This window comes from Peromyscus eremicus, chromosome 9 (genome assembly GCF_949786415.1).
Source record: "Peromyscus eremicus chromosome 9, PerEre_H2_v1, whole genome shotgun sequence".
Lineage (NCBI taxonomy): Eukaryota > Metazoa > Chordata > Mammalia > Rodentia > Cricetidae > Peromyscus > Peromyscus eremicus.
Window position 1 is genome coordinate 76710902 of NC_081425.1, and position 72089 is coordinate 76782990.

At 42.9% G+C, this 72089-nt stretch overlaps 3 protein-coding genes across 3 annotated transcripts in view; all 3 read right to left on the minus strand.

The window, feature by feature from the left end:
• Nucleotides 1-20273: 20273 nt before the first annotated feature.
• On the minus strand, nt 20274-29013 carry LOC131919058 (disks large homolog 5-like). The gene is made up of 7 exons (XM_059273117.1): nt 28986-29013; nt 27774-27954; nt 26513-26644; nt 25675-25858; nt 21902-22017; nt 20875-20971; nt 20274-20712 (listed from the first exon to the last, which is right to left on the minus strand). Exons 1-7 carry the CDS (start codon nt 29011-29013, stop codon nt 20707-20709), a joined length of 744 nt encoding a protein of 247 aa, XP_059129100.1. The 3' UTR covers nt 20274-20706.
• An 18497-nt stretch (nt 29014-47510) lies between these two features.
• LOC131919059 (disks large homolog 5-like) lies at nt 47511-55548 on the minus strand. The gene is made up of 6 exons (XM_059273118.1): nt 55425-55548; nt 54510-54690; nt 53251-53382; nt 52414-52597; nt 48633-48748; nt 47511-47703 (listed from the first exon to the last, which is right to left on the minus strand). Exons 2-6 carry the CDS (start codon nt 54614-54616, stop codon nt 47511-47513), a joined length of 732 nt encoding a protein of 243 aa, XP_059129101.1. The 5' UTR covers nt 54617-54690; nt 55425-55548.
• A 14325-nt stretch (nt 55549-69873) lies between these two features.
• Nucleotides 69874-72089, minus strand: part of LOC131919060 (disks large homolog 5-like) — a 5835-nt gene continuing 3619 nt past the window's right edge. Inside the window, exons 3-4 of the mRNA XM_059273119.1 lie at nt 70998-71113; nt 69874-70066 (exon numbers count right to left, since the gene is read on the minus strand). Of these exons, the coding sequence (XP_059129102.1) occupies nt 69874-70066; nt 70998-71113 (309 nt within the window). The remainder of the gene's footprint in view (nt 70067-70997; nt 71114-72089) is intronic.

The following is a 72089-nucleotide window of genomic DNA, read 5'->3' on the forward strand; positions in this document are numbered from 1 at the left end:
GGGGAGGAAGAGGAAGGGGGAGGAAGGGGAAGGGGAAGGAAGAGGAAGGGGGAGGAAGGGGAAGGGGAAGGGGGGAGGAAGGGGAAGGGGGAAGAAGAGGAATGGGGGAAGAAGGGGAATGGGGGAAGAAGGGGAAGGGGGAGGAAGGGGAAGGGGGGAGGAAGGGGGAGGGGGGAGGAAGGGGGAGGAAGGAGGAGGGGAGAGGAACGGGAAGGGGGAAGGGGGAGAAAGGGGAAGGGGGGAGGAAGGGGAAGAAGGAGGGAGGAAGGGAAAGAAGGAGGGAGGAAGGGAAAAGAGGGAAGAAGGGAAAGGAGGGAAGTGAAAGAAGGGAAGGGAAGGGAAGGGAAGAAGGCAGGGAAGCTCCTCCTCCTTCCAAAGCTAGATATTTCTCTCTGCTTCATTAGAATCTTTTCACTACTTCACCCATGAGAAGTTGAAAGCTCATTTATAAATACTGACAATAGTTGGCCCTTCCCATCCTATGGGGAGGCAACTCATTACCCCCACATTTCCCCAGAATACTCTTGAGTAGGAACAGTAGCAAATATTACTTAGAAGTATAGACATCGAAGAAACAGAAAGTAAATACAGAATAACCTCCAGGGGGCCTGGCTGTCTCTGCCCTAGGGTATTAAAGGAATGCCAAGGGGTGGAGCAAAAGACCTCCCTGCAGCACAGCCATGTGCAGACTATCTCAGACACCTGCACTCAGGCCCGTGGTCCAATCATCCTCTCTATGCAGACCTGCTGGGTAAAGCCACTAGGAAACCTGTAAATGGACTCTAATACCATTCTAATATCCATACCCAATAATATGAGAAATAAAGCATGCCAAGAATTGGTCAGGATTATGTAGAGGAGGAGAGTTGAGTCTCCTGAAGTAAACAAGTGCTTAGAGAAGGGTAAGGTTAAGGGAAGGTGGCCATTGGGAATTTGTAAGTGAACTGAGACGCTTATGAGACACAAATTGTTCTAGAATGTCTTCTCTACATGATGTGTTAGTCAGGGCTCTGTAGCACAACAGAAGATATAAAATGAATCTCTCTATATTGAAAAGGGATTTGTTATAATGACTTACAGGCTGTACTCTGGCTAATCCAACAATGGCTGGCTATGAGTGGAAAGTCCAAGAATCCAGTAGTTGCTCAGTCTACAAGTCTGGATGTCTCAGCTGTCTGCAGTCTATGCTGTACTCTCAAAATGTATGCTCTAATGCCAGTGAAGGAATGGATGTGCTAAGAAGGTGGAGGAAGCAGAGAAAGAGGAAAAGCTTCCTTCCTCCAGGTCCTTCTATATGTGTTCAGCAGAAAGCATGGTCCAGATTATATCGCAATTAAAGATCTGAATTAAAGGTGTGACTTCCTACCTCAAAGACCTAGACTAGAAATAGATATTCCTACTTCAAATGAAGCAGAAATGGCCCACAGCTGTGCCCCCTATTTTCTGGGTGTTAGTTGACCTTAGATGTAGTCACACTGACAACCAAGAACAGCCATCACAGTTGTATTCTCCTGTTCACTGATACTCATGAGCAAATGACTTAGAGAGTGAAAGGAAGGACTGATGATGATCAAACATCACATCTGCATCACTTGTAGATCTCATGTCATGATGATGTTCAGTGGCCTTTTTATGACCATGGATGGCTAAAATAGGATGAAATGCCAGTCTGTGGTTTCTTGGGTAGGAGGGATCAACTAGGAAACCAGTTACAAAAGAATCTGGTCTATCTCTACAATTGAAGATATGAAATCAAATAATTATGTTATGTCTGGTAGGAAGTGTGTTGGAAAAGGGTCCAAGAGGCAGAAAATGGGTACCCTTTAAAGAAATAGGAAGAAAGCAAACACACTGGACCTGTCAGAAAGAGTGGGCTGTCAGAAGGAACCTGTGAATTTGGACTTGAACTCCTCCAGGCCACATCTTGCTTACTCCATGCATTCTGAGAAAGGAAAAAACTCCTACTGAAGAAAGGAGAACCCTGGGAAGACATCTGTGGGGTCTTCATTATAAACAACAGCTAGCAGCCTCCTACTGTTTTCTAAGCAAAAATGATTTATTAAGATTTGAAGTATCTCTGGTAGTCAAAGAGGCAGGATTTGGAGACAGCAGCAACAGGAAACAAATCATACCCCAGAGTTAAATCATGTTACAGAGCTCACCCCTGGCACTAGCATGATGAGCATGCTGTATGTGCCACCAAGAATATTGTCTTTGTGCCTGGTGCTGGTTTAGAAGTTTTCAAAATCTATGGCTCCGAAAATGGGATACAGCCTTCCAGAAATCATCAAGCAGAATGGGCCCATCCATTTCTTTGGAACATAAGCTTATAAGGGGCAGGAATTCTGATGGGAGCTCCTCCACCAAAACACTGCACGGATGGCCAAAAGTGCTGTCAACCATCAGCTACTCCCTATGTCTACGCTGCAGCCTCCAGAAGGGACTTCAATAGCCAAATTTACCAACTTTTCCTTTGTGGCTTGTGTGATTGTCACTCATTTTAAAGAGAGTTACATTTTCCAACATAAATTCTTTGTAATTATTCTTCACACATTAAAATTTCACTTTGGGCATAGAATTCTATTTATAGAGGATCAATTTTCTTTGCAGTAGGCTGAAGTTAATGTTTTCCCCTTTATGGCTTGCTGTGATGGCCATCTTGGCTGTCTACTTGACACGTAGTTCAAGATTTGACTTCTTCAGACTAGCTTGCAGGTATGCTTCTTGGACATTTTCTTGATTGCTAATTGATGGAGCAGGGCTCAGTCCTCTGTGGGTAGCGGCATCCCTGATATGTGAACCTGGGCCATAGAGGAAAGGTAGCTGAGCAGAGCAGTGAGCTGCATTCTTCTGTGGTTTCAAGCCCCTCTTTTGGGATCATGCCTTGGCTTCCCTTGATGATGGACTGTAACCTGTGAGGTGAATAAACCCTTTACTTTCCCAGATTGGCTTCTGGATATTTATTAGAGCTTCAGAAAGCTAACTAGAATGTTTGACATATCCTCAGGGCATGCTCTGTTGGCCCATCCTTTTCATTGCGGCCTGTACCCTATTCTTTCACCAATTACAAAGTTTAGGGACACTGCATCTGTTGCCATATCCAGTCTACCAATCTCACCCACTGCTTACATAACTGTATATAATATTTTTTTTTATTTTTGTCATCGTATGACGTATTTCTCGCTAATATGGCATGCTCCCATGCTTTTCCCTATTAAAAAGTACCTCTGGATGTTCCTGCACTTTCTGCTCTATAAATTATCCTTTGCCCGTAATAGTGCAGTTATTGTTAGATTATGAAGTTCCAAAGAAAATAGTGATTTTTTGTACTCACATTTTCTAATTCAAGATTTATTGAATTAGTATTATCAACTTAGCAAAATTGACCTTTTCTATTACCTACTTATCCACCAAGTTTTAAAACCCCCCATTCATTTCAGTCTTGAAGTTCTCTCAGAACATCAGCTCTAAGGGTCTTGAATATATTTAGATTTCTCTTGGGTACTCCATAGCTGTTTTATTAATAGTGTCTTTAAAAGTATGCTAATCCAAATGTCTAATATGTTTTAAGCCTATTGTGAGTGGAATTGTTTCCCTGATTTCTTTCTCAGTTTGTTTGTCATTGGTATACAGGAAGGCCACTGACTATTTTGCATTCTTCTACTTCTATGAATGTATTTATCAGCCTTAAGGGATTTCTAATAAATTATTAGTTTTATTTGTTTAGAATCATATCATCTGCAATAAGGACATTTTGAATTGCCTCTTTTCCATTGGTATCCTCTTTATCTACCTCAGTTGTCTTATTGCTCTAGCTAAGTGTTCAAGAACTGTATTGAATAGGGGTAGAAAGAGAGAATAACCATTTCTTTTTCCTGAATTTTTTGAAATGGTTTTGAGTTTTTTTCTATTTACCATGATGCTGCCATGGGCTTGTTGTACAATGACTTTGTTATGTTGAAATGTATCCTCTATATTCCTAGATTCTCCAGGACTTTCATCATGAATGGAGGTTAGACTTCTACAAAGGCCCCTTTTTTTTAATACTCTGATGGTCATGTAGTTTCTGTCTTTTATTCCTTTTATGTGGTGGAATAAATATGTTGATTTATGTATGTTGAATTATCCTTGCAGGTCTGGGGTGAAGATGATTTGATCATGGTGGGTGATTATTCTTTGATGTGATCCTGAACTTGATTTGCAAGTATTCTATTGAGAATTTGTGTGTCTATGTTCATCATCATAATTGTCCTGTAATTCTATCTACCCATCCATCTATCTATCCATTATCTATCTATCTATCTATCTATCTATCTATCTATCTATCTATCTATCATTCTACCTATCTATTTATTTACATTCTTACCTATCTATGTTTCTATCTGTCTCCTTCCCTCAACATCAGTGTGTTCCTGGCACAAAGAAGAATTTGGACGAGATCCTTCATTTTTTATTTTATTTGATAATTTGAGGGGTTTAAGTTGTACTTTAAATGTCTGGTCAAATTCCACACTGATTTTGTCCTGCAATAGTCTTCTTTTAGTTAGGCAATTTTTAATTACTGTTTCTATATCATTAATTAGTAAGGGACTATTTAAATTATTCATGTTATCTTGATATAACTTTGGTGGATCACAGACATCTAGAAATTCATCAATATTTTAAAACACCTTTTCCAATTTGGTAGAATGAATATTCTTAAGGATTGAATCCCCCTCCGTGTCTCCTTTTTCCTCCTGTGTTTTATTATTTTCATCCTCCTCTTCCTATTGGTTAATTTGGCTAAAGGTGTGCCCATCTTGTTAGTGTTTTCAAAGAATCGACTCTTTGTTTCACTGTATCTTTATATTTTTCTGTTTATTTCACTGATTTCAGCTGTATTTAATGGGACATCTGTATCATACCCTTTCCACAAGGCTCAAAGACCATCATGAAAGATGAGGCAGAAAGATTGTAGGAGCCAGAGGTCATGGAAGACTAGAGCAAACAGTGTCTTCTGGCCATGACAGGACCACTGCACTCATGACCCACAGCATCTGTGGTCATTTATACAACATCAAGCCAGTCAACTTTGCAGGATAGAGTGGGAAGGGTGCTTGAACCCCTACTCCTGACTGATGACCTACGGATGAACAATGGCTTCTGGGAGAAGGAGAGTCAGCTTTCTTCAAGAGTCTGCCACTGGAGTTATTAAAACATAATTTAATAATAAAGATACAAAGTTGGGCATCACAGATGTGGGGGCAGATTTGAGGTGAATTACTTGGAGTTGGGGGTGAATATGATCAAAATGCAGTCTATGCAATTCTCAAAGAATAAGTAAAAATACATTGAAGTATACTCATTAAATTATTAATGTAAAGAATGTATTATTATATAGGGATCTTTTATTAAATAACTTTAATGAATTCTGTGAACTCCATTGTGTTTCTCCACTTGTGGGTTCACCCAGGGAGCATTATCTATTCTGCTACTAACAGTGTTTTATTCCAAATGGCAGCCTACAAAATTGATAAAGGATTTTTTTGTTTTATTTTTTATTTTATTTTATTATTATTATTATTATTATTATTATTATTATTATTATTATTGGTTTTTCAAGACAGGGTTTCTCTGTGTAGCTTTGTGCCTTTCCTGGAACTCACTTGGTAGCCCAGGCTGGCCTCGAACTCACAGAGATGTTTTATTTTTTGAGACAGGGTTTCTCTGTGTAGTTTTGGTGCATGTCCTGGATCTTGCTCTGTCGACCAGGCTGGCCTCAAATTCACAGAGATCCGCCTAGCTCTGACTCACTAGTGCTGGGATTAAGGCATACACCACTATCACAAGGCTGGGAAAGGGATTTTTATCAACTACATATACAATAGAAGGCTAATATCTAAAATATGTAAAGAGCTAAAAAAAAAAAAAAAAACCCTGGATATCAGGAAAATGAATGACACAATTAAACTTGATTTACAGAAAAAACAGAGAATTTTCAGTAGAGGAAATTCTTGTGTCTTGGAAACAGTTTTAAAAAATGTTAAGTATCCTTAGTCATAAGGGCAATGCAAATCAAAACTACATTGAGACTTCACATTTCATGAGACTGAAGAGAGGAGATTAATAAAATAAACAACATCTAATGTTGGCCAGGATATGGAGTATGGAAAACCCTCATCCATTGCTGATAGGAATGCACACTTGTACAGCCGCTATGGAAATAGGTGTAGCTGTTTCTTGGGAAGGTAAGAATCGATTAAGACCCAGCTCTGCCACTCTTGGTGTAAACCTAAAGGATGCTTCACCTACCACAGAGACACTTACTTGCTCAACCATGTTCATTGCTGCTGTATTTATAATAGCCAGAAAGTGGAGACATCCTAGGTGTCCCTCAACACATGAATGTCTAAAGAAAATGTGGTTCACTTACAGAGATGGGCTATTACTAAGCAGTTAAAAAGGAAAAAGAAAACCATGAAATTTGCAGGTAAATGGATGAAGCTAGAAAAAGTTATCCTGAGTGAGATAACCCAGACACAGAAAGACAAATAAGGTATGTTTTCACTTATATATGGATGTTAGCTGTTGAGTCCAAGATAAATAAGTTACAATCTGTATATGCCAGGTTAGGTATGTAATAAGGGACTTAGTGGGAGGGACAGATCTCCACCTAGGGGGAATAGAATAGATTGTTATAGATGGATGAAGGACAGAGTCTGGAACAGGATGGTCAAATGAGGGGGGAGAGGGAAGAGGGGGCTGTGAAGAAATATAAGGAGGGAGAGGTAAAATTAAGGGCCATGTGAGGGATCTTATGCAAGTCTAATACAGTAGAACCACTCTAATAAATATATATATGAGGGATGTAGATAGAACAGCCAAAAAGAAAAAAACAAAAAATCAGGAAGACAGAACCCCAAATGAAAATCTCTTGTCACCAAATGAAGCTTCCAATATTGGCGCTGGGTTACATTTAGTCCATTTGTTGGCCTAATGAGACCAATTGGACCCCATAAAACCCAAGGTATTGTAAGGCTATTGGTTGCTCTCCATAAACTGACAGGAAGGTGCTATTCTTGAAGATGACACCATCACAACTCATTGAACATAGATCAGTCAAGCTGATGCCTCCTTAAATCCCTCACCACATAAGGACTAGATTTCATGGCAGTGGAAGGGACTATGCCCATGATCAAAGAGAAAAGTAACACCAACCCAGGTACAATGGTGATTGCATCCAAGATATGATGGTGCCATGGTAACAAACTAGTCTGAGAAACCAACCAGTATCTGTCTTGAATAAAGCCCACTCCATGAGATGGAAATCATACATACCAAGCACTCTGCGTGTCAACAAGACCTGAGACTGGATAGTCCAGGATCCACAGGGAAAACCAAATACTACTGTTCTGCTTAAGGAACATAGCAATAAAATGACTCCTAACAATATTCTGCTGTACTCATAGATAATGCCTTTCTCAGCCCTCATCAGAGCAGCGCCCTCCTGCGGCAGATGGGAACAAATACAGAGACTCTCAGCTAGAGCATATGCAGAGAGGAAGAGATCCTGGAAACTCAACTCTAAACAGGACATCTCCACTCAAACTCCTCCCATCAGGACTTAGGGAACCCTGTGGAAGAGGAGGTGAAAAGAGTCCCACAGCATACTGCAGATGGTGAGACCACGGTCCATCTACTGAGGGGAAGCACAGATGTGGAGTGGGGCCAGACTAACCCTGAGAAGAACTGCACTGCATGTGTTTCACAGGGCAGAGCTGGAGAGGGAGGAATGCCCCATCCATCTGGATTCCAGAAGATCACATGAGTACCAGATGCTGGACATTGGGCTGTAGGATTTGGATTATTATAGCTGGATTTTGGTATTGTTGTCATCTTAAAATTTTTGTGCTCCAGCTCTTCTCTTGTGGAATAAGAAAATATCTAATTTTTTGTTTGTTTTACCAGACCCAATTAATAAACTTTTGTTTTATTTGTTTTTTAGAGACCTTGTACTTTTGAGTTGTTGTAATTTTTAAAGATTGTGGGATTTTTAAAACTTATACTGTGTTTTATATTATGATATTATCATAAGAATTTGGGGAACAAAAATAAATGGTTATGATGTTCAAGTGATGTGTGTGTGTGTGTGTGTGTGTGTGTGTGTGTGTGTGTGTGTATGTGTTATGCTGACAAGGAATAGAAACTCCTAGCTAAGTTTATCTCTCAACTTGAAGCAGCATAGCAACAATGGAAATGAGAATTTCAGTATAGAACCTGCATGGATCAGAAGGCACATTAATCACAGAGAAATTTTCTTTCATAGTTTTACATTATTATACTGGATAAACATTTTCTGTATTACAATAAGTTTACAGCATGTGTAATTTGTATTTGATAATAACTTTTATGGCCTGACCACTTAGGGTTGGATAACCTATGAAGGGATTTTTTCCTAGGAAAGGTTAATTTTCTCACCTAGATTTTTGAAATATTGTGGGCACCACTTCCCTGTCATATATAAAAGAAAGTACCTAGGAAATAAGATTAAGTTTAAAATTTTTGTTGAAACATAGTTCATGTTATTATGTAAAATAGTGGGCTTTTTTAATTTTATTGGATAATTTAATTTAATTTAATTTTACATATCAGCCCCGGATTACCCTGGCCCCCCTCCCATTCCAATCTCATCCAGGGCAAGTACTTCCCTGGGGATTGAGTTCAACCTGGTAGATTCAGTTCAGGCAGGTCCAGTCCCCTCCTTCCAGGCTGAGCTAAGTGCCTCTGTATAAGCGCCAGGTTCCAAACAGCCAACTCATGCACTGAGGACAGGTCCCAGTCCCAGTGCCTAGGTGTCCTCCCAAACAGTTCAAGTTAATCAACTGTCTCACTTATCCAGAGGGCTCCTCAGCTATTGGTTCATAGTTCATGTGATTCCATTCGTTTGGCTATTTGTCCCTGTGCTTTTTCCAACCTTGGTCTCAGCAGTTCTCGCTAATACAAACCCTCCTCTTTCTCGCCAATTGGACTCCTGGAGCTCCTCCACCTGGGGCCTGGCCATGGATCTCATGGATCATCCTTCAGTCATTGGATGAGATTTCTAACATGACAATTAGGGTGTTTGGCCATCCTATCACCAGAGTAGGTCAGTTCGGGCTTTCTCTCACCCATTGACAGTAGTCTATTGTGGAGGTATCTTTGTGGATTTCTGTAGATCTCTCTAGCACTTTGCTTCTTCCTACTCTCATGTGGTCTTCATTCATCATGATCTCTTATTTCTTGTTCTCCCTCTCTGTTCTTGATCCAGCTGAGATCTCCCACTCCCCAAAGTTCTCTTTCCCTAGAACCTTGCCCTTCATTACCCCCAATCACATCCAGGTTGTTCATGTAGATCTCATCCATTTCTCTGTCATTGTGCAATCCCTCTTTCTTAGAGTCCTGTTTTCTAGGTAACCTCCCTGGAGTTGTGAGTAGCAGTCTAGTCACCTTTGTTTTACATCTAGTATACTCCTAGGAGTGAGTACATATCATGTTTGTCTTTCTGTGTCTGGGTTACCTCACTCAGGATGATTTTTTTCTACATCCATCCATTTAGTTGCAAACCTCATGATGTCATTGTTTTTCACTGCTGAGTAGTATTCCATTGTGTCTATGTACCACATTTTATTTATCCATTCTTCAGTTGAAGGGCATCTAGGTTGTTTCCAGGTTCTGGCTATTACAAACAAGGCTGATACGAACAAAGCTGGGCAAGTGCCCTTGTGGTATAATTGAGCATTCCTTGGGTATATGCCCAAGAGTGGTATTGCTGGGTCTTGGGGAAGACTGATTCTCAATTTTCTGAGAAAGCACCATATTGATTTCCAAAGTGGTTGTCCAAGCTTGCATTCCCACCAGCAGTGGAGGAGAGTTCCCCTAGCTCCACATCCTCTACCAGCATAAGCTGTCTTCAGTGTTTTTGATTTTAACCATTCTGACAGGTGCAAGATGGTATCTCAGAGTCGTTTTGATTTACATTTCCCTGATAATTAGGGATGTTGAGCAATTCCTTAAATGTCTTTCAGTCATTTGAGCTTCCTCTGTTGAGAATTCTCTGTTTAGTTCTATAGCCCATTTCTTAATTGGAATGTTGGGCATTTTGATGTCTAATTTCTTGAGTTCTTTATATATTCTGGATATCAGCCCTCTGTCAGATGTGGGGTTGGTGAAGACCTTTTCCCATTCTGTAGGCTGTCGCTTTGCCTTGTTGACTGTATCCTTTGCTCTACAAAAGCTTCTCAGTTTCAAGAGGTCCGTCCCATTGATTGATTGTTTCTCTCAGTGTCTGAGCTACTGGTGTTATATTTAGGAAGTGATCTCCTATGCCAATGCGTTCAAGACTACTTCCTACTTTCTCTTCTATCAGGTTCAGAGTCGCTGGATTTATGTTGAGGTGTTTGATCCACTTGACTTAAGTTTTGTGCACTGTGACAGATATGGATCTATTTGCAGCCTCTACAGGTTGATATCCAGTTATGCCAGCACCATTTGTTGAAGATGCTTTATTTTTTCCATTGTTCATTTTTGGCTTCTTTGTCAAAAATGATATGTTCATAGGTGTGCGGATTAATGTCAGGGTCTTCAATTCGATTCCATTGATGCACATGTCAGTTTTTATGCCAGTACCAAGCTGTTTTTATTACTGTAACTCTATAGTAGAGTTTGAGGTCAGGGATTTTGATGCCTCCAGAGGTTGTTTTATTGCACAGGATTCTTTTGGCTATCGTGGGTTTTTTGTTTTTCCATATGAAGTTGAGTATTATTCTTTCCAGGTCTGTGAAGAATTGTGTTGGTATTTTGATGGGGATTGCATTGAATCTGTAGATTGCTTTTGGTAAGATTGCCATTTTTACTATGTTAATCCTGCTTATCCATGAGCATGGGAGATCTTTCCATTTTCTGACATCTTCTTCAATTTCTTTATTCAGGGACTTAAAGTTCTTGTCATATAGGTCCTTCACTTGCTTAGTTAGTGTTACCCCAAGGTATTTTGTATCATTTGTGGCTATTGTAAAGGGTGATGTATCTCTGATTTCCTTCTCAGCCTGTTTGTCAATTGTATATAGGAGGGCTACTGATTATTTTTGAGTTGATCTTGTACCCTGCTATGTTGCTGAAGATGTTTATAAGCTATATCAGTTCCTTGGTTGAATATTTGGGGCCACTCAAGTATACTATCATGTCATCTGCAAATAGGGAAAGCTTGAATTCTTCCTTTCCAATTTGTATCCCCTTAACCTCCTGATGTTGTCTTATTGCTCTGGCTATAACTTCAAGTACTATATTGAATAAGTATGGGGAGAGTGGACAGACTTGCCTTGTTCCTGATTTTAGTGGAATCGCTTTGAGTTTCTCTCCATTTAATTTGATGTTTGCTGTTGGCTTGCTGTAAATTGCCTTTATTATGTTTAGTTATGTTCCCTGTATTCCTGATCACTCCAAGACCTTTATCAAGAAGGGGTGTTGGATTTTGTCAAATGTCTTTTCTGCATGTAGTGAGATGATCATGTGGGTTTTTTTTTCTTTGAGTTTGTTTATATGGTGTATTACATTGACGGACGTTCGTATGTTGAACCACACTTGCATCCCTGGAATGAAGCCTACTTGATCATGGTGGATAATTGTTTTGATGTGTTCTTGGAGTCTGTTTGCCAGTATTTTATTGAGTATTTTTGCATCAATGTTCATGAGGGAGATTGGTCTGTAGTTCTCTTTCTTTGTTGCATCTTTGTTTGGTTTAGGAATCAGGGTAATTGTAGCCTCATAGAAGGAGTTTAGTAATGTTCCTTCTGTTTCTCTTGTGTGGAACAATTTAAAGAGTATTGGCATTAACTCTTCTTTGAAGATCTGGTAGAATTCTGCACTGAAACCATCTGGTCCTGTCCTTTTTTTGCTTGGGAGACTGTTAATAGAATCACTTATTCTGTTTCCTTAGGGGTTATTGGACTATTTAAATAGTTTACCTGGTCTTGATTTAACTTAGGTATGTGGTACCTATCCAGACAATTATCCATTTCTTTTAAATTTTCCAGTTTTGTGGAGTAGAGGTTTTTGAAGTATGACCTGATGATTCACTGGATTTCCTCATTGTCTCTTGTTATGTCCCCCTTTTCATTTCTGATTATGTTAATTTGGATGCTCTCTCTCTCTGCCTTTAGTTAGTTTCGATAAGGGCTTGTCTATCTTGTTGATTTTCTCAAAGAACCAGCTCTTTGTTTCATTAATTTTTTGTGTTGTTCTCTTTGTTTTTATTTTATTGATTTCAGCTCTCAATTTGATAATTTCCTGGCATCTATTCTTCCTGGGTGACTTTGCTTCTTCTTGTTCTAGAGCTTTCAGGTGTGCTGTTAAGTTACTAGTGTGAGATTTCTCCAACTTCTTTATGTGGGCCTTTAGTGCTATGAATTTCCCTCTTAGCAGTGCTTTTATAGTGTCCCGTAAGTTTGGGTATGTGGTATCTTCATTTTCATTGATCTCTAGGAAGTCTTTAATTTGTTTCTTAATTTCTTCCTTAACGCATTGGTGATTTAGTTGAGCATTATTCAGTTTCCATGGGTTTGTAGGTTTTCTGTAGTTTTTGTTGTTATTGAAATCTACCTTTACACCATGGTGTTCTGATAGAATGCAGGAGGTTATTCCAATTGTTTTGTATCTGTTGAGATTTGCTTTATGGCCAATTATGTGGTCGATTTTAGAGAAAGTTCCATGGGGTGCTGAGAAGAAGGTATATTCTTTTTTGTTAGAATGGAATGTTCTGTAGACATCGATTAAGTCCATTTGAGTCATAACATCAGTGAAGTCTTTTATTTCTCTGTTAAGTTTCAATTTGGCTGATCTGTCCAGTGGTGAAAGTGGGGTGTTGAAGTCTCCCACTATTAATGTGTGGGGTTTTATATGTGGTTTAAGCTTTAGTAATGTTTCTTGTACATATGTGGGTGCCCTTGTGTTTGGGGCATAAATGTTCAGAATTGAAACTTCATCTTGGTGGATCTTTCCTGTGATGAGTATGTAATGCCCTTCTTGATCTCTTTTGATTGATTTTAGTTTGAAGTCTATTTTGCTGCATATCAGGATGGCTACACCCGCTTGCTTCTTAAGATCATTTGATTGGAATGTCTTTTCCCAGCCTTTTATTCTGAGGCGGTGTCTGTCTTTGAATTTGAGGTATGTTTCTTGTATGCAGCAGAAAGATGGGTCTTTCAAGCAAAATTAGTGTAACTCAAGGAGGTGGTCAGCTTCATTGACTGTCTCAATCCATTATCAAGGATCAACTTCAGAAGTAAATCATTTATTTAAATTTAAACAGCATTAAATTAAGATTAACAATTAATATGAAGTGAATTGTAGTCTATCAGAAGTTGTCTTAGAATAACATGATATATGAAAAGAGCAAGGCAGAGGAAAGTTGTATACTTTCAAATGTTTGTTAATCTATCAATCCAGATAATTTATTACAATGATTGTTTGTTGTTATTGAATATCAAACAAGTTGGCTCTTTTGCTGTGGATGATGAGACTTCCCGACTAAGGGGAAAATATAACAAATAAATTTATTTTTGTATTTTCAAAGGAAAACATCTTGTCAATATAATGGTATATTATAGATTGTGGAAATTGTACATGAATTATTTCCAACGGTTTTAGAACAAATTATTGGCACAGGGTAGACCTTTTAACATTCCCGTTCGGAGATATCTTCTACTGATATCTCTTAAAAAGCTAAGAAGAATTATAAGTACATACCATGGAGGCAAACTTTTCCCTATCCTTTTCTTGTAGAGGTATAGTGAAGGAACAGTTTTTTTAAGACAATAGTATAACAGGCCATTCTTTAGGTAACAGAGAAGGCAAAGGCATTCCAGGCTGTAGAGAGCCCATTGATTGAATTATTTTATTTATGGCTCTCAGATGTGTCAGCATTCTCCATTTTCAATAACAAATACAGGAGAATTACAAGGACTGAATTCCCACACCACCTCACAGGTTACAGTCCATCATCAAAGGAAGCCACGGCAAGATCACAAGGCACGGGCTTGAAACCACAGAGGAACATTGCCCATTGCTCTGGTCAGCTACCTTTCCTCTATGGCCTAGGCTCTCTTGTCTAGGGATAGCCCTACCCAGAGGGCTGAGCCTTCCAAAATCAAATAGCAATCAAGAAAATGTCAAAAAAAGCATGCTGCAAGCCATTCTGATGGTGTAAGTTCCTCAACTACATGTCAAGTAGACTTCCAATAGTAGCCATCATAGCAAGCCATAAAGGAGAAAACATAAGCCTCAGTTTGCTGCAAAAAAACCTTGATCATTGATGAATAAAATTCTATGTCCAAAGTTAAACTGCAATTGTAGAAAGAAAATTTAAAAGGATTTATGTCAGAAAATGAAATATTTAAAATATTGAGTGAACATAAGCCTGAGCCACAAAGGAAAAGTTGATAAATTTGACTATTGAAATCCCTTCTGGAGGCTGCAGGATGAACATGGGGAGGGGATGTTGGCTGACGACACCTTTGTCCATCCTCACAGTGTTTTGATGGAAGATTGAGAAGCCCTAACCCTTACTGCAGAGACCAGGTCCCAAATAAAAGCCTGAATCATCAACTGGATGCCAGAGCTTATGTTCTAGAGAAATGGAGGAGTCCATTCTGCTTGATGACATGGGGAAGGCTGCATCTCATTTTCAGATCTGTAGATGTTGCAATCTTCTGAAGCAGCACAAGGAACATTGTCTAAAGCCAGTATTCTTGGGGACACACACTGCAGTGCCCTTGCTCTTCATGGTAGTGTCAATGGGAGCTCTGCAATAAGATTTAGCTCTGGACTATTATGTGGTTCCTGGTGCTGCTGCTTCCAGATCCTGCCTCTTTGATCACCAGTAAACTTCAAATCCTAATAAATCATTGTTTTCTTTGAAAGCAACTGGAGTCTTCTAGCTGTTGTATAGAATGAAGACTCCACAGAAGTCTTTTCTGGCCCTCTTTTGTTAAGAGGGAATTTTGGCTTTTTGTGGTTTTTTTTCATTTCTCTTTCCTTTTCAGGATGAATGGAGTGAGCAAGAATGTGTCTGGAGGATTTAAAGTCCGAAACACGTGCCCTAGTAACCCCACTCTTTCTGAATGCTGCAGTGTGTTTGCTGTGTTGGGCCTTTCTTCCTCTTTCTAAAGAAGACACATTTCTCACTCCTGGGCCCCTTTCCACCACAGTTACTAAAAGGGACATCATACTTATTTCAATGTCTAATCTCCTATTGTATAGAAACTGGATTTCCAGCTGATCCCTTGTTCCCAAGTACCAGAGATGGGTGTTTAGTCCTATTTCAGCCATGCATGGCCATAAGGAGGCCAATAAAGTCATCATGACCAAGGGATCTACAGCTGAACCAGATGTAACTTATGATTATTGTCACTCCTTCCTTTCACTCTCTAAGGGAGCCATTTGCTCAAGAATATTAGTGTAGAGGGAAATACAACCATGATGGCTATTCTTGGTTGTCCATGAGAGTACATATGATAATAACCAAAATCAAAATATATAGAGCACATCTATGGGAGATTTCATTTGAAGTAGGAGGATCTACTTCTAGTCCTGCTCTTTGAGGTAGGAAGTCACACCTTTAATTCAGACTTTAGCCCAGATGTAATCTGGACCACTCCTTCTGCTGGAAGGTTGTATAATGAAATGGAAGAAGGAAGATTTACTCTTTCTCTGCTTGCTCTTGCCTTGTGAGCACATCCATTCCTTCACTGGAGTTAGAACCTACTTCTTTAAGATTACATCATAGCCTGCAGAAAACTAAGACTTCTTGTCTTGTGGATTGAGCAGCTACTGGATTCCTAGACTTTCCATCATAGCCATCCTTGTATAGTCTGGACCACAGCCTGGAACTCATTCTAACATATTGCTTTTCTAGATATAGAGAGATTCAGTTTATAACTTCTATTACTCGAGAGAGCCCTGACTAATACACCAGGCATATAGAGAAGACATCCTAGAGCAGTTTGTGTCTCAGCGATGTCACAGATTCCCAATGGCCACCTTCCCTTAGCCATTCTTCTGGTGATGCTTTGGTGTTGGCCTTCTTGGCTCCTATAACATCTCAGTAATGAGAGTAAAATAGCAAAAATTCAACTTCTCTCAAATGGAATGCAGAGTAATACAATTAAATGAGTGCCTCAGATGGAGAGATTCAAGGATAAGTGAGGAATGGACACAAATCTCCATGTCTTAGCTTTTGTGGGCCATGACCAGGCTCCCGACCCACATGAAGATCAGAGGACAATTTGTCAGAGGTTTGTTGTCTCCTTCAATCATGTGGGTCCCAGGGAAGGAACTAAGGCCCATAAGCCTGGCAGCAAGTGATTTTGCCCACTGAGCCAATTGTCCAGCTGAACACATCATCCATGGAATTGAATGAGCTTTATATATATATATATATATATATATATACACAGAACATCAATATATACATATATATATGTTCTGTGTGTATATATGTTCTTTATTCATGAACAGTAGATTATTTCTACCCTTCTTTGACAGCACCATTTTGGGACTCCACAGGATTATTTCCTCCACACATTAACTCTCTGATTCAGTCTCAAACGTCAGACCAGGTTCAGGGGAGCTTCACAAGAATACAGCACACATCTGGAAAAAACTCTTCATCAGTACACAGTGGGATCAGTTGTGGGAAAAGAGCAGCATCAACCATCCCTCTCCCTTCCTAGCCTTGCACAGGCGTGCTCTCCATCAGAGGCACATGGCTTTTCTGCAGGCTTCATCCCCTCTGGCTCTTCTGAAGCTTCCTCCCAACACTTAGCTGGAGTGTCAAGAGGGACTCCTAGCCACTCCTGCACCACCAGGATGTCTTCTCATTTCTGCATTTCATCAGATGACCCTAATCTTTATTGTCATCCAATGTGAGATGTGAGAGATCTGCTCCAATGCTGACAATAAGTGATGCTGGAGCAGGATCCTGAACCCATGAACACCTTGCATGGATGCATGGCATCCTAAGACAATTACCACCAAGCCTACATCATATATTTGTCCCTACAGAACTCCTGAACTTTCTCTTTGGTTTGTGCTGATTCATTCCAACTAATACAGCACATGTGGCTAGAAAGAAAAAAGCCAAGTGTAGGAGCTGAAGAGATGGCTCCTTTACTTTGAGTAATTGTTTCTTTCCCAAAGAAAAAACAGAGCAGCTAAAAAGAATCCTCCAGTTTCAAAAGGAATTTGATGCCCTCTTCTGGTCTCTGGTGGAATTGCATGCATGTAGAGTACAGCCCTTCAGCAGGCATAAGGCCAATACATGTAAATAAAACAAAGAAATCTTAAAAAAAGATTGCAGTAATGCATCATTAAGGCCTACAGCAGCAAAAAAATATATGATCACTTATCTTTGTATTCAATATGTCTATTATTTGGTTATCACACAAGCTATATTTCAAGAAAATCAGAGGCAGATAGCTCTGGTTTTTTAATTTGTTATTTTTTAATGTTTTATTGATTCTCTCTTGGTTTCACATCATGCATCTCAATCCCACTCTTCCAACTACCTGTGCCCTTGCATCTGTGCTGTGCCCTTGGTATCTCCAATCTAAAATAAAATAATATAAAGAAAAATGCAAAATCCAAAACCAAAAGAAAACAAACAACAATCTTGCTGAGGAATATGTAGTGTGATCCAGTGAGTCACACAGTACATCTTTTAGTCTATACATCTTTTCTTGTAAGTGTTCTGGCCTCTGACTTCTCCTATACTGTCAATAATCCTCCCTCACTGGGACTCCTCTTTTATAGAATTGATGTCTGTGTCATGGAGATCCTGCAGCTCTGATCTGCAGATCTGGGCCTTTCACATGCTCCTGCAGTTTGTAGATGAAGAGGGTGTTAGGGTGGGATGACTTGTAGCCCTTGTTCTGAACCTGGGTGGTAGCTGGGTTAGTGAGCCCACCGCTTTCCCTCATCTTCACCACCTGAGCAAGCTCTCCAACTCTGCCCCAGCTAATTCACCAAATGCAGCAGGCAGAAGGAACAGAGCCCAATTCTCCTCCTTTTATGCCCTCACATCTGGGTCACGCACACTCAGACCACAAGAACCAGCTGTGCTGTTTGAACTGCTAAGATGCTGGGCCAATTTTCCCAATTGTTGCAGATGGTCAGGGACAGACCCAGCTCTTCTGTTCTCAGGCCCCAGAGGCCAACTCTCCCACCAGCTTCAGATAGCATGTGCTCAGGTGGGGCAGGCATCTTTCCCTCACCCTTGTCAACACAGGTCAGAAGAAGGGGAGCAGAGTCAGCTCTTCTGCTCTCACACCCTCAGGGCCAGCTCTCCTGCACCACCACTAACAAGGACAGCTCCACATGCTGCTCAGTCCAGGTGCAGGATCCACTCTCCAAGTGCTGCAGTTGGTGAGGGGCAGATCCAGTTCTCCCTAGTTCTGCAGCCCGTGAGGGGCAGGGTTAACTCTTTGAATCCCTATCCTGTCTTCAGTGGTAACAGAGCCACTGACACCAACATAAACTGAAGCTGTGGCAGGGTACAGGTTCCAGACATGGCCCTTAGCAGCAGTCTAGGCCTAGAGGACACCATGGCCCCTGGTGGCAGCACAGGCCACTGAGAGCTGTATGGCCCTGGAAGAAGGACAGCCCTAGAACATTAACATGATCTTAAGTGGCTACCCACACACTAACTACTTCTGTGTATCTCTTGGTTGACAACACAGGCCATGGAAATGAACATAGAACCAGGTTGCATTTGCAACATGGACCTAGACATGATCCTAGGCTGCATCCTGAGTCTGCATGTCTCCATGGCCCTGGTTGGCAATGCAGGTCACTCAGAACAGCATGGACTGATCAGCAGGCCCCAGATATGACCATGTGGCTGCCAAGATTCCAGGAATTTGCAATGTCTTTGATGGCATTAGGAGCCTGGGACATCAATGCAGACCTGGTTTCAGCAGAGACAAGGACTCAGATGTGGCCCTTGGCAAGCTTCCTGGCACAGATGTCACTATGGTCCTGTGTGGCAGCACAGTCCTCTGAAACACGCACACTGCCCCTGTGGGATCATATCCTTTGACAGTACCATAGTCACAGGTGGTGCCCAGACTGAAGGTGGCTGCAGAGCCCTCAGTGGTAACAGGAGTCACAGATATCAACACAGAGGCTCACAGCTGTGTCAGGGCCATGGACAAAATATGGTCCTTGGATGCCCAGGCAGGGACATCACCATGGCCCGGATGGCAAGCAGGACTTGGAGTTTTTGCATACTCCCTTAGTAAATGTTTGGATTTCCTGAGAGGCATTAGAGCAGTATTGTTGTGTTTCTCATTAATATGGTTCACAGGATCATTTCATAAAATGTGTATACAGAATACTATAGTTTAGGGATAGCTAAAGTTATGTCCAGAAAGAACAGTATGGATACTTTTTCTATCATGCAATGGGTATACACAGAGTTGGAAACACCATCCACATCCAAAGCCCTGTGTATCCCTGGCTTGGCTGGGAACTCACTATGTAAGCCAAGCTGGGCACACTGAAGTTCTGAAGTTACAGATGGTTCTGGAGCTATAAGAGTGAAACATCACACATCACCTAGAAGCTGATATTAAGAGTGAAGAGTTGGAAACTGTGTGTTTAGAACAACTTGACATCAAGATAGTCTTCCGTGATGGATTTCCCACCACATGAGGAGGGCTAAGGACTCAGTGAGCTTGCCAAATCATGGACATTAAACTGACAGAAAAAGTCTTGCTCACCAACATCTCTACCCTTCACATTATTCGATCCTTCACAAGGAACACATTCTGTTGAATGTCAGGGTTCTCAGTACCTCTTCTCTCAGGTTTTCTGTGTCTCAAGCTCATTCGTGATGCTTTCTTTTCTTCAGGAGTACTGAGTCAACAGACCATGGATATGATGGGGCTGGACCACCTGGAGGTCAGCTGGTGTCTGTCTCACTGGTGAGATCACAGCAGAAAGGGGTGTCTCCATCTGAGGGGGCCTTGACCCTAGGGTGAAGAATGTTGCACGATCAAGCTGACTGCGGCTTCTATGGTTTCCTCAGTTGTCCCTCAAGAGCTGCTGTCAGTGTAGGAAAGGCTATCATACCTAAAGCAGTTTGGCTGGGACACAGCTAGATAAACTTTGAGCCCAGAGCAATACTGACCAGAGAAATCCGTCTTAAGAGTTCAGAATGGGAAATCACATTTTTATTTACAAAAAAAAATTACAGACATTTTACTCAATAGTGCCTTAAAAGGAGCACAATATAAACAGTAAACAGCCTTATCAAAATACCAAACAACAAGAACAAAAGAAAAACAAATGAATTCAAAACCTCAAACCATAACAAAGAAAACCAAAAAACCCAAGCCAAACAAAACCCAACAAAACAATCAAACAAAAAAAGTTAAGCTAAGCAGCTTGCTTAATTAAAATAATAAGATTAGGTTAATCATGCAACAGACTTTGAAGCACAGACCAACAGCCTGTGGTTGGCCTTGGAAACATGGTAGGAAGACAGTCACAATTGTAAAAAGCATTTTCAAAGCAAGTATAGCCATGCTTCCTTGGAATCTCATAGGATGTCTTCTTCTGAGGAGGCTTCGGTCCAAGGGTGGAGAACACCATGGGTTCAAGTTGTCTGTGCCTTCTTTGGCCTCCTCAGTTCTCTCATAGCTGCTGTGAGAGAAGGAAAGGCAATCAGTCCCAGAAGCAGCCTGCCTGGGCCACAGGCTAGACAAAATTAGGTCTATTCCCATCGGAAGCCAATGTCAAGAGCCCCCAGTCCCCATGAATGCCATGGTTGCAGGGGTTGGAATGCAGTGGTGGCTCACTTGCCTGTGATACTTCCTGCTCCTGCTGCAGCAGCTCTGTCTGCAGGAGGCTCTCATCCTGGGCTGTGACATGTTCCAGCTTGTGGTGCAGATTTTCTGACCTAGAGGAGGAAGGCAGTTAGGGACAGGCCTGGTGGGGACCTGTTATCTCAGCTGTTGAGCCTGAACCAGCTCTAGTCAGCTGGACAGTCCAGTGTGACCTTTCAGCTGAGGTCATTCCCTGCATTTCCTAGCAGAGAAATGTCAGCTTATCCCTGGGTCTGGGTTTTATTCTCAGCTAAAATCTACTAGAAAATGAACTGAGAACTACACTGTGCTGGGCAAGAAATTCAGCATGTTTTTCCAGTTCTCTAGATACATTGTTGTGAGAAAAAAATAACAGTGTCTGATAAACAGTTCAGGGCAGATGTACATGGCCCTGATTAGATACCAGGTGAATGAGCAACCTGGGAAACTGAATGTAGACCTTCTAGAAGCCTACAAAATAAAAGCAGTGAAGGTTCTGATTATTCCTACAGCACAGAAACTTGCCTGAGTTCAACACCTCAACCCCTAGATAATCTTATGTCCAGTAAAATCTTTTCACAGGAGACAGATGCACAGTGCAGAGAGCCTGTAATCAGCAAGAGTGTGCTGCATGCAGATCTGTTCAAAATAGGAACTTTTCTGTAAAGGTGATGTTCTAAAAGGAAAATAAAGTGACAGGAACACACCCTGTCCTCCAGAAGTATCCCGCCTCCTGCTAGACTGAGGACTACCATAGCGAGATTTATGTGGTGACACAGGGGACACTGAGAAGATACCAGAGAGCTCAGGAGGGAATAAGGGGTAGACATTCCCCAGAAACATTAAAGATCAAACATAGTGTTTCCTGGAGAAGTTTTGTGAACTGGGCTAGCACAATACCCTGAGGTGGTCTTTCCGTGGCTGTGGCTGAGAGCCATCCAGATGGGGAGAATCCCAAAAGGACAGAGATCCAGGGACAGGTGACCTACATCGTTCTAACCGCTCCTCCCGGCCTGGGCTCCCACCTCATCTCAGAGACACTGAAGTGATGTTGCAGCTTTTCTGCCAAGTCCCTTTGCTGGGTGACTAGCTCCTTCTGCTTCAGCAGGTCCTTCAGTCTTTCCTCCAGGTTTTCCTGCTCCTGTGCATTAGAAGTTTGTGTTCTCAGTGGACTTTTGCTCACTCACATGGACACACATAAAGTCATGAAAGCACACAAGTACATGTATGCACACATACAAGCACACTGTAATGCACTAACATGTTTAGTTTACCAGCTAATGCTAATATAAAGAGCAATCACCAGAAATACTATTGAAAAGAGGATTAACTTTTGTTGGATGAGAAACAAACACAGTGAGTATGAGAGATCGGCAGTTCAGACACTGAATTGCCTGTCCTGTAACCTAATGCACAGGCAGGTAGACCTCCGGGGTCCTGGCCCATTAGCCAACCCTGCTTAGGAAGTTCCCCAAGCTGTACAGTATAGGAATTATCCCCAGCACAGGACCACTGCATGATGGTGGACCAGACCACTGGTCTTGTTCAGTGCTTCCCAGTTGCCCTCAAGGTGACCAAATTCCTCCAAGAGAAGCTCCCTTTACCACAGGCTGCCTCACTTCAGACCCAAAGCAATGAGCTCAGGAAACTAGAAAATCTCCACAACCAGGATGCAAAAGGAACAGTTCCTTCCTGTAAGGTGATCATTTCAGAAGTTTGTATGAGTAACAAAAGGCTGACTAAATCAGAGTCAAATGATATTCCATGGAAGGGCTCAACCACACTGTACTACACTCTTCCAATAATGGACATCTAGATAGTTTCTACTAGAGGCTACTCTGAGGAACACTGCTAAAACTCTGCTGCCCTCTAGCTTCTCTAGGGACATCTACTTCATGTTCTGGATCACTGTGTCACCTGGGGATTGCAGTTCAACCTTCTGAAGAATTGTTTGTGGCTTCTCACTGTGCTATATCATTTTATATGACCAGCAATGTCTGAGGCTTCTCATTTCTCCCAGCCCTCATGAGGCGGGTTTTAACTCAGAATGAAGAACTCTGAAGAAAAGCAGTTACTGAGTGCTGCAGGCACAGCACATGGTGAGTGCTTCAGACCATCATGAGCCTAAGTTGCGTGTGCTGAGACAGCCCCCTTCTCACACCTCAGCATGGCTAGGGGACTTCTGCTGGACTTGGATGCAGAAAGATGCACACTGCAAGTCAGACTCTCTCAACCAATAACATCCAGTCCAAGCTCCACAGCCAAGGTAAACTGAGCCAAGGTTAGGCAAAAGAGGAAAGAAAGTGGTAGCAGGCAATGTGGATGAGGACAAGACAGGGCACAGAGAAGACAAAGTAAGCCACAGACCATTGAGTATGCAGTCACCATTCACCCCGGGCAGAGAAGGGACACAAACTCTCAGCCAGCCAATCCTGCCTCAAAGACACAATGGCCTCAATTTCCTGTACCAAGTTCCTTTTGTTTGCTCCAAGGATTTCCTTGCAGATAAAAGTTTTTGACTCTATATATGATGAAAACCACTGAATTACAGCAGTTTTTCTTTCCTTTCATTCTAGAGAGCTAGGTGGACATGTAGATAGATGGGCAAAAGAACACAGAATTTGATAGATGCCAAGTGTGTGGGCACAGTACATTCTCAATAATGTTGGGTCTCCATCATCATTAAAGATGCTCATGAATAAGTTTGGAGAAATACACACACACACACACACACACACACACACACACACAAGTTTACACATTCACACACAGAAGCACATACTTGCACTCATAAGCACCCATACTCCCAACACACACAAGCACTTACCCCTACACATACAGGAACATGGGCACAGAAACACCCATTAACCCACACAAGGTCATAAACACAAACATAAAGGAACACTACTGTAGAAAGAACAGCCAGAATTCACACACACACAGAGGTTGACCCTCACAGTTGGACAGAAATGCAAACACAGATACACACACACACACACACACACACACACACACACACACACACAATCCTGAACATATGGCCAAGAGAGGACTGCTGCCTTGTAGCAGCTTTTCTGCTCTGGGGGAGGTCATGGGTCTTCCCTGCTGTGTACAAGGCTCTTAGATTCAGCCAGCCTCTGCTAGCCTGGCCTGCACTCTTTTCCTTCCATAAACTTTATACATCCCAAGACTCATTGATCCAACAGGTTGCAAGTTAATCCATCATAATCTCTTCACTAAACTTACCCTAGCTCCTCCAAGAAGACCTGGATAGCTCAAGTGAAAGAGAGTGACCCATGGTCAACACCCAGGAAGTTGTCAACAGATTACAGTGCATATGATACGAATTCACCCCACTGTCACTCAGAAGGAGGCCAGTGACATCACCTGCAGTGCTTTTCAGGAACACAGCACTCCACACAGCTATGAGAGGGAATCTGTTCTAAGACACAGCATTGCACATGATATAGTCAGCAACACAATGTCAGCAAAGAGATGCACTCTGGGATTCCGTGGTGTGAAGTCAATGAGAGAAACCAGACATTTCCTGTTGTGTTAGCTTTGTGTAGTGAAAAGGAAGAAGTCTAATTTTATTTTTAAAATACCTGTATTGTTTGATTTTTTTATTTATTAAAAAACACATGTATACCAAAGCAATAAAAGTATATAAACACAACAGAAAGCAATTTAAACTTACTACAATTACATGAGACAAGACAAAAGGTCCCCCTAGGGAAGAAGGGAGACAGAGTGCTGGCCAGCCAGAATGGCCCAAACAGAAATTTTTAGGTTCATTGAATGACCTAGGCTCAAGGGAACAAGGGAGTGAGCAACAGATGACAACATAGGATTTCATTATGTAGCCTCTGAACACACACATATGCACACATTTACACATGCCTGCATAGATCACACACCGACCACAGAAATCAAAAGTGAGCAGAAAACAAGGAAGGGTACATCGTATTGAGTGAACAATTGAATTTAGACTATGCACATCACATGTTTCAGCAGAGACTTACAACACAGCTATCCGTCACTTGGGAACTAAAAATTCCTAGAGGAGAGCACACAGCTTAGTCAAACTATGTTGAAGTGATTGGAGAAAATGTTCTCTTGAAGCCTCAAATCAGTCACTCCAACCCTCAGGCTGTCAAAGTCCTCACACATCTATGGTCATCCAGTCAGCTCCAGACTGGAAACTCCAGGAGGGGAGAACTGTCCAGCACACCCACAGAAAACAGGCTGACAAGCTGATACTCAGGCCTCTGACAGTATGAACCAAGAGTTAAGCTAAGGGAAGAGAGCACATTGCGATGTAGGAAGAAAGGAGAAGACCACATGCCACCCCAAAATTGACCCCAACATGAGAACTACTCACTTTGCACTGGCCCTGGGCTCTAATTCTTACAAGCTGTTTCCTACCTGTGATCTCACATGACATCTGCAAAGCAAATGAGCCACAGGCCACTGACCTAATCAATGAGAGCTCTGTGATATTCTCCAAGTAGCTCTCTGCATAGCAGACTGGTAACATAATAACATGTAGGTGTGTTATAGCTGACTGACCCATCTCTCTGAATGTACTGCAGCTTCTAGCAGAGCAGGAGGGTTTGTTTGCCAATCATCCAGTATCTTGAAAGAGGCTAACTCTACAGAGAGACTTGTGAATGATCACAGAAATGAACAATTGGATGGTATGGAGTTGGGATTCTGGATGGATGGTGGATGGGTACATGGGAGTCTCTATGTTTATGGTTGGACAGTTGGGTAGCCTGCACCTACTGCCTCAGCCTACCTGCTGCTGCTCAGCACAGGGGTCACAGATCTTCTCATGGGCCTCCTTCAAGAGCTTCTTCACCTCCTCACAGGTCTTTTGCAGTTCAATCTGCTCTTTCCACAGCTGTGTGTTCTGGATCCCCAATACACGTACACTCTTCTTTAGGTGATTGCACTCTCGTAGGAACCGGCCATGGAGGTAACTGAACCACCAAAGAAAGAAATGCTGAGCCTCAGAGAGGCTGCATTTGCCATCTCTACTTCTAATGCCACTAACCCTGAAAAGTCAGAGGCCCCCAGACAGCCCAAGAATGGAGCTCTCAGTAGCCAAGCCAGCATCACTCAGGGGCAGGCCAAATCCAGAGAAAAACCAAATTCCCGAGAGATTCAAACTACTTCTGAAAACCCTGGTACCAAAAGGGATCCTGTGCCTCTGAGAAAAGGGTGCAGCCCACACCTGTGCTTAACTGTTCATGGTCTTTGGAAAGCATCAGCAGGTAGAGGGCAAATACTCTCTGAAGGAGGGCAGAAGTCTTAACCAGAATAAATTCTCTCTACAGATCCCAGGCAAACCAGATCTGTGAAGCTCCAACCAGAGCCCTGGAGGCCTTGGGATTCAGGACATCCCCTTCATGATGCAAAGGATATTCCTATCTAAGGGCTCCCACGGCTGGACAACGATGGGAGGGCCTCAGTGTTTTTCCACACTTAGCAAAACTGAGTCCAAGAGGCACAAACCCAAGGGTCACAAAGGAGGATGCTGGCTAAGAGGCACACAGGCTAGAACCAGAGCCTTCACTTTGAGTCAAGGACCAAGAAAGGCAGAAACAGTCCCTCCCAAGCTAGTAGGCACTTACCTAAAGTATTCAGTCTCCTCAATCAGCCCCTTGCACTTGTCCAAGGCATCACTAATCTCCATGGGCAATTTCTGGAGAGCTGACATCACCTGCTTGTGTTCCATTTCAAGCATCTCGAGTTCAAAATTTAGCCTGTGGTAGGGCATGGACCCAGGAGGGAAAAAACCCATGAACACAGGCCAAAAAGAACACACGAAAGAAGCTGTGCAATGGACTATCCCAGTCCAGTGGATGCCAAAGCTTGCCACTTAAACAGTGGGACCTCCTGGTGCTTATTAAACATCCTATCCTGTCTCCAGGACAGAACAGCCAGGAGGTCTAAGGGGAGGAATCCAATGATGCATGAGCACCCACAGTGGGCTTGGAGCTATAGATAAGTGCTCTAAGAAGTTCCCAGGAGTCTGTGTCACATATGTGGACTCACTAGAAACCTATGGGGACATTCTCCTGTCTTCAGAACAGGGATTCTCATTCCTGGGTGTCTATTGCTACATGGAGGAACAGAGCACACAATCAGTATTTCCAGGAGGGAGCCCCAACTTCAGGATGGTTTTGTAAACTTCACATGTGATTCGAATGTTCTACCAAGGTGAGCACAGAGCTCAAAGTGGGGTTCCCTGGCCTCAGCAGTGCCATTATCTGGAAACTATGTTAAATCCTCAGACCATGCCCTCAGACTCTCAGGAACACACACACACACACACACACACACACACACACACACACACACACACACACATACACCACACGAAATCAGGATGCCCAAGAAATATTGGCATGTGGCATTGTCACAGAGTATAAGAAGACCAGAGGGGAGCTGTGATGAGCTCCAGGCCTTCCAGCCACACCCTGAGACGGATGAGTGGACCAGGCCCCTCCATCTGCTGCCAGGAGCTTTCAGCACACGGTCATCTGCTGGTCAAGCACAAAGACTCAACACAAACTCACTGCACCTAGCATCTTTCACAAGCCACACCTGTCAAGACCTCTTGAAATGCATATTGAGAGCTCACATACTACTGTCCCTATCCCCAGACTGTGATTCAAGCTATAGGCTCTGCTTTTCATTTGGAGGAAGCAGACAACCTGTGTCCCCATCTCACTCCTACCCAGGCTCCAAGTTCTGCATTTCAAAAAAAACTCATGAAATTTAGTTTAGGCAGCAGGACACCATGGTGTTTCACCCTCCTGTTCCTCAGGAAACCTGGGCTTGATACTGTGGTGTCATGATGGCCAGCAGAGAACTGGGAATAAAGACTACCTGTTGTTCAAATCCTTGTTTGTGTAATTGGCCAGGATTCCACGCAGCTCATTTCTCTCACATTCCATATCATGTAGACGAATGGTGAGTTTCTCTAGTTTTTTTATTTCCTGCACCTGCTCCTGCTCCTGCTCCTGCTCAGTGAAGGTGGAGAGTTGGGATGGTGCCCCCCGAGTAGTCCCTGCAGGTAGACAAAGACAAATGGACTTGTATTCTAGAATGGCATAGGACCAGGAGAGTCCATGCTGAGTCCCAAGATGAAGCCTAAGGAAGAGAAAATGCAAGGAACCCAGGGAAGCTTCCAAACAGCAGGGCAGCTATCCTCAAACTGGGGCCCCTGAGCTCTGTCTCTGTCCTCAAGCACTGTGGATAATCATGTGCCTCCCTCCTTATTGCAGCCCTCTGGTCCTGGAAGGCATAAGCAAGCCCAGCCAAGTAGAATTGGAGGACAGTGTCAGGTCATATCTGATGTGATGCAAGTAAGTCCTGTTGTCCCTAGAGCTTAGCAAGCACCAAGTCCTGATCACATGTGCCCAGGACCAAAGCATCTGAAGATCTGCTGTGTGTCCAGGGGAGTTTCTTCACTTCCTATAGGAATCATATTCCCATGGAAACTGAATAAATCCACTGGAATGAGGCGCAGCAACACCCTACCCAGAGAGAGACATCTCAGCAGTCAGTCTGTTCCTCCTGCCCTTCTTTGCCTCTAAGAATGTAATGAAAGAATTCCCAGCTGCAGCCTGGACAGTTCATAGCTCTCCAGAAACTAACCATCAGAAACTGTTGACTCTGGGTCTGCTCTTTAGAAAGCCAGAGAAGCTGGATTGGCCCATTGTTACTCAGAAAACCCCTGCTGCTGAGCTCTACAACCAGAAATCTCAGTTCAAGTTCACTTCCTCCAGCACACTTCTCTAACTCTGCTCAGGAGTCACTGTGCCTTAGACAGAACCATCTATTTCTCCAGGTTTGACACTGAGGCCAGCTTCCTTCTTCCTCTCTTTGGTCTCTCCATGATCTCCATTCTCTCTCCCAAGCAGCCTGCTCAGTCTTGCCAACATGTCTATGAGAACTGAATGAATAACCCACAGGCATTGGTGTTACCACAACACGAGTGACATCATAGAGATTACCAAGGACTCTCCAGGATAGAATAGAATCACCATAGAAGGGATGATTAGGGTCACCTCCAGCAGACCTCAATTATCCACTAACTAGCTCTTCTCCACTTCACCAGAACCATGTTGCCATTCCCAGGAGCCTTCCCAGAAACACAAGGGAAGACCTTCAACACCTCATCCTTACAAAGCCAGAGATCTCTTTCTGTTTCATTAGAGTATAATCACTACTTCATGTATGGGAAGATGAAGACTCACTTCAAAACACATCCCAGGAAATGACTGGCCCCTTGTTGAGATCCCCAAACAATAACATGAGAAATAAAGTTTGCTAAATAACATGAGAAATAAAGGTCAGGATGGAGGAGAGGAAAGATCAGTCCCCTGATGTCAACAAGCACATTGTGGAGGATCCACAAGGCTGTTACTGTATGTAGGTGTGGTGGGAGCTTATGGGTGTCCTGTCAGAACAAAGAAATGTCCCTTAGTTAGTGAGAAAAATTTCCCTGAATCATCAGTCCAATAAATTCCAGCCAACACAATATTAGCCAATGTGTGATCAACTAGTGACATGTCAGGCTGGAGATGCTAAGAACTAGGGTTCTCCAGGTGAGCCCTGAATCAAAAAGAGCAAACACTCCTATTAATTGTCCATTCCTGCACTCAAGTTTGAGGAAAGATGCATGGCTAGAGGCAGGCCAGACACAGATATGTAAGGGCAAATGTGTCACAGTCATGGGAGAATATGTAGTGTGTCACTGCTATGTTGCTTCACCTAGAGCTACACAAAGACTAATTTCTTGATCTGGAGCCACCTGTGACAATGCACATGCCCTGAGGAAGGAAATGGGCACAGCCAGCTTAAAGAATACTCATCGGAGCATGTGAAGGGCAGGCAAAGGACACAGGAGACATATTATTAGGGTTCATTTGCCCTAGACCCTTCCCAGAGCCGCAGTTCACACTTGTGAATTTCCTGGCAGTCCTGAAATGAGGAGCTAGCACCATGTTTAGCCTGGATTGCAAATTCTTCAGAAGTCTGGACTGTGGATTCAGAAGTGTGCTTGGTGGACCCCAGAACAAATGAACCATTTCCATTCAGATGTTATATCACACTGATAACCAATTTAGACAAAGTTAAGTATCTCAGTAATTCCCTATTCTAGAAGTCAAGGGACAGTGCCTGCTCTACACACTACCTCATCTCAGTCAAACCTGACACACTGAAGCAGTCTCATGAAGTGACTGACAGATGAGACTTTGCTCTAGCAGCTTCTCAAAGACAAGACTTGAGTCTCCCTCTCTGTGGATGTCAGTTCTTTCATCTCTCTATAGCGAGGTGGATGTCTCAGAAGTCAGCAGGTTTCCTCTGTCTCCCTAGACAATGTGACCCAGCGGACATCCTCCTAAGGCTTATTCACGGCTACAGAGAATGCACTGTAGCTTCAGAGCCCTCAGCCAAGTGCTTTGAAAAACCAGGAGAAAATTGCTACTGTCACACTCAGGTAGTGTATGGATGCCTACCTCACTTTACTCTATGTTTCAGACTGTCATGATAATGGGGAAGCCATGAAGGGGCAGAACAAGGTCACCAGATTCACAAAGCAGTCCTTAATGATAGTCCAAGACACCCAGAGCTGGCAGGATGGAGACAGTATCCGTCCAGGTACACTGAATCTAACAGCTCTCATGCTGAACTGCAGACATGTGTGCCATCAACAATTGGTAACTCAGAAACCTCAGGGGCCCTTGAAAGACAGCAGCACTTGGTGGCTCCTGCCCTGCTAGTGGCTGTGATGTCAAGTATGAGAACCTCAGGCTTTGCCAGGGTACTCTCCTTTCCCTATTATTACTGGCACATAACTACAGGACTCCAGTATGTGTGTAGCAGGGGTTGGGGGAGACACAGTTATGGTACAGAAATCTCATTAACTACTCTGTGCCCGCTTCCCCACTCAGAGTGAAAGCAGATAGTACCCAGCAAAGAAGCTAAAGCCTTGTCAATTCCTAAATCTGTCAAACTAACCATCATGGATCCTTGATCTGGGTCTGCTCTGTAAGAACCCAGAACAGGATAGGCCTTTTCCTTCCCACAAGTTCCCAGCTCTTGAGCCCTAGCTCTGGAAAGCTCAAGACCATCACATCCAGAAAGCTGCCCAGCCCTACTGGACTCACCGTGTCTTTCCCAGCACCAGAGATTTCTCCATGTTTTCGAGTGAGACCTAGGGCCTGCTTCCTTCTTCCTTGTTCTGGTCTCTCCATGCTGTGTATTGTCTCTCTCAACTAGACGCCTCAGTCTTGACCACATCTCTGTAGGTGAAACTTACAGCACTGAACTAATGTCCTAAGCTCACGTGGTGTTGCTACAACACTAGTGACATCACGGTATTCCAAGAGCTCTCCAGGATACAGTAGAATTCCAGAGAAGAGACTGCTGATGTCATGGGGCACAGCGTTTGCTTCCTTGCTGATTCTTCCTCAAATGACCAGAAGCTGAGGTTTCTTTCCAGGAGTCTCTGCTGTGACACAGGGAAGTGAAGTGAAGTGAAGTGAAGGGAAGGGAAGGGAAGGGAAGGGAAGGGAAGGGAAGGGAAGGGAAGGGAAGGGAAGGGAAGGGAAGGGAAGGGAAGGGAAGTTAGTGTTTTCAAAGAATCGACTCTTTGTTTCACTGTATCTTTATATTTTTCTGTTTATTTCACTGATTTCAGCCGTATTTAATGGGACATCTGTATCATACCCTTTCCACAAGGCTCAAAGACCATCATGAAAGATGAGACAGAAAGATTGTAGGAGCCAGAGGTCATGGAAGACTAGAGCAAACATCTGGCCATGACAGGACCACTGCACTCATGACCCACAGCACCTGTGGTCACTTATACAACATCAAGCCAGTCAACTTTGCAGCATAGAGTGGGAAGGGTGCTTGAACCCCTACTCCTGACTGATGACCTATGGATGAACAATGGCTTCTGGGAGAAGGAGAGTCAGCTTTCTTCAAGAGTCTGCCACTGGAGTTATTAAAACATAATTTAATAATAAAGATACAAAGTTGGGCATCACAGATGTGGGGGCAGATTTGAGGTGAATTACTTGGAGTTGGGGGTGAATATGATCAAAATGCAGTCTATGCAATTCTCAAAGAATAAGTAAAAATACATTGAAGTATACTCATTAAATTATTAATGTAAAGAATGTATTATTATATAGGGATCTTTTATTAAATAACTTTAATGAATTCTGTGAACTCCATTGTGTTTCTGCACTTGTGGGTTCACCAAGGGAGCATTATCTATTCTGCTACTAACAGTGTTTTATTCCAAATGGCAGCCTACAAAATTGATAAAGGATTTTTTTGTTTTATTTTTTATTTTATTTTATTATTATTATTATTATTATTATTATTATTATTATTATTATTGGTTTTTCAAGACAGGGTTTCTCTGTGTAGCTTTGCGCCTTTCCTGGAACTCACTTGGTAGCCCAGGCTGGCCTCGAACTCACAGAGATGTTTTATTTTTTGAGACAGGGTTTCTCTGTGTAGTTTTGGTGCATGTCCTGGATCTTGCGCAGTAGACCAGGCTGGCCTCAAATTCACAGAGATCCGCCTAGCTCTGACTCACTAGTGCTGGGATTAAGGCATACACCACTATCACAACGCTGGGAAAGGGATTTTTATCAACTACATACACAATAGAAGGCTAATATCTAAAATATGTAAAGAGCTAAAAAAAAAAAACCCCTGGATATCAGGAAAATGAATGACACAATTAAACTTGATTTACAGAAAAAACAGAGAATTTTCAGTAGAGGAAATTCTTGTGTCTTGGAAACAGTTTTAAAAAATGTTAAGTATCCTTAGTCATCAGGGCAATGCAAATCAAAACTATTGAGACTTCACATTTCATGAGGCAGAAGAGAGGAGATTAATAAAATAAACAACATCTAATGTTGGCCAGGATATGGAGTATGGAAAACCCTCATCCATTGCTGGTAGGAATGCACACTTGTACAGCCACTATGGAAATAGGTGTAGCTGTTTCTTGGGAAGGTAAGAATCGATTAAGACCCAGCTCTGCCACTGTTGGTGTAAACCTAAAGGATGCTTCACCTACCACAGAGACACTTGCTCAACCATGTTCATTGCTGCTGTATTTATAATAGCCAGAAATTGGAGACATCCTAGGTGTCCCTCAACACATGAATGTCTAAAGAAAATGTGGTTCATTTACAGAGATGGGCTATTATTAAGCAGTTAAAAAGGAAAAAGAAAACCATGAAATTTGCAGGTAAATGGATGAAGCTAGAAAAAGTTATCCTGAGTGAGATAACCCAGACACAGAAAGACAAATAAGGTATGTTTTCACTTATATATGGATGTTAGCTGTTGAGTCCAAGATAAATAAGTTACAATCTGTATATGCCAGGTTAGGTATGTAATAAGGGACTTAGTGGGAGGGACAGATCTCCACCTAAGGGGAATAGAATAGATTGTTATAGATGGATGAAGGACAGAGTCTGGAACAGGATGGTCAAATGAGGGGGGAGAGGGAAGAGGGGGCTGTGAAGAAATATAAGGAGGGAGAAGTAAAATTAAGGGCCATGTGAGGGATCTTATGCAAGTCTAATACAGTAGAACCACTCTAATAAATATATATATGAGGGATGTAGATGGAACAGCCAAAAAGAAAAAAACAAAAAATCAGGAAGACAGAACCCCAAATGAATATCTCTTGTCACCAAATGAAGCTTCCAATATTGGCGCTGGGTTACATTTAGTCCATTTGTTGGCCTAATGAGACCAATTGGACCCCATAAAACCCAAGGTATTGTAAGGCTATTGGTTGCTCTCCATAAACTGACAGGAAGGTGCTATTCTTGAAGATGACACCATCACAACTCATTGAACATAGATCAGTCAAACTGATGCCTCCTTAAATCCCTCACCACATAAGGACTAGATTTCATGGCAGTGGAAGGGACTCTGCCCATGATCAAAGAGAAAAGTAACACCAACCCAGCTACAATGGTGACTGCATCCAAGATATGATGGTGCCATGGTAACAAACTAGTCTGAGAAACCAACCAGTATCTGTCTTGAATAAAGCCCACTCCATGTGAGATGGAAATCATACCAAGCACTGTGTGCATCAACAAGATCTGAGACTGGATAGGCCAGGGTCCACAGGGAAAATCAAATACTACTGTTCTGCTTAAGGAACATAGCAATAAAATGACTCCTAACAATATTCTGCTGTACTCATAGATAATGCCTTTCTCAGCCCTCATCAGAGCAGCGCCCTCCTGCGGCAGATGGGAACAAATACAGAGACTCTCAGCTAGAGCATATGCAGAGAGGAAGAGATCCTGGAAACTCAACTCTAAACAGGACATCTCCACTCAAACTCCTTCCATCAGGACTTAGGGAACCCTGTGGAAGAGGAGGTGAAAAGAGTCCCACAGCATACTGCAGATGGTGAGACCACGGTCCATCTACTGAGGGGAAGCACAGATGTGGAGTGGGGCCAGACTAACCCTGAGAAGAGCTGCACTGCATGTGTTTCACAGGGCAGAGCTGGAGAGGGAGGAATGCCCCATCCATCTGGATTCCAGAAGATCACATGAGTACCAGATGCTGGACATTGGGCTGTAGGATTTGGATTATTATAGCTGGATTTTGGTATTGTTATCATCTTAAAATTTTTGTGCTCCAGCTCTTCTCTTGTGGAATAAGAAAATATCTAATTTTTTGTTTGTTTTACCAGACCCAATTAATAAACTTTTGTTTTATTTGTTTTCTAGAGACCTTGTACTTTTGAGTTGTTGTAATTTTTAAAGATTGTGGGATTTTTAAAACTTATACTGTGTTTTATATTATGATATTATCATAAGAATTTGGGGAACAAAAATAAATGGTTATGATGTTCAAGTGATGTGTGTGTGTGTGTGTGTGTGTGTGTGTGTGTGTGTGTGTGTGTTATGCTGACAAGGAATAGAAACTCCTAGCTAAGTTTATCTCTCAACTTGAAGCAGCATAGCAACAATGGAAATGAGAATTTCAGTATAGAACCTGCATGGATCAGAAGGCACATTAATCACAGAGAAATTTTCTTTCATAGTTTTACATTATTATACTGGATAAACATTTTCTGTATTACAATAAGTTTACATCATGTGTAATTTGTATTTGATAATAACTTTTATGGCCTGACCACTTAGGGTTGGATAACCTATGAAGGGATTTTTTCCTAGGAAAGGTTAATTTTCTCACCTAGATTTTTGAAATATTGTGGGCACCACTTCCCTGTCATATATAAAAGAAAGTACCTAGGAAATAAGATTAAGTTTAAAATTTTCGTTGAAATATATTTCATGTTATTATGTAAAATAGTGGGGATTTTTAATTTTATTGGATAATTTAATTTAATTTTACATATCAGCCCTGGATTACCCTGGCCCCCCTCCCATTCCAATCTCATCCAGGGCAAGTACTCCCCTGGGGATTGAGTTCAACCTGGTAGATTCAGTTCAGGCAGGTCCAGTCCCCTCCTTCCAGGCTGAGCTAAGTGCCTCTGTATAAGCACCAGGTTCCAAACAGCCAACTCATGCACTGAGGACAGGTCCCAGTCCCAGTGCCTGGGTGTCCTCCCAAACAGTTCAAGTTAATCAACTGTCTCACTTATCCAGAGGGCTCCTCAGCTATTGGTTCATAGTTCATGTGTTTCCATTCGTTTGGCTATTTGTCCCTGTGCTTTTTCCAACCTTGGTCTCAGCAGTTCTCGCTAATACAAACCCTCCTCTTTCTTGCCAATTGGACTCCTGGAGCTCAACCTGGGGCCTGGCCATGGATCTCTGCATCCGGTTCCTTCAGTCATTGGATGAGATTTCTAACATGACAATTAGGGTGTTTGGCCATCCTATCACCAGAGTAGGTCAGTTCGGGCTTTCTCTCACCCATTGACAGTAGTCTATTGTGGAGGTATCTTTGTGGATTTCTGTAGACCTCTCTAGCACTTTGCTTCTTCCTACTCTCATGTGGTCTTCATTCATCATGATCTCTTATTTCTTGTTCTCCCTCTCTGTTCTTGATCCAGCTGAGATCTCCCACTCCCCAAAGTTCTCTTTCCCTAGAACCTTGCCCTTCATTACCCCCAATCACGTCCAGGTTGTTCATGTAGATCTCATCCATTTCTCTGTCATTGGGCGATCCCTCTGTCTTTCTTAGAGTCCTGTTTTCTAGGTAACCTCCCTGGAGTTGTGAGTAGCAGTCTAGTCACCTTTGTTTTACATCTAGTATCCTGCTATGAGTGAGTACATATCATGTTTGTCTTTCTGTGTCTGGGTTACCTCACTCAGGATGATTTTTTTCTACATCCATCCATTTAGCTGCAAACCTCATGATGTCATTGTTTTTCTCTGCTGAGTAGTATTCCATTGTGTATATGTACCACATTTTATTTATCCATTCTTCAGTTGAAGGGCATCTAGGTTGTCTCCAGGTTCTGGCTATTACAAACAAGGCTGATACGAACAAAGCTGAGCAAGTGCCCTTGTGGTATAATTGAGCATTCCTTGGGTATATGCCCAAGAGTGGTATTGCTGGGTCTTGGGGAAGACTGATTCTCAATTTTCTGAGAAAGCACCATATTGATTTCCAAAGTGGTTGTCCAAGCTTGCATTCCCACCAGCAGTGGAGGAGAGTTCCCCTAGCTCCACATCCTCTCCAGCATAAGCTGTCTTCAGTGTTTTTGATCTTAACCATTCTGACAGGTGCAAGATGGTATCTCAGAGTCGTTTTGATTTACATTTCCCTGATAATTAGGGATGTTGAGCAATTCCTTAAATGTCTTTCAGTCATTTGAGCTTCCTCTGTTGCGAATTCTCTGTTTAGTTGTATAGCCCATTTCTTAATTGGAATGTTGGGCATTTTGATGTCTAATTTCTTGAGTTCTTTATATATTCTGGATATCAGCCCTCTGTCAGATGTGGGGTTGGTGAAGACCTTTTCCCATTCTGTAGGCTGTCGCTTTGCCTTGTTGACTGTATCCTTTGCTCTACAAAAGCTTCTCAGTTTCAAGAGGTCCCATTGATTGATTGTTTCTCTCAGTGTCTGAGCTACTGGTGTTATATTTAGGAAGTGATCTCCTATGCCAATGCGTTCAAGACTACTTCCTACTTTCTCTTCTATCAGGTTCAGAGTAGCTGGATTTATGTTGAGGTGTTTGATCCACTTGACTTAAGTTTTGTGCACTGTGACAGATATGGATCTATTTGCAGCCTCTACATGTTGATATCCAGTTATGCCAGCACCATTTGTTGAAGATGCTTTATTTTTTCCATTGTTCATTTTTGGCTTCTTTGTCAAAAATGATATGTTCATAGGTGTGCGGATTAATGTCAGGGTCTTCAATTCGATTCCATTCATCCACATGTCAGTTTTTATGCCAGTACCAAGCTAGTTTTTATTACTGTAACTCTATAGTAGAGTTTGAGGTCAGGGGTTTTGATGCCTCCAGAGGTTGTTTTATTGCACAGGATTCTTTTGGCTATCCTGGGTTTTTTGTTTTTCCATATGAAGTTGAGTATTATTCTTTCCAGGTCTGTGAAGAATTGTGTTGGTATTTTGATGGGGATTGCATTGAATCTGTAGATTGCTTTTGGTAAGATTGCCATTTTTACTATGTTAATCCTGCCTATCCATGAGCATGGGAGATCTTTCCATTTTCTGACATAGTCTTCAATTTCTTTTTTCAGGGACTTAAAGTTCTTGTCATATAGGTCCTTCACTTGCTTAGTTATTGTTACCCCAAGGTATTTTGTATCATTTGTGGCTATTGTAAAGGGTGATGTATCTCTGATTTTCTTCTCAGCCTGTTTGTCAATTGTATATAGGAGGGCTACTGATTTTTTTGAGTTGATCTTGTACCCTGCTATGTTGCTGAAGATGTTTATAAGCTGTATCAGTTTCTTGGTTGAATATTTGGGGCCACTCAAGTATACTATCATGTCATCTGCAAACAGGGAAAGCTTGACTTCTTCCTTTCCAATTTGTAGCCCCTTAATCTCCTGATGTTGTCTTATTGCTCTGGCTATAACTTCAAGTACTATATTGAATAAGTATGGGGAGAGTGGACAGACTTGCCTTGTTCCTGATTTTAGTGGAATCAATTTGAGTTTCTCTCCATTTAATTTGATGTTTGCTGTTGGCTTGCTGTAAATTGCCTTTATTATGTTTAGTTATGTTCCCTGTTTTACTGATCACTCAAAGACCTTTATCATGAAGGGGTGTTGGATTTTGTCAAATGTCTTTTCTGCATGTAGTGAGATGATCATGTGGGGTTTTTTTTCTTTGAGTTTGTTTATATGGTGTATTACATTGACGGACGTTCGTATGTTGAACCACACTTGCATCCCTGGAATGAAGCCTACTTGATCATGGTGGATAATTGTTTTGATGTGTTCTTGGAGTCTGTTTGCCAGTATTTTATTGAGTATTTTTGCATCAATGTTCATGAGGGAGATTGGTCTGTAGTTCTCTTTCTTTGTTGCATCTTTTTTGTTTTAGGAATCAGGGTAATTGTAGCCTCATAGATGGAGTTTAGTAATGTTCCTTCTGTTTCTCTTGTGTGGAACAATTTAAAGAGTATTGGCATTAACTCTTCTTTGAAGATCTGGTAGAATTCTGCACTGAAACCATCTGGTCCTGTCCTTTTTTTGCTTGGGAGACTGTTAATAGAATCACTTATTCTGTTTCCTTAGGGGTTATTGGACTATTTAAATAGTTTACCTGGTCTTGATTTAACTTAGGTATGTGGTACCTATCCAGACAATTATCCATTTCTTTTAAATTTTCCAGTTTTGTGGAGTAGAGGTTTTTGAAGTATGACCTGATGATTCACTGGATTTCCTCATTGTCTCTTGTTATGTCCCCCTTTTCATTTCTGATTATGTTAATTTGGATGCTCTCTCTCTCTCTGCCTTTGGTTAGTTTCGATAAGGGCTTGTCTATCTTGTTGATTTTCTCAAAGAACCAGCTCTTTGTTTCATTAATTTTTTGTGTTGTTCTCTTTGTTTTTATTTTATTGATTTCAGCTCTCAATTTGATAATTTCCTGGCATCTATTCTTCCTGGGTAACTTTGCTTCTTCTTGTTCTAGAGCTTTCAGGTGTGCTGTTAAGTTACTAGTGTGAGATTTCTCCAACTTCTTTATGTGGGCCTTTAGTGCTATGAATTTCCCTCTTAGCAGTGCTTTTATAGTGTCCCGTAAGTTTGGGTATGTGGTATCTTCATTTTCATTGATCTCTAGGAAGTCTTTAATTTGTTTCTTAATTTCTTCCTTAACGCATTGGTGATTTAGTTGAGCATTATTCAGTTTCCATGGGTTTGTAGGTTTTCTGTAGTTTTTGTTGTTATTGAAATCTACCTTTACACCATGGTGTTCTGATAGAATGCAGGAGGTTATTCCAATTGTTTTGTATCTGTTGAGATTTGCTTTATGGCCAATTATGTGGTCGATTTTAGAGAAAGTTCCATGGGGTGCTGAGAAGAAGGTATATTCTTTTTTGTTAGAATGGAATGTTCTGTAGACATCGATTAAGTCCATTTGAGTCATAACATCAGTGAAGTCTTTTATTTCTCTGTTAAGTTTCAATTTGGCTGATCTGTCCAGTGGTGAAAGTGGGGTGTTGAAGTCTCCCACTATTAATGTGTGGGGTTTTATATGTGGTTTAAGCTTTAGTAATGTTTCTTGTACATATGTGGGTGCCCTTGTGTTTGGGGCATAAATGTTCAGAATTGAAACTTCATCTTGGTGGATCTTTCCTGTGATGAGTATGTAATGCCCTTCTTGATCTCTTTTGATTGATTTTAGTTTGAAGTCTATTTTGCTGCATATCAGGATGGCTACACCCGCTTGCTTCTTAAGATCATTTGATTGGAATGTCTTTTCCCAGCCTTTTATTCTGAGGCGGTGTCTGTCTTTGAATTTGAGGTATGTTTCTTGTATGCAGCAGAAAGATGGGTCTTTCAAGCAAAATTAGTGTAACTCAAGGAGGTGGTCAGCTTCATTGACTGTCTCAATCCATTATCAAGGATCAACTTCAGAAGTAAATCATTTATTTAAATTTAAACAGCATTAAATTAAGATTAACAATTAATATGAAGTGAATTGTAGTCTATCAGAAGTTGTCTTAGAATAACATGATATATGAAAAGAGCAAGGCAGAGGAAAGTTGTATACTTTCAAATGTTTGTTAATCTATCAATCCAGATAATTTATTACAATGATTGTTTGTTGTTATTGAATATCAAACAAGTTGGCTCTTTTGCTGTGGATGATGAGACTTCCCGACTAAGGGGAAAATATAACAAATAAATTTATTTTTGTATTTTCAAAGGAAAACATCTTGTCAATATAATGGTATATTATAGATTGTGGAAATTGTACATGAATTATTTCCAACGGTTTTAGAACAAATTATTGGCACAGGGTAGACCTTTTAACATTCCCGTTCGGAGATATCTTCTACTGATATCTCTTAAAAAGCTAAGAAGAATTATAAGTACATACCATGGAGGCAAACTTTTCCCTATCCTTTTCTTGTAGAGGTATAGTGAAGGAACAGTTTTTTTAAGACAATAGTATAACAGGCCATTCTTTAGGTAACAGAGAAGGCAAAGGCATTCCAGGCTGTAGAGAGCCCATTGATTGAATTATTTTATTTATGGCTCTCAGATGTGTCAGCATTCTCCATTTTCAATAACAAATACAGGAGAATTACAAGGACTGAATTCCCACACCACCTCACAGGTTACAGTCCATCATCAAAGGAAGCCACGGCAAGATCACAAGGCACGGGCTTGAAACCACAGAGGAACATTGCCCATTGCTCTGGTCAGCTACCTTTCCTCTATGGCCTAGGCTCTCTTGTCTAGGGATAGCCCTACCCAGAGGGCTGAGCCTTCCAAAATCAAATAGCAATCAAGAAAATGTCAAAAAAAGCATGCTGCAAGCCATTCTGATGGTGTAAGTTCCTCAACTACATGTCAAGTAGACTTCCAATAGTAGCCATCATAGCAAGCCATAAAGGAGAAAACATAAGCCTCAGTTTGCTGCAAAAAAACCTTGATCATTGATGAATAAAATTCTATGTCCAAAGTTAAACTGCAATTGTAGAAAGAAAATTTAAAAGGATTTATGTCAGAAAATGAAATATTTAAAATATTGAGTGAACATAAGCCTGAGCCACAAAGGAAAAGTTGATAAATTTGACTATTGAAATCCCTTCTGGAGGCTGCAGGATGAACATGGGGAGGGGATGTTGGCTGACGACACCTTTGTCCATCCTCACAGTGTTTTGATGGAAGATTGAGAAGCCCTAACCCTTACTGCAGAGACCAGGTCCCAAATAAAAGCCTGAATCATCAACTGGATGCCAGAGCTTATGTTCTAGAGAAATGGAGGAGTCCATTCTGCTTGATGACATGGGGAAGGCTGCATCTCATTTTCAGATCTGTAGATGTTGCAATCTTCTGAAGCAGCACAAGGAACATTGTCTAAAGCCAGTATTCTTGGGGACACACACTGCAGTGCCCTTGCTCTTCATGGTAGTGTCAATGGGAGCTCTGCAATAAGATTTAGCTCTGGACTATTATGTGGTTCCTGGTGCTGCTGCTTCCAGATCCTGCCTCTTTGATCACCAGTAAACTTCAAATCCTAATAAATCATTGTTTTCTTTGAAAGCAACTGGAGTCTTCTAGCTGTTGTATAGAATGAAGACTCCACAGAAGTCTTTTCTGGCCCTCTTTTGTTAAGAGGGAATTTTGGCTTTTTGTGGTTTTTTTTCATTTCTCTTTCCTTTTCAGGATGAATGGAGTGAGCAAGAATGTGTCTGGAGGATTTAAAGTCCGAAACACGTGCCCTAGTAACCCCACTCTTTCTGAATGCTGCAGTGTGTTTGCTGTGTTGGGCCTTTCTTCCTCTTTCTAAAGAAGACACATTTCTCACTCCTGGGCCCCTTTCCACCACAGTTACTAAAAGGGACATCATACTTATTTCAATGTCTAATCTCCTATTGTATAGAAACTGGATTTCCAGCTGATCCCTTGTTCCCAAGTACCAGAGATGGGTGTTTAGTCCTATTTCAGCCATGCATGGCCATAAGGAGGCCAATAAAGTCATCATGACCAAGGGATCTACAGCTGAACCAGATGTAACTTATGATTATTGTCACTCCTTCCTTTCACTCTCTAAGGGAGCCATTTGCTCAAGAATATTAGTGTAGAGGGAAATACAACCATGATGGCTATTCTTGGTTGTCCATGAGAGTACATATGATAATAACCAAAATCAAAATATATAGAGCACATCTATGGGAGATTTCATTTGAAGTAGGAGGATCTACTTCTAGTCCTGCTCTTTGAGGTAGGAAGTCACACCTTTAATTCAGACTTTAGCCCAGATGTAATCTGGACCACTCCTTCTGCTGGAAGGTTGTATAATGAAATGGAAGAAGGAAGATTTACTCTTTCTCTGCTTGCTCTTGCCTTGTGAGCACATCCATTCCTTCACTGGAGTTAGAACCTACTTCTTTAAGATTACATCATAGCCTGCAGAAAACTAAGACTTCTTGTCTTGTGGATTGAGCAGCTACTGGATTCCTAGACTTTCCATCATAGCCATCCTTGTATAGTCTGGACCACAGCCTGGAACTCATTCTAACATATTGCTTTTCTAGATATAGAGAGATTCAGTTTATAACTTCTATTACTCGAGAGAGCCCTGACTAATACACCAGGCATATAGAGAAGACATCCTAGAGCAGTTTGTGTCTCAGCGATGTCACAGATTCCCAATGGCCACCTTCCCTTAGCCATTCTTCTGGTGATGCTTTGGTGTTGGCCTTCTTGGCTCCTATAACATCTCAGTAATGAGAGTAAAATAGCAAAAATTCAACTTCTCTCAAATGGAATGCAGAGTAATACAATTAAATGAGTGCCTCAGATGGAGAGATTCAAGGATAAGTGAGGAATGGACACAAATCTCCATGTCTTAGCTTTTGTGGGCCATGACCAGGCTCCCGACCCACATGAAGATCAGAGGACAATTTGTCAGAGGTTTGTTGTCTCCTTCAATCATGTGGGTCCCAGGGAAGGAACTAAGGCCCATAAGCCTGGCAGCAAGTGATTTTGCCCACTGAGCCAATTGTCCAGCTGAACACATCATCCATGGAATTGAATGAGCTTTATATATATATATATATATATATATATATATATATATATATATATATATATATATATATATATATACACAGAACATCAATATATACATATATATATGTTCTGTGTGTATATATGTTCTTTATTCATGAACAGTAGATTATTTCTACCCTTCTTTGACAGCACCATTTTGGGACTCCACAGGATTATTTCCTCCACACATTAACTCTCTGATTCAGTCTCAAACGTCAGACCAGGTTCAGGGGAGCTTCACAAGAATACAGCACACATCTGGAAAAAACTCTTCATCAGTACACAGTGGGATCAGTTGTGGGAAAAGAGCAGCATCAACCATCCCTCTCCCTTCCTAGCCTTGCACAGGCGTGCTCTCCATCAGAGGCACATGGCTTTTCTGCAGGCTTCATCCCCTCTGGCTCTTCTGAAGCTTCCTCCCAACACTTAGCTGGAGTGTCAAGAGGGACTCCTAGCCACTCCTGCACCACCAGGATGTCTTCTCATTTCTGCATTTCATCAGATGACCCTAATCTTTATTGTCATCCAATGTGAGATGTGAGAGATCTGCTCCAATGCTGACAATAAGTGATGCTGGAGCAGGATCCTGAACCCATGAACACCTTGCATGGATGCATGGCATCCTAAGACAATTACCACCAAGCCTACATCATATATTTGTCCCTACAGAACTCCTGAACTTTCTCTTTGGTTTGTGCTGATTCATTCCAACTAATACAGCACATGTGGCTAGAAAGAAAAAAGCCAAGTGTAGGAGCTGAAGAGATGGCTCCTTTACTTTGAGTAATTGTTTCTTTCCCAAAGAAAAAACAGAGCAGCTAAAAAGAATCCTCCAGTTTCAAAAGGAATTTGATGCCCTCTTCTGGTCTCTGGTGGAATTGCATGCATGTAGAGTACAGCCCTTCAGCAGGCATAAGGCCAATACATGTAAATAAAACAAAGAAATCTTAAAAAAAGATTGCAGTAATGCATCATTAAGGCCTACAGCAGCAAAAAAATATATGATCACTTATCTTTGTATTCAATATGTCTATTATTTGGTTATCACACAAGCTATATTTCAAGAAAATCAGAGGCAGATAGCTCTGGTTTTTTAATTTGTTATTTTTTAATGTTTTATTGATTCTCTCTTGGTTTCACATCATGCATCTCAATCCCACTCTTCCAACTACCTGTTCCCTTGCATCTGTGCTGTGCCCTTGGTATCTCCAATCTAAAATAAAATAATATAAAGAAAAATGCAAAATCCAAAACCAAAAGAAAACAAACAACAATCTTGCTGAGGAATATGTAGTGTGATCCAGTGAGTCACACAGTACATCTTTTAGTCTATACATCTTTTCTTGTAAGTGTTCTGGCCTCTTACTTCTCTTGTAGTGTCAATAATCCACCCTCACTGGGACTCCTCTTTTATAGAATTGATGTCTGTGTCATGGAGATCCTGCAGCTCTGATCTGCAGATCTGGGCCTTTCACATGCTCCTGCAGTTCGTAGATGAAGAGGGTGTTAGGGTGTGATGACTTGTAGCCATTGTTCTGAACCTGGGTGGTAGCTGGGTAAGTGAGCCCACCACTTTCCCTCATCTTCACCACCTGAGCAAGCTCTCCAACTCTGCCCCAGCTAATTCACCAAATGCAGCAGGCAGAAGGAACAGAGCCCAATTCTCCTCCTTTTATGCCCTCACATCTGGGTCACGCACACTCAGACCACAAGAACCAGCTCTGCTGTTTGAACTGCTAAGATGCTGGGCCAATTTTCCCAATTGTTGCAGATGGTCAGGGACAGACCCAGCTCTTCTGTTCTCAGGCCCCAGAGGCCAACTCTCCCACCAGCTTCAGATAGCATGTGCTCAGGTGGGGCAGGCATCTTTCCCTCACCCTTGACAACACAGGTCAGAAGAAGGGGAGCAGAGTCAGCTCTTCTGCTCTCACATCCTCAGGGCCAGCTCTCCTGCATCACCACTAACAAGGACAGCTCTACATGCTGCTCAGTCCAGGTGCAGGACCCACTCTCCAAGTGCTGCCATTGATGAGGGGCAGATCCAGAACTCTCTAGTGCTGCAGCCTGTGAGGGGTAGGGTTAACTTTTTGAACCTCTATCCTGTCTTCAATGGCAACAGGAGCCACTGACACCAACATAAACTGAAGCTGTGGCAGGGTACAGGTTCCAGACATGGCCCTTAGCAGCAGTCTAGGCCTAGAGGACACCATGGCCCCTGGTCGCAGCACAGGCCACTGAGAGCTGTATGGCCCTGGAAGAAGTACGGCCCTAGAACATTAACATGATCTTAAGTGGCTACTCACACACTAACTACTTCTGTGTATCTCTTGGTTGACAACACAGGCCATGGAAATGAACATAGAACCAGGTTGCATTTGCAACATGGACCTAGACATGATCCTAGGCTGCATCCTGAGTCTGCATGTCTCCATGGCCCTGGTTGGCAATGCAGGTCACTCAGAACAGCATGGACTGATCAGCAGGCCCCAGATATGACCATGTGGCTGCCAAGATTCCAGGAATTTGCAATGTCTTTGATGGCATTAGGAGCCTGGGACATCAATGCAGACCTGGTTTCAGCAGAGACAAGGACTCAGATGTGGCCCTTGCAAGCTTCCTGGCACAGATGTCACTATGGTCCTCGATGGCAGCACAGTCCTCTAAAACACGCACACTGCCCCTGTGGGATCATATCCTTTGACAGTACCATAGTCACAGGTGGTGCCCAGACTGAAGGTGGCTGCAGAGCCCTCAGTGGTAACAGGAGTCACAGATATCAACACAGAGGCTCAGAGCTGTGTCAGGGCCATGGACAAAATATGGTCCTTGGATGCCCAGGCAGGCACATCACCATGGCCTGGATGGCAAGCAGGACTTGGAGTTTTTGCATAAACCCTTAGTAAATGTTTGGATTTCCTGAGAGGCATTAGAGCAGTATTGTTGTGTTTCTCATTAATATGGTTCACAGGATCATTTCATAAAATGTGTGTACAGAATACTATAGTTTAGGGATAGCTAAAGTTATGTTCAGAAAGAACAGTATGGATACTTTTTCTATCATGCAATGGGTATACAGAGTTGGAAACACCATCCACATCCAAAGCCCTGTGTATCGCTGGCTTGGCTGGGAACTGACTATGTAAGCCAAGCTGGGCACACTGAAGTTCTGAAGTTACAGATGGTTCTGGAGCTATAAGAGTGAAACATCACACATGACCTAGAAGCTGATATTAAGAGTGAAGAGTTGGAAACTGTGTGTTTAGAACAACTTGACATCAAGATAGTCTTCCGTGATGGATTTCCCACCACATGAGGAGGGCTAAGGACTCAGTGAGCTTGCCAAATCATGGACATTAAACTGACAGAAAAGGTCTTGCTCACCAACATCTCTACCCTTCACATTATTGGATCCTTCACAAGGAAAACATTCTGTTGAATGTCAGGGTTCGCAGTAACTCTTGTCTCAGGTTTTCTGTGTCTCAAGCTCATTAGTGATGCTTTCTTTTCTTCAGGAATACTGAGTCAACAGACCATGGATGTGATGGGGCTGGACCACCTGGAGGTCAGCTGGTGTCTGTCTCACTGGTGAGATCTCAGCTGAAAGGGGTGTCTTCCTCTGAGGGGGCCTTGACCCTAGGGTGGAGAATGTTGCACGATCAAGCTGACTGCGGCTTCTATGGCTTCCTCAGTTGTCCCTCAAGAGCTGCTGTCAGTGTAGGAAAGGCCATCATACCTAAAGCAGATTGGCTGGGACACAGCTAGATAAACTTTGAGCCCAGAGCAATACTGACCAGAGAAATCAGTCTTAAGACTTCAGAATGGGAAATCACATTTATATTTACAAAAAAAAAAAATACAGTAATTTTACTCAATAGTGCCTTAAAAGGAGCACAATATAAACAGTAAACAGCCTTATCAAAATACCAAACAACAAGAACACAAGAAAGAACAAATGAATTCAAAACCTCAAACCATAACAAAGAAAACCAAAAAACCCAAACCAAACAAAACCCAACAAAACAATCAAACAAAAAAAGTTAAGCTAAGCAGCTTGCTTAATTAAAATAATAAGATTAGGTTAATCATGCAACAGACTTTGAAGCACAGACCAACAGCCTGTGGCTGGCCTTGGAAACATGGTAGGAAGGCAGTCACAATTGTAAAAAGCATTTTCAAAGCAAATATAGCCATGCTTCCTTGGAATCTCATAGGATGTCTTCTTCTGAGGAGACTTCAATTCTAGGGTGGAGAACACCATGGGTTCAAGTTGTCTGTGGCGCTTTGTCCTCTTCAGTCCTCTCATAGCTGCTGTGAGAGAAGGAAAGGCAATCAGTCCCAGAAGCAGCCTGCCTGGGCCACAGGCTAGACAAAATCAGGGTCTATTCACACTGGAAGCCAATGTCAAGAGCCCCCAGTCCCCATGAATGCCATGGTTGCAGGGGTTGGAATGCAGTGGTGGCTCACTTGCCTGTGATACTTCCTGCTCCTGCTGCAGCAGCTCTGTCTGCAGGAGGCTCTCATCCTGGGCTGTGACATGTTCCAGCTTGTGGTGCAGATTTTCTGACCTAGAGGAGGAAGGCAGTTAGGGACAGGCCTGGTGGGGACCTGTTATCTCAGCTGTTGAGCCTGAACCAGCTCTAGTCAGCTGGACAGTCCAGTGTGACCTTTCAGCTGAGGTCATCCCTGCATTTCCTAGCAGAGGAATGTCAGCTTATACCTGGGTCTGGGTTTTATTCTCAGCTAAAATCTACTAGAAAATGAACTGAGAACTACACTGTGCTGGGCAAGAAATTCAGCATGATTTTCCAGTTCTCTAAATACATTGTTGTGAGAAAAAGTAACAGTGTCTGAGTGACAGTTCAGGGCAGATGTACATGGCCCTGATTAGATACCAGGTGAATGAGCAACCTGGGAAACTGAATGTAGACCCTCTAGAAGCCTACAAAATAAAAGCAGTGAAGGTTCTGATTATTCCTACAGCACAGAAACCTGCCTGAGTTCAACACCTCAACCCCTAAATAATCTTATGTCCAGTAAAATCTTTTCACAGGAGACAGATGCACAGTGCAGAGAGCCTGTAATCAGCAAGAGTGTGCTGCATGCAGATCTGTCTAAAATAGGAACTTTTCTGTAAAGGTGATGTTCTAAAAGGAAAATAAAGTGACAGGAACACACCCTGTCCTCCAGAAGTATCCCGCCTCCTGCTAGACTGAGGACTACCATAGCGAGATTTATGTGGCGACACAGGGGACACTGAGAAGATACCAGAGAGCTCAGGAGGGAATAAGGGGTACACATTCCCCAGAAACATTAAAGATCAAACATAGTGTTTCCTGGAGAAGTTCTTGTGAACTGGGCTAGCACAATACCCTGAGGTGGTCTTTCCATGGCTGTGGCTGAGAGCCATCCAGATGGGGAGAATCCCAAAAGGACAGAGATCCAGGGACAGGTGACCTACGTCGTTCTAACCGCTCCTCCCAGCCTGGGCTCCCACCTCATCTCAGAGACACTGAAGTGATGTTGCAGCTTTTCTGCCAAGTCCCTTTGCTGGGTGACCAGCTCCTTCTGCTTCAGCAGGTCCTTCAGTCTTTCCTCCAGGTTTTCCTGCTCCTGTGCATTAGAAGATTGTGTTCTTAGTGGACTTTTGCTCACTCACATGGACACACATAAAGTCATGAAAGCACACAAGTACATGTATGCACACATACAAGCACACTGTAATGAACTAACACGTTCATTTTCCCAGCTAATGCTAATATAAAGAGCAATCACCAGAAATACTATTGAGAAGAGGATTAACTTTTGTTGGATGAGAAACAAACACAGTGAGTATGAGAGATCAGCAGTTCAGACACTGAATTGCCTGTCCTGTAACCTAATGCACAGGCAGGTAGACCTCCGGGGTCCTGGCCCATTAGCCAACCCTGCTTAGGAAGTTCCCCAAGCTGTACAGTATAGGAATTAACCCCAGCACAGGACCACTGCATGGTGGTGGACCAGACCACTGGTCTTGTTCAGTGCTTCCCAGTTGCCCTCAAGGTGAGCAAATTCCTCCAAGAGAAATTCCCTTTACCACAGACTGCCTCACTTCAGACCCAAAGCAATGAGCTCAGGAAACTAGAAAATCTCCACAACCAGGATGCAAAAGGAACAGTTCCTCCCTGTAAGGTGATCATTTTAGAAGTTTGTATGAGTAACAAAAGGCTGACTAAATCAGAGTCAAATGATATTCCATGGAAGGGCTCAACCACACTGTACTATACTCTTCCAATAATGGACATCTAGATAGTTTCTACTAGAGGCTACTCTGAGGAACACTGCTAAAACTCTGCTGCCCTCTAGCTTCTCTAGGGACATCTACTTCATGTTCTGGATCACTGTGTCACCTGGGGATTGCAGTTCAACCTTCTGAAGAATTGTTTGTGGCTTCTCACTGTGCTATATCATTTTATATGACCAGCAATGTCTGAGGCTTCTCATTTCTCCCAGCCCTCATGAGGCGGGTTTTAACTCAGAATGAAGAACTCTGAAGAAAAGCAGTTACTGAGTGCTGCAGGCACAGCACATGGTGAGTGCTTCAGACCATCATGAGCCTAAGTTGCGTGTGCTGAGACAGCCCCCTTCTCACACCTCAGCATGGCTAGGGGACTTCTGCTGGACTTGGATGCAGAAAGATGCACACTGCAAGTCAGACTCTCTCAACCAATAACATCCAGTCCAAGCTCCACAGCCAAGGTAAACTGAGCCAAGGTTAGGCAAAAGAGGAAAGAAAGTGGTAGCAGGCAATGTGGATGAGGACAAGACAGGGCACAGAGAAGACAAAGTAAGCCACAGACCATTGAGTATGCAGTCACCATTCACCCCGGGCAGAGAAGGGACACAAACTCTCAGCCAGCCAATCCTGCCTCAAAGACACAATGGCCTCAATTTCCTGTACCAAGTTCCTTTGGTTTGCTCCAAGGATTTCCTTGCAGATAAAAGTTTTTGACTCTATATATACTGAAAACCACTGAATTACAGCAGTTTTTCTATCCTTTCATTCTAGAGAGCTAGGTGGACATGTAGAAAGATGGGCAAAAGAATACAGAATTTGATAGATGCCAAGTGTGTGGGCACAGTACATTCTCAATAATGTTGGGTCTCCATCATCATTAAAGATGCTTCATGAATAAGTTTGGAGAAATACACACACACACATACACACACACACACACACACACACACACACAAGTTTACACATTCACACACAGAAGCACATACTTGCACTCATAAGCACCCATACTCCCAACACACACAAGCACTTACCCCTACACATACAGGAAACATGGGCACAGAAATACCCATTAACCCACACAAGGTCATAAACACAAACATAAAGGAACACTACTGTAAAAAGAACAGCCAGAATTCACACACACACACACACACAGAGGTTCACCCTCACAGTTGGACAGAAATGCAAACACAGATACACACACACACACACACACACACACACACACATTCCTGAACATATGGCCAAGAGAGGACTGCTGCCTTGTAGCAGCTTTTCTGCTCTGGGGGAGGTCATGGGTCTTCCCTGCTGTGTACAAGGCTCTTAGATTCAGCCAGCTTCTGCTAACCTGGCCTGCACTCTTTTCCTTCCATGAACTTTATACATCCCAAGACTCATTGATCCCACAGGTTGCAAGTTAATCCATCATAATCTCTTCACTAAACTTACCCTAGCTCCTCCAAGAAGACCTGGATAGCTCAAGTGAAAGAGAGTGACCCATGGTCAACACCCAGGAAGTTGTCAACAGATTACAGTGCATATGATATATATTCACCCCAATGTCAGTCAGAAGGAGGCCAGTGACATCACCTGCAGTGCTTTTCAGGAACACAGCAGTCCACACAGCTATGAGAGGGAATCTGTTCTAAGACACAGCCATGCACATGATATAGTCAGCAACACAATGTCAGCAAAGAGATGCACTGTGCGATTCCGTGTTGTGAAGCCAATAGGACAAACCAGACACTTCCTGTTGTGTTAGCTTTGTGTAGTGAAAAGGAAGAAGTCTAATTTTATGTTTAAAATAGCTGTATTGTTTGATTTTTGTTATTTATTCAAAAACACATGTATACCAAAGCAATAAAAGTGTATAAACACAACAGAAAGCAATTTAAACTTACTACAATTACATGAGACAAGACAAAAGGTCCCCCTGGGGAAGAGGGGAGACAGAGTGCTGGCCAGCCAGAATGGCCCAAACAGAAATTTTTAGGTTCATTGAATGACCTGGGCTCAAGGGAACAAGAGTGAGCAACAGATGACAACATAGGATTTCATTATGTAGCCTCTGAACACACACATATGCACACATTTACACATGCCTGCATAGATCACACACCGGCCACAGAAATCAAAAGTGAGCAGAAAACAAGGAAGGGTACATCGCATTGAGTGAACAATTGAATTTAGACTATACACATCACATGTTTCAGCAGAGACTTACAACACAGCTATCCGTCTCTTGGGAACTAAAAATGCCTAGAGGAGAGCACACAGCTTAGTCAAACTATGTTGAAGTGATTGGAGAAAATGTTCTCTTGAAGCCTCAAATCAGTCACTCCAACCCTCAGGCTGTCAAAGTCCTCCCACATCTATGGTCATTCAGTCAGCTCCAGACTGGAAACTCCAGGAGGGGAGAACTGTCCAGCACCACCCACAGAAAACAGGCTGACAAGCTGATACTCAGGCCTCTGACAGTATGAACCAAGAGTTAAGCTAAGGGAAGAGAGCACATTGGGATGTAGGGAGAAAGGAGAAGACCACATGCCACCCCAAAATTGACCCCAAAATGAGAACTACTCACTTTGCACTGGCCCTGGGCTCTAATTCTTACAAACTGTTTCCTACCTGTGATCTCACATGACATCTGCAAAGCAAATGAGCCACAGGCCACTGACCTAACCAATGAGAGCTCTGTGATATTCTCCAAGTAGCTCTCTGCATAGCAGACTGGTAACATAATAACATGTAGGTGTGTTAGAGCTGACTGACCCATCTCTCTGAATGTACTGCAGCTTCTAGCAGAGCAGGAGGGTTTGTTTGCCAATCATCCAGTATCTTGAAAGAGGCTAACTCCTCAGAGAGACTTTTGAATGATCACAGAAATGAACAATTGGATGGTATGGAGTTGGGATTCTGGATGGATGGTGGATGGTTACATGGGAGTCTCTATTTTTATGGTTGGACAGTTGGGCAGCCTGCCCCTACTGCCTCAGCCTACCTGCTGCTGCTCAGCACAGGGGTCACAGATCTTCTCATGGGCCTCCTTCAAGAGCTTCTTCACCTCCTCACAGGTCTTTTGCAGTTCAATCTGCTCTTTCCACAGCTGTGTGTTCTGGATCCTCAACACACGTACACTCTTCTTTAGGGGATTGCACTCTCGTAGGAACCGGCCATGGAGGTAACTGAACCACCAAAGAAAGAAATGCTGAGCCTCAGAGAGATGCATTTGCCATATCTACTTCTAATGCCACTAACCCTGAAAAGTCGGAGGACCCCAGACAGCACAAGAATGGAGCTCTCAGTAGCCAAGCCAGCATCACTCAAACGCAGGCCAAATCCAGAGAAAAACCAAATTCCCGAGAGATTCAAACTACTTCTGAAAACCCTGATACCAAAAGGGATCCTGTGCCTCTAAGAACAGGGTGCAGCCCACACCTGTGCTTAACTGTTCATGGTCTTGGGAAAGCATCAGCAGGTAGAGGGCAAATACTCTCTGAAGGAGGGCAGAAGTCTTAACCAGAATAAATTCTCTCTACAGAGCCCAGGCAAACCAGATCTGTGAAGCTCCAACCAGAGCCCTGGAGGCCCTGGGCTTCAGGACATCCCCTTCATGATGCAAAGGATATTCCTATCTAAGGGCTCCCACTCCTGGACAATGATGGGAGGGCCTCAGTGTTTTTCCCCACTTAGCAAAACTGAGTCCAAGAGGCAGAAACCCAAGGGTCACAAAGGAGGATGCTGGCTAAGAGGCACACAGGCTAGAACCAGAGCCTTCACTTTGAGTCAAGGACCAAGAAAGGCAGAAACAGTCCCTCCCAAGCAAGTAGGCACTTACCTAAAGTATTCAGTCTCCTCAATCAGCCCCTTGCACTTGTGCAAGGCATCACTAATCTCCATGGGCAATTTCTGGAGAGCTGACATCACCTGCTTGTGTTCCATTTCAAGCATCTCGAGTTCAAAATTTAGCCTGTGGTAGGGCATGGACCCAGGAGGGAAAAAACCCATGAACAAAGGCCAAAAAACAACACATGAAAGAAGCTGTGCCATGAACTACCCCAGTCCAGTGGATGCCAAAGCTTGGCACTTAAACAGTGGGACCTCCTGGTGCTTACTAAACATCCTATCCTGTCCCCAGGACAGAACAGCCAAGAGGTCTAAGGGGAGGAATCCAATGATGCATGAGCACCCACAGTGGGCTTGGAGCTATAGATAAGCGCTCTAAGAAGTTCCCAGGAGTCTGTGTCACATATGTGGACTCACCAGAAACCTATGGGGACATTCTCCTGTCTTCAGAACAGGGATTCTCATTCCTGGGTGTCTATTGCTACATGGAGGAACAGAGCACACAATCAGTATTTCCAGGAGGGAGCCCCAACTTCAGGATGGTTTTGTAAACTTCACGTGATTCGAATGTTCTACCAAGGTGAGCACAGAGCTAAAAGTGGGATTCCCTGGCCTCAGCAGTGCCATCATCTGGAAGCTATGTTAAATCCTCAGATCATGCCCTCAGACTCTCAGGAACACACAAACACACACACACACACACACACACACACACACACACACACACACACACACCACATGAAATCAGGATGCCCAAGAAATATTGGCATGTGGCATTGTCACAGAGTATAAGAAGACCAGAGGGGAGCTGTGATGAGCTTCAGGCCTCACAGTCACACCCTGAGATGGATGAATGGACCAGGCCCCTACAGCTGCTGCCAGGAGCTTTCAGCACATGGTCATCTGCTGGTCAAGCACAAAGACTCACCACCAACTCACTGCACCTAGCATCACCCACAAGCCACACCTGTCAAGACCTCTTGAAATGCATGATGAGAGCTCACACACTACTGTCCGTATCCTTAGACTGTGATTCAAGCTATAGGCTCTGCTTTTCATTTGGAGGAAGCAGACAAGTCTGTGTCCACATCTCACTCCTACCCAGGCTCCAAGTTCTGCATTTCAAAAAAACTCATGAAATTTAGTTTAGGCAACAGGACACCATGGTGTTTCACCCTCCGATTCCTCAGGAAACCTGGGCTTGATACTGTGGTGTCATGATGGCCAGCAGAGAACTGGGAATAAAACTACCTGTTGTTCAAATCCTTGTTTGTGTAATTGGCCAGGATTCCACGTAGCTCATTTCTCTCACATTCCATATCATGTAGACGAATGGTGAGTTTCTCTAGTTTTTTCATTTCCTGCACCTGCTCCTGCTCCTGCTCCTGCTCAGTGAAGGTGGAGAGTTGGGATGGTGCTTCCCGAGTAGTCCCTGCTGGTAGACAAAGACAAATGAACTTGTATTCTTGAATCGCATAGGACAAGGAGAGTCCATGCTGAGTCCCAAGATGAAGCCTAAGGAAGAGAAAATGCAAGGAACCCAGTGAAGCTTCCAAACAGCAGGGCAGCTATCCTCAAACTGGGGCCCCTGAGCTCTGTCTCTGTCCTCAAGCACTGTGGATAATCATGTGCCTCCCTCCTTATTGCAGCCCTCTCGTCTTGGAAGGCCTAAGCAAGCCCAGCCAAGTAGAATTGGAGGACAGTGTCAGGTCATATCTGATGTGATGCAAGTTAAGTCCTGTTGTCTCTAGAGCTTAGCAGCACCAAGTCCTGATCACATGTGTCCAGGACCAAAGCATCTGTATATCTGCTGTGTGTCCAGGGGAATTTCTTCACTTCCTATTGGCATCAGATTCCCATGGAAACTGAAGAAATCCACTGGGATGAAGTGCAGCCACACCCTACCCAGAGAGAGACATCTCAGCAGTCAGTCTGTTCCTCCTGCCCTTCTTTGCCTCTAAGAATGTAGTGAAAGAATTCCCAGCTGCAGCCTGAACAATTCATAGCTCTCCAGAAACTAACCATCAGAAACTGTTGACTCTGGGTCTGCTCTTTAGAAAGCCAAGAAGCTGGATTGGCCCATTGTTACTCAGAAAACCCCTGCTGCTGAGCTCTACTACCAGAAATCTCAGTTCAAGTTCACTTCCTCCAGCACACTTCTCTAACTCTGCTCAGGAGTCACTGTGCCTTAGACAGAACCATCTATTTCTCCAGGTTTGACACTGAGGCCAGCTTCCTTCTTCCTCTCTTTGGTCTCTCCATGTTCTCCATTCTCTCTCCCAAGCAGCCTGCTCAGTTTTGCCAACATGTCTATGAGAGCTGAATGAATAACCCACAGGCATTGGTGTTACCACAACACGGTGACATCATAGAGATTACCAAGGACTCTCCAGGATAGAATAGAATCACCATAGAAGGGATGATTAGGGTCACCTCCAGCAGACCTCAATTATCCACTAACTAGCTCTTCTCCACTGCACCAGAACCATGTTGCCATTCCCAGGAGCCTTCCCAGAAACACAAGGGAAGACCTTCAACACCTCCTCCTTACAAAGCCAGAGATCTCTTTCTGTTTCATTAGAGTATAATCACTCCTTCATGTATGGGAAGATGAAGACTCACTTCAAAACACATCCCAGGAAATGACTGGCCCCTTGTTGAGATCCCCAAACAATAACATGAGAAATAAAGTTTGCTAAATAACACGAGAAATAAAGGTCAGGATGGAGGAGAGGAAAGATCAGTCCCCTGATGTCAACAAGCACATTGTGGAGGATCCACAAGGCTGTTACTGTATGTAGGTGTGGTGGGAGCTTATGGGTGTCCTGTCAGAACAAAGAAATGTCCCTTAGTTAGTGAGAAAAATTTCCCTGAATCATCAGTCCAATAAATTCCAGCCAACACAATATTAGCCAATGTGTGATCAACTAGTGACATGTCAGGCTGGAGATGCTAAGAACTGGGGTTCTCCAGGTGAGCCCTGAGACAAACAGAGCAAACACTCCCATTAATCGTCCATTCCTGCACTCAAGTTTGAGGAAAGATGAATGGCTAGAGGCAGGCCAGACACAGATATGTAAGGGCAAATGTGTCACAGTCATGGGAGAGTATGTAGTGTGTCACTGCTATGTTGCTTCACCTAGAGCTACACAAAGACTAATTTCTTGATCTGGAGCCACCTGTGACAATGCACATGCCCTTAGGAAGGAAATGGGCACAGCCAGCTTAAAGAATACTCATCGGAGCATGTGAAGGGCAGGCAAAGGCCACAGGAGACATATTATTAGGGGTCCTTTGCCCTAGACCCTTCCCAGAGCCGCAGTTCACACTTGTGAATTTCCTGGCAGTCCTGAAATGAGGAGCTAGCACCATGTTTAGCCTGGATTGCAAATTCTTCAGAAGTCTGGACTGTGGATTCAGAAGTGTACTTGGTGGACCCCAGAACAAATGATTGATGTGGGGTAAACCATGTCCATTCAGATGTTATATCACACTGACAACCAATTTAGACAAAGTTAAGTATCTCAGTAATTCCCTATTCTAGAAGTCAAAGCACAGTACCTGCCCTATGCACCACCTCATCTCAGTCAAACCTGACCCACTGAAGAATGCTCAGGAATTAACTGGAAGATGAGACTTTGCTCTAGCAGCTTCTCAAAGACAAGACTTGAGTCTCCCCCTCTGTGGATGTCAGTTCTTTCATCTCTCTATAGCGAGGTGGATGTCTCAGAAGTCAGCAGGTTTCCTCTGTCTCCCTAGACAATGTGACCCAGGGTGCATCCTCCTAAGGCTTATTCACAGCTACAGAGAATGCACTGTAGCTTTAGAGCCCTCAGCCAAGTGCTTTGAAAAACCAGGAGAAAATTGCTACTGTCACACTCAGGTAGTGTATGGATGCCTGCCTCACTTACTCTATGCTTCAGACTCTCATGTTAACGGGGAAGCCATGCAGGGCACGACATGATCATCAAATTCACAAAGCCATCCTCACTGACAATCCAAGACACCCAGAGCTGGCAGGATGGGGAGAGTATCCGTCCAGGTCCACTGAATCTAACAGCTTTCAGGCTGAACTGCAGACCTGTGTGCCTTCAACAGCTGGTAATTCAGAAACCTCAGGGGCCCTTGAAAGACAGCAGCACTTGGGGGATCCTGTCCTGCTAGTGGCTGTGATGTCAAGTATGAGAACCTCAGGCTTTGCCCGAGCACTCTCCTTTTCCTATTATTACTGGCACACAACTACAGGACTCCAGAGTGTGTGTGGCAGGCGGTGGGGGGAACACAGTTATGGTACAGATATCTCATTAACTCCTCTGTGCCTCCTTCCCCACTCAGAGTGAAAGCAGATGGTACCCAGCAAAGCAGCTAAAGCCTTGTCAATTCCTAAATCTGCCAAACTAACCATCATGGATCCTTGATCTGGTTCTGCTCTTTAGGAACCCAGAGCAGGATAGGCCTATTCCTTCCCACAAGTTCCCAGCTCTTGAGCCCTAGCTCTGGAAGGCTCAAGACCATCACATCCAGAAAGCTGCCCAGCCCTACTGGACTCACTGTGTCTTCCCCAGGACCAGAGATTTCTCCATGTTTTCCAGTGAGACCTAGGGCCTGCTTCTTTCCTCCTTGCTCTGGTCTCTCCATGCTGTGTATTCTCTCTTTCAACTAGACGCCTCAGTCTTGACCACATCTCTGTAGGTGAACCTTACAGCACTGAACTAATGTCCTAAGCTCACGTGGTGTTGCTACAACACTAGTGACATCACGGTATTCCAAGTGTTCTCCAGGATACAGTAGAATGCCAGAGAAGAGACTGCTGATGTCATGGGGCACAGCCTTTGCTTCCTTGCTAATTGTTCCTGAATTGACCAGAAGTTGAGGTTTCTTTCCAGGAGTTTCTGCTGTGACACAGGGAAGGAAGGGAAGGGAAGGGAAGGGAAGGGAAGGGAAGGGAAGGGAAGGGAAGGGAAGGGAAGGGAAGGGAAAAGGAAGGGAAGGGAAGGGAAGGGAAGGGAAGGGAAGGGAAGGGAAGGGAAGGGAAGGGAAGGGAAGGGTGAAGGGGGATGAAGGGGAAGGGGAGGAAGGGGAAGGGGGAAGAAGGGGAAGGGGGAGGAAGGGGAAGGAGGAGGGAGGAAGGGAAAGAAGGAGGGAGGAAGGGAAAGAAGGAGGGAGGAAGGGAAAGAAGGAGGGAGGAAGGGAAAGGAGGGAAGAAAGGAAAGGAGGGAAGTGAAAGAAGGGAAGGGAAGGGAAGAAGGCAGGGAAGCTCCTCCTCCTTCCAAAGCTAGAGATTTCTCTCTGCTTCATTAGAATCTTTTCACTACTTCACCCAGGAGGAGTTGAAAGCTCATTTATAAACACTGACAATAGTTGGCCCTTCCCATCCTATGGGGAGGCTACTCATTACCCCCGCATTTCCCCAGAATACTCTTGAGTAGGAGCAGTAGCAAATATTACTTAGAAGTATAGACATCGAAGAAACAGAAAGTAAATACAGAATAACCTCCAGGGGGCCTGGCTGTCTCTGCCCTAGTGTATTTAAAGGAATGCCAAGGGGTGGAGCAAAAGACCTCCCCGCAGCACAGCCAAGTGCAGACTATCTCAGACACCTGCACTCAGGCCCGTGGTACAATCATCCTCTCTATGCAAACCCGCTGGGTAAAGCCACTAGGAAACCTGCCTGCAAGCCACTCTGATGGTGTAAGCACACAGTGCTTGGTATGAGGTCCATGTCATGGAGTGGGCCTTTAATCAAGTTAGATATTGGTTGGTTACTCCCACAAGCTTTGTTCCACTATCTTGGATGCAGTCACCATTGTAGCTGGGTTGGTGTTTACTTTTCTCCTTTGATAGTGAGCAGAGTACCTCCCAGGGCCATGGAATCTAGCCCATAGGTGGTGAGGGATCTAGGGAGACATCAGCTTGACTGATCCATGTTCAACGAGTTGTGATGGTGTCATCTTCAAGAATAGCACCTTCCTGTCAGTTTATGGAGAGCAACCAATAGCCTTACAATACCTTGGGTTTTATGGGGTCCAATTGGACCCATTAGGCCAACCAATTGACTAAATGTAACCCATTGCCAGTATTGGTAGCTTCATTTGGTGACAAGAGATATCCAGTTGGGGTTCTGTCTCCCTGCTTTTTGGATTTTTCTTTTTTTGGCGATTTCATCTAGTTTCCCTTCATATATGTATATATTTTAGAGTGGTTCTTCTCCACTAGGTTTCCATAAGGTCCTTCAAATGGCCCTTAATTTTACCTCTCCCTCCTTCTATTTCTTCACTTACCCTTTCTTCTCTCTCCCTTCTCATTTGACCATCCTGTTCCAGACTCTATCCTTCATCCATCCGTAACAATCTATTCTATTCTCCCTTTATGGACATATATCCCTCCCTGAGAGTCTCTTACTCTATACCTAAACTTGGTTATACTGATTGTAGCTTAATTATCTTTAACTCAACAGCTAACATCCATATATAAGTGAACACATACCATATTTGTCTTTCTGTGTCTGGGTTATCTATCTCACTCAGGATGACTTTTTCTAGCTCCATCTATTTTCCTTCAAATTTCATGGCTTTCTTTTTTCTTTTTAACTGCTTATAGTAATAGCCCATCTCTGTAAGTGAACCACATTTTCTTTAGACATTCATGTGTTGAAGGACACCTAGGATGTCTCCACTTTCTGGCTATTATAAATACAGTAGCAATGAACATGGTTGAGCAAGTAAGTGTCTCTGTGGTAGGTGAAGCATCCTTTAGGTTTACACCAAGAGTGGCATAGCTGGGTCTTGATCGATTCCTACCTTCCCCAGAAACAGCTACACCTATTTCCATAGTGCCTGTACAAGTGTGCATTCCCAACATCAGTGGATGAGTGTTTCCCTTACTCCACAATCTGGCCAACATTAGATGTCCTTTACTTTATTAATCTTATCTGTTCTGTCTCGTGTAACATGAAGTCTCAATGTAGTTTTGATTTGCATTGCCCTGATGACTAAGGGTACTCAACATTTTTAAAAATTGTTCCCAGACACAAGAATTTCCTCTACTGAAAATTCTCTATTTCTGTAACTCATTTTTAATTGGGTCATTCATTTCCTGACACCTAGTTGTTTTTTTACTTCTTTACATATTTTGGATATTAGCCATTTATTGGATATATAGTTGATAAAAATCCTTTTCCCAGCCTTGTGATAGTAGTGTACACCTTTAATCCCAGCACTCATGAATCAGAGCCAGGCGGATCTGTGTGACTTCGAGGGCAGCCTTGTCTACAGAGCAAGCTGTAGGACAGGCAACAAAACTACACACAGAAACCCTGACTCAAAAAAAAATACAAAAAAATCCTTTTTCCATTTTTTTAGGATGCCATTTGGAATAAATCAGTATTAGCGGCAGAATAGATAATGCCCCATGGGTGAACCCACAAGTGGACAGACACATTGGAGTTAACAGAATTCATTAAAGTTATTTAATAAATGATCCCTATATAATAATCCACTCTTTACATTAATAATTTAATGAATATACTTCAATGTATTTTTACTTATTCTTTGAGAATTGTATAGACTGCATTTTGATCATATGCACCCCACAACACCTCCCAGTTATTCGCCCCAAATCTGCCCTCACATCTGTGATGCCCAACTTTGCATCTTCATCATTGAATTACCTTTTAACAACCCCAGTGGCAGACTCTTGAAGAAAGCTGACTCTCCTTCTCCCAGAAGCCATTGTTCATCTGTAGGTCATCAGGTAGGAGTAGAGGCTGAAGCACCCTTCCCACTCTATGCTTGAAAGTTGACCAGCTTGATATTGTATAAGTGACCACAGGTGCTGTGGGTCATGAGTGCAGTGGTCCTGTCATGGCCAGAAGACACTGTTTGCTCTAATTCTCCATGAACTCTGGCTCCTACGGTCTTTCTACCCCATCTTTCATGATGGTCTTTGAATCTTGTGGAAAGGGTGTAATACAGATGTCCCATTAAATATGGCTGAAATCAGTGAAATAAAAAGAAAAATATAAAGGTACAGTGAAACAAAGAGTCGATTCTTTGAAAACACTAACAAGATGGGCACACCTTTAGCCAAATTAACCAACAGGAAGAGGAGGATGAAAATAATAAAACAAGGAGAAAAAAGGAGACATGGAGGGGTCAATCCTTAAGAATCTTCATTCCACCAAACTGGAAAAAGCTTTTCAAAAATATTGATGAATTTCTAGATGTCTGTGATCCACCAAAATTGTATCAAGATAACATGAATAATTTAAATAGTCTCATACTAATTAATGATATAGAAGCAGTAATTAAATATTGCCCAACTAAAAGTAGCAAAGAGCAGGACAGAATCAGTGTAGAATTGGACCAGATATTTAAAGAACAACTAACATTCCTCAGATTATACCATAAAATAAAAAAAGAAGAATCTCTTCCAAATTCTTCTTTATGCCAGGAATACCCTGATTGATGTTGCAAGGGGGAGAGAGATAGATACTTAGATAGGTAAGAAGGAAAATAAATAGATAGGTAGAATGATAGATAGATATATGGATGGGTAGATAGAATTATAGGACAATCACCCTGATGAACATATACAAACAAATTCTCAATAGAATACTTGCAAATCAAAAAATAATCATCTACCATGATCAAATTGTTTTCCCTCCAGAACTGCAAGGATAATTCAACTGACATAAATCAACATATTTATTCCACCACATAAAAGGAATAAAGAAACTACATAACCATCTGAGTATATGAAAAAAAAAAAAACGGCCTTTGTAGAAATCCAACCTCCGTTTATGATGAAAGTCTTGGAGAATCTAGGGATATAGAGGATATATTTAAACATAATAAAGTCCTTGTACGACAAGCCCATAGTAACATCATGCTAAATAGAAAACAAACTCAAAACAATTACAAAAAATTCAGGAACAAGAAATGGATATTCACTCTTTCTGCTCCTATTCAATATAGTACTTGGATTCTTAGCTAGAGCAATAAGACAACTGAGGTAGATAAAGAAGATACAAATAGAAAAGGGGGAAGTCAGAATGTCCTTATTTGCAGATGATATGATTCTAAACAAATAAAACTAAAAATTTTCAGAAGTCCCTTAAGGCTGATGAATACATTCATGAAGGTGGAAGAATGCAAAACTAACACAGACTAGTCAGTGGCCTTCCTGTATACCAATGACAAACCTACTGAGAAAGAAATCAAGGAAACAATTCCACTCAGAATAGGCTTAAAACACATTAGACATTTGGATAGCATACTTTTAAAGACACTATTAATAAAACAGCTATGGAGTACCCAAGAGAAATCTAAATATATTCAAGACCCTTAAAGCTGATGTTCTGAGAGACCTTCAAGACTAAAATGAATGGAGGTTTTTAAAGCTTGGTGGATAAGTACGTAATAGAAAAGGTCATTTTGGCTAAATTGATAATACTAATGCAATAAATCTTGAATAAGGAAATGTGAGTATAATAAATCACCCTTTTCTGTGGAACTTCATAATCTAACAATAAATGCACTATTATGTGGCAAAGGATAATTTATAAAGTGGAAAAGGCAGGAACATCAAAGGTACTTTTAAAGAGAGAAAAGTAGGGAGGCATGCCATATTAGCGAGAAATATGTCATATGATAATAAAAAAATTTAAAAAAACCACTTTAGTAGAGTTATGTAAGCAGTGGGTGAGATTGGTAGAATGGATATTGCAACAGATACAGTGTTTCCAAACTTTGTAATTGGTGAAAAAAGAGGCTATAGGCAACATAGAAAATGATGGAATATCAGAGTATGTTCAGAGAATATGTCAAATGTTCTAGTTAGCTTTCTGTTGTTCTGATAAAAGTCCAAAAGCCAATCTGGGAAAGTAAAGTGTTTATTCACCTCACAGGTTACAGTCCATCATCAAGGGAAGCTAAGGCAAGATCCCAAGGCAGGGGCTTGAAACCACAGAGGAACACTGCTCACTGCCCTGCTCAGCTACCTTTCTTCTATGGCCCACACTCACATGCATGGGGATGCCACTACCTACAGAGGACTGAGCCCTGCTCCATCAGTTAGCAATCAAAAAAATGCCAAAGAAGCATACCTACAAACTAGTCTGAAGAAGTCAAACCTCAACTACTTGTCAAGTAGACAGCAATGATTAGCCATCATAGCAAGCCATAAAGGGGAAAACATTAACTTCAGCCTACTGCAAAGAAAATAGACCCTCTATGAATAGAATTCTATGTCTAAAGTGAAGTTTCAAATGTATGAAGAATAATTTCAAAGAATTTATGTTGGAAAACGTATCTCTCTTTAAAATGAGTGACAATCACTCAAGCCACAAAGGAAAAGTTGGTAAACTTGACTATTGAAGCCCCTTCTAGAGGCTTCAGGGTGGACATGGGTGGTGGCTGTTGGCTGTCAGCACCTTGGACCATCCTTGCAGTGTTTTGGTGGAGGAGTTCCCATCAGTAGCCCTACCTCTTAATGCAGAGACCAGGTCCCAAATACAAGCCTGAGACATCAACTGGATACCAGAGCTTTTGTTCTAGAGAAATGGAGGAGTCCATTCTGCTTGATGATTTGGGGAAGGCTGCATCCCATTTTCAATGTTGTAGATGATACAATCTTCTGAAGCAGCACCAGGAACATTGTCTAAAGCCAGTATTCTTGGGGACACACACTGCAGTGCCCTTGCTCATCATGGAAGTGTCAGTGGGAGCTCTGCAATAAGACTTTCTCTGGACTATTATGTGCTTCCTGGTGCTGATGCTTCCAAATCCTGCCTCTTTAACCATCAGTAAACTTCAAATCCCAATAAAACATTTTGTGCTTTCAAAGCAATTGGAGTCTTCTACCTGTTGTATACAACAAAGACTCCACAGAAGTCTTCCCAGGTTCTCCTGTTTTAAGAGGGAGTTTTTGGCTTTTTTGTGTTGTTTTTCCATTTGTCTTTCCTTTTCAGGATGCATGGAGTGAGCAAGAAGGCGTCTGGAGGATTTAAAGTCCAAAACACATGGCCTGAGGAACCCCACTCTTTCTGACTGCTGCATTGTGTTTGCTGTGTTGGGCCTTTCTTCCTTTTTCTTTAAAGGACACCCGTTTCTCCCTCCTGGAGCCCATTTCCACCACAGTTACTACCAGGCACATCGTACTGATTTCCATGTCTAATCTCCTATTGTATAGAAACTGGATTTCCAGCTGATCCCCTCCTTCCCAAGAACCAGAGATGGGTGTTTAGCCCTATTTCAGCCACCCATGGCCACAAGGAGGCCAATAAAGTCATCATGACCATGGGATCTACAGCTGAACCAGATGTAAAATGGTTATTGTCACTCCATCCTTTCACTCTCTAAGGGAGCCATTTGCTCAAGAATATTAGTGAAGAGGGAAATATGACCATGATGGCTATTCTTGGTTGTCAATGAAAATATATATGATATTAACTAAAATCAAAATATATAGATCACATATATGGGAGATTTCATTTGAAGTAGGAGGATCTACTTCTAGTCCTGCTCTTTGAGGTAGGAAGTCCCACCTTGAATTCAGACTTTACCCAGATGTAATCTCGATCACCCCTTCTGCTAGAAGGTTGTATAATGAAATGGCAGAAGGAAGATTTACTCTTTCTCTGCTTGCTCTTGCCTTGTGAGCACATCCATTCCTTCAATGGAATTAGAACCTACTTCTTTAAGATTACAGCATAGACTACAGACAACTAAGACATCCAGTCTTGTGGACAGAGCAACTACTGGATTCTTGGACTTTCCATCATAGCCATCCTTGTATAGTCTGGACCACAGACTGGAAGTCATTCTAACAAATCCCTTTTCTAGACATAGAGAGCTTCAAGTTATAACTTCTGTTACTCTAGAGACCCCCGACTAACACACCAAGCATGTAGAGAGGACATTCTAGAGCACTTTGTGTCTCAGCTATGTCACAGATTCCCCAATGGCCACCTTCCCTTAACCCTTCTTCAGGTGATGCTCTCAAATGGAATGCAGAGTAATACAATTAAAGTAGGGCCTCAGATGGAGAGATTCTAGGGTAAGTGAGGACCGGAAACAAATCCCCGTGTCTTAGCTTTTGTGGGCCATGACTGGGCACCCCCTACCCACATGAAGATCAGAGGACAATTTGTCAGAGGTTTGTTGTCTCCATCAATCATGTGAGTGCCAGGGAAGAAACTAAGGCCTATTGGCCTGGCAGCAGATACCTTTGCCCACTGAGCCAATTGTCCAGGTGATCACAACATCCATGGAATTGAATGAGTTTTGTATCTATATTGATGATCTATTGTATATATGTTCTTTATTCATAGAGAGTAGATTTTTTTCTACTCTTGTTTGACTGCACCAGTTTGGGATCCCACAGGATTAATCCCTCCACACATTAACTCTCTGATTCAGTCTCAGAAGTCAGATCTGGTCCGGGGAGCTTCACAAGAATACAGCACTCATCTGGAAGGAACCCTTCTTCAATATACAGTGAGATCTGCTGTGGGAAAAGAGCAGCATCAACCATCCCTCACCCTTCCTAGCCTTGCACAGGTGTGCTCTCCATCAGAGGCACATGGCTTTTGCTGCAGGCTTCATCCACTCTGGCTGGTCTGAAGCTTCCTCCCAACACTTAGCTGGAGCATCAAGAGGGACTCCTAACCACACCTACAACACCAGGAGGATCTTCTCATTTCTGCATTTTATCAGATGGCCCTAATCTTTATTGTCATCCAATGTGAGATGTGAGAGATCTGCTCCAACGCTGACAATAAGTGATGCTGGAGCAGGATCCTGAACCCATGAACACCTTGCATGGTTGCATGGCATCCTAAGACAATTACCACCATGCCTACATCATGTATTTGTCCCTATTGAACTCCTGAACTTTCTCTTTTTGCTTAGGGCTGATTCATTCCAACTAATACAGCACACGTGGCTAGAAAGAAAAAAGCCAAGTGTAGGAGCTGAAGAGATGGCTCCTTTATTTTGAGTAATTGTTTCTCTCCCAAAGAAAAAACAGAGCAGCTAAAAAGCATCCTTAACTCCAGTTTCAGTGGAATTTGATGCCCTCTTCTGGCCTCTGGTGTAATCGCATGCATGTAGTATAGAGCCCTTCAGCAGGAAAAACATCCATACATATAAATAAAGAAATCTTAAAAAAAAAAAAAAGTTGCACTAATGCATCATTAAGGCCTACAGCAGCAAAAAAATAATGTGAAAACTTATCTTTGAATTCAATCTGTCTGTTATTTGGTTATCACAAGAGCTATATTTCAAAGAAATCAGACGCAGATAGCTCTGGTTTTTTAATTTGTTTTTATTTAATATTTTATTGATTCTCCTTTGGTTTCATATCCCACATCAATATTCCACTCTTCCAAATACCTATTCCTTTGCATCTGTGCTCTGCCCTTGATACTTCCCATCTAAAATAAAACAATATAAAGAAAAATGCAAAATGCAAAATGAAAAGAAAACAAACAAAAATCTTGCTGAGGAATCTGTATTGTGGCCCAGTGAGTCATACATAACACCCTTTCGCCTATATATCTGTTCTTGCAAGTATTCCTGGCCTCTGACTTCTCCTACACTGTCAATAATCCACCCTCACTGGGGCTCCTCTTGGATATAGAATTGATGTCTGTGTCATAGAGATCCTGCAGCTCTGATCTGCAGATCTGGGCCATTCACAAGCTCCTGCAGTTCATAGATGAAGAGGGTGTTAGGGTGGGATAACTTATAGCCCTGGTTCTGAACCTGGGTGGTAGCTGGGTTAGTGAGCCCACCAGCTGTCCCTGATCGTCACACCTGAGCAAGCTCTCCAACTCTGCCCCAGCTAAATCACCAAATGTAGCAGGCAGAAAGAACAGAGGACAATTCTCCTCATTTCAGGCCCTCATATCTGGGTCACCCACATTTAGACCACAAGAAACAGCTCTGCTGTTTGGACAGGCAAGGTGCTGGGCCCACTCTCCCCATTGTTGCAGTTGGTCAGGGGCAGACCCAGCTCTTCTGTTCTCAGGCCCCAGAGGCCAACTCTCCCACCAGCTTCAGATAGCATATGCTCAGGTGGGGTAGGCATCTTTCCCTCACCCTTGCCAACACAGGTCAGAAGAAGGGGAGCAGTGTCAGCTCTTCTGCTCTCACACCCTCAGGGCCAGCTCCCCTGCACCACCACTAACAAGGACAGCTCTACATGCTGCTCAGTCCAGGTGCAGGATCCACTCTCCAAGTGTTGCAGTTGGTGAGGGGCAGATCCAGTTCTCCCTAGTGCTGCAGCCCGTGAGGGGCAGGGTTAACTTTTTTAATCCCTATCCTGTCTTCAGTGGTAACAGGAGCCACTGACACCAACATAAACTGAGGATGTGGCAGGGCAAATGTTCCAGACATGGCCCTTAGCAGCAGCCTAGGCCTGGAGGCTACCATGGTCCCTGGTGGCAGCACAGGCCACTGAGAGCTGTATGGCCCTGGAAGAAGGACAGCCCTTGAGACTAAGATGGTCCTGTGTGTCTCTTGATTGGCAACATGGGCCACAGACACTGGTTGTATTTGCAACATGGACCCAGACATGTTGCTAGGCTGCTTGATGGGTCTGTATGTCTCCATAGCTTTTTTGGTAATGCAGGTCACTCAGATCACCATGGACCCAGCAGCAGTACCTAAGTGGGTCCATGTGGTAGCCCAGATTCCAAGCATCTGAACTGTCTTTGATGGCGTCTGGAGCCTGGGACATCAATTCAGACCCTAGTTTAAGCAGGGCCTTGGACACAGATGTGGCCCTTGGCAACCATCCTGGCACAGATGTGACTATGGTTCTGTGTGGCAGCACAGTCCTCTAAAACACACACGTCACCTATGGGATCATATCCTTTGACAGTACCATAGTCACAGGTGGTGGCCCAGACTGAAGGTGGCTGCAGAGCCCTCAGTGGTAACAGGAGTCACATATATCAACACAGAGGCTCACATCTGTGTCAGGGCCATGGACAAGATATGGCCCTTGATTGCCCATACAGGGAAATCACCAAGGCCTGGATGGCAAGCAGGTCTAGGAGTTTTTGCACACTCCCTTAGTAAATGTTTAGATTCCTGAGAGGCATTAGAGCAGTATTGTTGTGTTTCATTAATATGGTTCACATGATCATTTCATAAAATGTGTATACAGAATACTATAGTTTAGGGATAGCTAAAGTTATGTCCAGAAAGAACAGCATGGATACTTTTTCTATCATGAAATGGGTATACACAGAGATGGCAACACCATCCACATCCAAAGTCCTGTGTATCCCTAACTTGGCTGGGAACTCACTATGTAACCGAAACTGGGCACACTAGAGTTCTGTAGTTACAGATGGTTCTGGAGCTATAGGAATGAAATATCACACATGACCTAGAAACTGATATTAAGAGTGAAGAGTTAGAAACTGTCTGTCTAGAACAACTTGACATCAAGATAGTCAGTCTTCCATGACGGATTTCACACCACATGAGGAGGGCTAAGGACTCAGTGAGCTTGCCAAATCATGGACATTAAACTGACAGAAAAAGTCTTGCTCACCAACATCTCTACCCTTCACATTATTGTATCCTTCACAAGGAACACATTCTGTTGAATGTCAGGGTTCGCAGTAACTCTTGTCTCAGGTTTTCTGTGTCTGAAGCTCATTAGTGATGCTTTCTTTTCTTCAGGAATACTGAGTCAACAGACCATGGATGTGATGGGGCTGGACCACCTGGAGGTCAGCTGGTGTCTGTCTCACTGGTGAGATCACAGCTGAAAGAGGTGTCTTCATCTGAGGGGGCCTTGACACTAGGGTGGAGAATGTTGCACGATCAAGCTGACTGCGGCTTCTATGGCTTCCTCAGTTGTCCCTCAAGAGCTGCTGTCAGTGTAGGAAAGGCTATCATATCTATGGCTTCCTCAGTTGTCCCTCAAGAGCTGCTGTCAGTGTAGGAAAGGCTATCATACCTAAAGCAGTTTGGCTGGGACACAGCTAGATAAACTTTGAGCCCAGAGCAATACTGACCAGAGAAATCAGTCTTAAGAGTTCGGAATAGGAAATCACATTTTTATTTACAAAAAAAAATACAGTCATTTTACTCAATAGTGCCTTAAAAGGAGCACAATATGAACAGTAAACAGCCTTATCAAAATACCAAACAACAAGAACAAAAGAAAGAACAAATGAATTCAAAACCTCAAACCATAACAAAGAAAACCAAAAAACCCAAACCAAACAAAACCCAACAAAACAATCAAACAAAAAAAATTAAGTTAAGCAGCTTGCTTAATTAAAATAATAAGATTAGGTTAATCATGCAACAGACTTTGAAGCACAGACCAACAGCCTGTGGCTGGCCTTGGAAACATGGTAGGAAGGCAGTCGCAATTGTAAAAAGCATTTTCAAAGCAAGTATAGCCATGCTTCCTTGGAATCTCATAGGATGTCTTCTTCTGAGGAGGCTTCGGTCCAAGGGTGGGGAACACCATGGGTTCATGATGTCTGTGCCTTCTTTGTCCTCCTCAGTCCTCTCATAGCTGCTGTGAGAGAAGGAAAGGCAATCAGTCCCAGAAGCAGCCTGCCTGGGCCACAGGCTAGACAAAATCAGGGTCTATTCACATCGGAAGCCAATGTCAAGAGCCCCCAGTCCCCATGAATGCCATGGTTGCAGGGGTTGGAATGCAGTGGTGGCTCACTTGCCTGTGATACTTCCTGCTCCTGCTGCAGCAGCTCTGTCTGCAGGAGGCTCTCATCCTGGGCTGTGACATGTTCCAGCTTGTGGTGCAGATTTTCTGACCTAGAGGAGGAAGGCAGTTAGGGACAGGCCTGGTGGGGACCTGCTATCTCAGCTCTTGAGCCTGAACCAGCTCTAGTCAGCTGGACAGTCCAGCATGATCTTTCAGCTGAGGTCATTCCCTGCATTTCCTAGCAGAGAAATGTCAGCTTATACCTGGGTCTGGGTTTTATTCTCAGCTAAAATCTACTAGAAAATGAACTGAGAACTACACTATGCTGGGCAAGAAATTCAGCATGTTTTTCCAGTTCTCTAGATACACTGTTGTGAGAAAAAAATAACAGTGTCTGATAAACAGTTCAGGGCAGATGTACATGGCCCTGATTAGATACCAGGTGAATGAGCAACCTGGGAAACTGAATGTAGACCCTCTAGAGAGCCTACAAAATAAAAGCAGTGAAGGTTCTGATTATTCCTACAGCACAGAAACCTGCCTGAGTTCAACACCTCAACCCCTAAATAATCTTATGTCCAGTAAAATCTTTTCACAGGAGACAGATGCACAGTGCAGAGAGCCTGTAATCAGCAAGAGTGTGCTGCATGCAGATCTGTCCAAAATAGGAACTTTTCTGTAAAGGTGATGTTTTAAAAGGAAAATAAAGTGACAGGAACACACCCTGTCCTCCAGAAGTATCCCGCCTCCTGCTAGACTGAGGACTACCATAGCGAGATTTATGTGGTGACACAGGGGACACTGAGAAGATACCAGAGAGCTCAGGAGGGAATAAGGGTACACATTCCCCAGAAACATTAAAGCTCAAACATAGTGTTTCCTGGAGAAGTTCTTGTGAACTGGGCTAGCACAATACCCTGAGGTGGTCTTTCCGTGGCTGTGGCTGAGAGCCATCCAGATGGGGAGAATCCCAAAAGGACAGAGATCCAGGGACAGGTGACCTACATCATTCTAACTGCTCCTCCCAGCCTGGGCTCCCACCTCATCTCAGAGACACTGAAGTGATGTTGCAGCTTTTCTGCCAAGTCCCTTTGCTGGGTGACCAGCTCCTTCTGCTTCAGGAGGTCCTTCAGTCTTTCCTCCAGGTTTTCCTGCTCCTGTGCATTAGAAGATTGTGTTCTCAGTGGACTTTTGCTCACTCACATGGACACACATAAAGTCATGAAAGCACACAAGTACATGTATGCACACATACAAGCACACTGTAATGCACTAACATGTTTTTTCCCAGCTAATGCTAATATAAAGAGCAATCACCAGAAATACTATTGAGAAGAAGATTAACTTTTGTTGGATGAGAAACAAACACAGTGAGTATGAGAGATCGGCAGTTCAGACACTGAATTGCCTGTCCTGTAACCTAATGCACAGGCAGGTAGACCTCCGGGGTCCTGGCCCATTAGCCAACCCTGCTTAGGAAGTTCCCCAAGCTGTGCAGTTTAGGAATTAACCCCAGCACAGGACCACTGCATGGTGGTGGACCAGACCACTGGTCTTGTTCAGTGCTTCCCAGTTGCCCTCAAGGTGAGCAAATTCCTCCAAGAGAAGCTCCCTTTACCACAGGCTACCTCACTTCAGACCCAAAGCAATGAGCTCAGGAAACTAGAAAATCTCCACAACCAGGATGCAAAAGGAACAGTTCCTCCCTGTAAGGTGATCATTTCAGAAGTTTGTATGAGTAACAAAAGGCTGACTAAATCAGAGTCAAATGATATTCCATGGAAGGGCTCAACCACACTGTACTACACTCTTCCAATAATGGACATCTAGATAGTTTCTACTAGAGGCTACTCTGAGGAACGCTGCTAAATCTCTGCTGCCCTCTAGCTTCTCTAGGGACATCTACTTCATGTTCTGGATCACTGTGTCACCTGGGGATTGCAGTTCAACCTTCTGAAGAATTGTTTGTGGCTTCTCACTGCACTATATCATTTTATATGACCAGCAATATCTGAGGGTCCTCATTTCTCCCAGCCCTCATGAGGCGGATTTTAACTCAGAATGAAGAACTCTGAAGAAAAGCAGTTACTGAGTGCTGCAGGCACAGCACATGGTGAGTGCTTCACACCATCA

Coding starts and splice junctions, on each gene's coding strand:
- LOC131919058 (XM_059273117.1), bottom strand. CDS start 29,013: ATGGTTCTGGTGAAGTGGAGAAGAGCTA. Junction 26,645..27,773: donor AACAAGGATTTGAACAACAG/GTAGTCTTTATT, acceptor GCCCTACCACAG/GCTAAATTTTGAACTCGAGA. Junction 22,018..25,674: donor CCTGTGCTGAGCAGCAGCAG/GTAGGCTGAGGC, acceptor TCTAATGCACAG/GAGCAGGAAAACCTGGAGGA.
- LOC131919059 (XM_059273118.1), bottom strand. CDS start 54,616: ATGAAAAAACTAGAGAAACTCACCATTCGTCTACATGATATGGAATGT. Junction 53,383..54,509: donor AACAAGGATTTGAACAACAG/GTAGTTTTATTC, acceptor GCCCTACCACAG/GCTAAATTTTGAACTCGAGA. Junction 52,598..53,250: donor GAGGAGACTGAATACTTTAG/GTAAGTGCCTAC, acceptor TTGGTGGTTCAG/TTACCTCCATGGCCGGTTCC.